Below are 72,089 nucleotides of genomic sequence, written 5' to 3'. Positions count from 1 at the left end.
TTGGGTTCCAAATGGTTGAGTTCAGGACTAATCCAAAAAAATACAAATTCCACAATAAGTCTTCAACATACACTTTTGTAGTCTAGTCAAATTGTTTTTCAAAGTACAATTGATACCGCACATTAAAAATAATTTGATAACGCACATTTAAAATATGATCAATACAAAAAATAAACAACCAAAAACGTTAATGCTATGACACCAGTTTTTGATTATATTACATACATATATGCAATATATATAATGCAACAAATATGTTATAGCATCCTCTATTTTATTAATCAGTAATTAAAGTAATTACTGAAGCCTGCCTCTTATATTAAAGCCTGATTTAGAATATATATATATATATATATGAAATCTGATTAAAACTTAGAGTCAGGCTTCAGTACTTACTTTAGTAAGGATTAATATAAAATAGCGGATCCTATAACATTTTTGCTGCTTCAACTGATAAAAACAATCCTTTGCCATCCAGCTAACTTTCAGTTTATATCGTACCCAGTAACTGTAAAATACAATTGAACTAAAAAATATAGTATATTTAAATAAAGAATATATATCCTATATTTTTATATATATATAGCTGAACTCCCAGTGTTATTGGGACTCACCGTTCAGCCGCAGGGCGGCAGTGACGATTTCCACTGTCTGGCTAAGCCTGGGAGGAGCTGCCGCAGATGCAGCTCCACTTTGCCAGTGATACTGTCGTGAGGTTCTGTGCAACGGGTTTAGCATGTTTTCATGATTTTGCCTGTTCGTCCGTGAAGGCGGGAGGGGGGTTTAGCACATACTTGCCCACTTGTAGGCACTGAAGTTCGGGAGATCCCGGACAGGGGGTGTGACTAGAGGGCGGGAGGGGGCGGGGCGCGGCCAATCACATCATTTTGGCCTTACCCACGCATAGGAAATGCTGTTTTTATGCGGGGCAAAATGACGCGATTCACTGTGAATTTGCCGGATGCGAGAGACTTGCCTGCTCTCCCGGGAGTCCGGGAGACCGACCTGAATTTCGGGAGTCTCCCGGACATTCCGGGAGAGTTGGCAAGTATGGTTTAGCAATAGATTATATAATAATGTTCTATTACAGTACTGAACCCAGGGGCTGATTTATCTCAAGTGCAAAAAGCCATTTTGCTTTAAACAACTGATGTTATTGTCAGCATAATGGTTTGGTTTTGCTCCGCAAAATACTAATGGAGTTATTGCTGGCAATAACTCCTGTTGGGGGAACCTATTTATCAAGCACTATTAATAGATCATCATACAAATACCATTACACTATTTGTATGATTATCTGTTCGCCCACATACACAAAAAAATGCTATTTTTTTAACAATAAAGATTAAAAAGATAATATTAGATAACTTTACATACACTTACCTGAATAAAAGTGATTGTAATTTCTCTCTTTCTTTCCTTCTTCTTGCTGGGCCTTGCTCTTGTCTTCAATAATGGCTGTAGGGGTGGGTGTTTGTCCTGTCCTGCCTATATGGGAGCCTGTGCGCACCCCATAGGGCTGCGCAAAGAAATCCGCAATGTTGCGGTACCGTAATGGCACTTTACAGGCGCAGCTGCACATAATCGCGGCCTCTGCCAGAGGTGGTTTGTGTATTGGTGGCACGCTGCCAGAGGGGGTTTGTGTGTGGGTGGCGCACTGCCAGAGGTGGTTTGTGTATTGGTGGCACGCCGCCAGAGGGGGTTTGTGTATGGGTGACACACCACCAGAGGGGGTTTGTGTATGGGTGGCACACTGCCAGAGGTGGTTTGTGTATGGATGGCACACTGCCAGAGGGGGTTTGTGTGTGGGTGGCACACTGCCAGAGGAGGTTTGTGTATGGATGGCACACTGCCAGAGGTGGTTTGTGTGTGGATGGTACACTGCCAGAGGGGGTTTGTGTGTGGGTGGCACGCTGCCAGAGGCTATATAATGTAGCAGGGAAGGGAAGATTAGTTTTACTTTACTGAAGTTGAAGCCGGGAGTCATGAGGAAGCTCCTGCTCATCTGGGCTTCTGTGGGTACAGGTGACCTGAAACACAAAACTCCGAACTAGAGTCTGAACCAGAGAACTCCGTAGGAATCTGCAGCAGCAAACTCAGGACTGAAACCGGTCATGGGACACTTAGGACTGAGACCTGAACACAGGCACACAGACCTGGAACCCGATACAGGGAACTCAGAGCTGAAATGAACCACTGGAGACTCAGAACTGGCACCCAGTGGAACAACCAACGGAAGACTGAACCCACAGTGAAGTGAGTGAGATGGATGCAGGAGGAGGATGCCGTGGACAGGAACAGAGCACTTGGAAATGCTGGTAGAAGATACTGCAGAAAGGAACAGGATCAGGGCCAGGAGACCTTCAGCTAGGGGATTAGAGTTGTTGTGGAAATGTGCTACCAGCAGTTCCTGGTTTAAGTAGGGCACCATGTACTCTGATAGGACGGCTGAATCATGTGACTGGAGTTGCTGGAGACTGGCTTGTCAGAATGGATCACGAAGCAGAACAGCAGGGAGTGTTTGTTCACAATTAGTGACACAGGACTCAGGAGTGCCATAGATGGGCAGGAGGGGCACATATGGCTGTGAGGTGACAGCGCTGGATCAAGTAAGTGGGGCAAAGACCCCGATGTGTGACACTCACTGGCCAGTTATTCTGAGGAAACACTGGGGAGAAGACTACATCTGTGTGCTGGAGAGTGGTGGCCATTTTCTTGTAATACAGATTAATTTCCTGAATTACTACTGAATTTCTAGAGGAAAATAAAATATAACAAAATATGTCACAGTTTGTTAGGAATTGTTAGGTCCTTATTTTGAATTAGACCTGCAGTACCTCTGTGCTACCAGAGGTGCTGCTGTTATACCTGGACAGTTTCTCCTCACCTGTGAGTGCTTAACCCTTTGCAGGCAAGGAGAAACTGTCCAGGTATAACAGCAGCACCTCTGGTAGCACAGAGGTACTGCAGGTCTAATTCAAAATAAGGACAGTTTGAGACTGGCAGCCATTTTCTTGTAGTATTGGAGGCACAGCAGAGGCGCTGGACTTTGGCTTATCTGTCCGGGAGTCTCCCAAAATAGAGTAGACAACTATGATCTGAGGACCCTGGAATACAGAGAGGGTCTTCTCTAGCTCCCAGGGTCACAGCTTTACCATAGAGAGATGTTTTATTTCTCTGCCATACAGCCGGATATCCTGCTCAGCCGGGATCAGTACTCCCAACCTACATGTGTCACTTATGTGTTACATAGATGCTGGGACTTGTAGTACCACTGCAACGCCTGCGGGGAACAAGAAAGACACACACAAATATCTTACCTTCCAAACGATGGCCACCTTCCGTCCGCTTGTGAGTCACCCCAGCCGCTCTCCTATCCCAGCAGACAGCAACCGAACCTCTCTCACCTCACTCCACTTCCCTCTAAGGAAGACACAGAAATTAAGACCGTGCCTACTAGAAAAGGGCTGTCTGAGGCTACGGCAGGAGAAGAGACCTTCACTCAACCCCTTTTGCCAACACCTCGCTTTGCTCTTGCCAAGGGTGCGGGACTACGAGTATTTGGGACCAGGAATACTCCACTCACCCTTCGGTGAGGGCCTAACCAGAAGTTGGAATAAAGAGCTATACTCACCCGGGCACTCTAACTTCCGGTCCCTGCTCCTCTCCGTCACCTGTGGAAGACAGAAAACAACACAGCCTCCCTCTACTCTACAAGTGAGGCTAGTATGTACAACCCACACAACTGGTACTAGCTAACAGGCGGCCCAACCCTAAAACCAACAACTAGCTAATGGCCAGGAACACAACTTTGCTATAAACTGGGTGTAGTGTACTCCCTAAGCCTCCTCCCTCTACCTACGGGGAACAGCAGCCGGTGTTCACGTTCTACTCCAGAGGGCTGATCCTAAAACCCTCACCCAGGTCTTACCGAGAAGACTATCTTCTTACTATGGGGTCACTCACGGAATCCCAAGGACTAGTCGCCACCTGCATGACTGGGGCTCACTGGAGCAACAGCTTCCGCACAGAACTGGCAGTGGCCCCTACCGGAACTCGAAACAGTCGCCTTCACCCAAATGGAACATGGCCCCAATCTGGAACCGCCAGGGACCCTGCCGGAACTTAGACTGGAACACCAAATTGGATCCACAGGACGCACCCCTGGAACTTAAAAGGGCTGTGCTGTATTGCCAGTGAGGTGCCCAGTCACTGCCTCAGGAAACCAGCGTAACCCCAGGGACCTATGAGACAGGAAGACTACCGTGTATCCTTCCCTAACTGTGTGTGTGCTCCTAAATACCCCTTGTCCCCACAGACACAGATTATACAGTAAGGAAACAAGAGCCTACCTTTAATGGGGGCCTGACGTCTTAGCCTGTAAATAAACACACACAGCACAACCAAATACAATACACAATAGAGTATTTCACCACAAAGGCGTAATAACACTTTGCTACTGTATATGGAAGGCTGCCAACAGAATACACTTATCTCTACCTAACCAGTTGGCTATGTAGAACAACAGCAGGAGCCTTCTACTCAACTGTTACCTAGGACTATCACCTAGCTTTACTGACACACTCGGACTGCACCCTATTCTAGCTCAGGGCTCTCATGCCCGTTCTACCTACATGGCCTGGTGCCCTCTCTACTAGGGGCCTTATGCCCTCACACATGGGCTCTCTGCCCAGCTACTTAGGGCCTTGTGCCCTTTCACACTATGGGCTCTAGACCCAGCTACCTATAGGGCCTTGTGCCCTGACAATGGGCTCTATGCCCAACTACCTACAGGGCCTTGTGCCCTGGCTATGGGCCTTATGCCCAACTAACACTGGGGTCTTATGCCCCCGTCTGCCTTGGGCTCTGAGCCCAGCTAACTAGGGCCTTGTGCCCTTCCTACTTATGGCCTTGAAGCCCCACTAAGGCCTTGTGCCCTTAATATTTACCTACCCATGCCTATCTGCACCAGGGCCTTGTGCCCACTAACTGATGCCACAGGCCTAGTGCCCGACAGTGCCCCGGGTCTTGTGCCCGTTCTAACAGCAGAGTATACTTACCTGCTCCGTGCAGGATACTCTACTTGCCTCCTGACGTCTTCTCTGGGTCTTCCATACCCTCCAGCCGGCGGCGCCTCTTCCCCCGTTTGGCGCAGCTGTTTTCTAGGTGGTTGCGCTCTTAGCCCATACAAGGTCTCCACGCTGACGTCTCCGGTGCTCTCTTGCTGCTGTCTTTTGGGCGGGGGCGCTCTTAGCCCCTAAAAGGGCTCCCCACTGACATCTCCGGCGCTTTCTTCTTGCGGCAGGGTAGCTCCTTGCCCTCACAAGGGCACCCTCCCACCTCTGTCTGCGTTTTCTATTTTCTTTTCTCCGGACGTCCTCTCTTCTCTGCTCCGCCAGACTTCTGATAAGATGGCACGGCCCGGTGGCTTAAATAACGTCATCACTCGGCGGTGCCGCGCGCGCTCATTGGTTCTCCGCGGCGCCAATAATTTAAACGGCTGGAGGTGAGCCAGGTTTGGCTCACTCATCCGGCCGCCAATTGACCAGCAGGGGAGGTGAGCCCTGATTGGCTCATCTGCCCTCTGCTGCCGGGACCTGCGGGTAAGAAAGAAGCGAAGTACTTACCGGTGCTGGAACGCAAGAACGGTGAGTAAACTTGTCCTTCTTTCTTCACGGGCACAGCAGCGGGATCTATCTTCGCTCTCTTTGTCGGCACCGCAGGTTACAACAGCTACAGAGACACCGCCTGTCTAATACAATAATGCAACATCACAGAAAGAATTTGTGACTGAATTGGCGCCGCGATCATGTGTGTATACAAATACTCACATGATTGCAGCACCGGAATCCCTCTTCCCCTCTGTTTGCAATGAATGTCGGGCGTGACGTTATGACGTCACGCCCGACATTCAGTGAAGAGCCGTGCACAGGAGAAGGCAGAAGACAGAAAAGAGAAGAAAAGAAAAGTGAGTTGAAAGAAAGCAGTACAGAGGTAAGTGAGAGAGGAGAAATACAGAGAGGCACAGGGGGTTGAAGAAAGGAGGGACAAAAGCAACATAGCACAGGGGGATGATGAAAGGAGGGACAAAGACACCATGGCACAAGGGGATGATGAAAGGAGGGACAAAAACACCATGGCACAAGGGGATGATGAAAGGAGGGACAAAGACACAATGGCACAGGGGGATGAAGAAAGGGACAAAGGCAGCATGGCACGGGGGGATGAAGTAAGGGGTAAAGGCAGCATGGAGGGCACAGTGCGATCATAAGGGGGCATAGCATGATGATGATGAAGGGGCACAGTAATGCGTGTGTGATGGCACAGGGAGCTTATGGCAATGTAGTGTGTATGAGGTAGATGGTGGCTAATTAATGGTTGCTATTTTGTTTGCTGGGCAATGGGAATACTATTATTTTAATGTTGGGGCTGGAGGAATGCCTAATTATTAATCATAGGTGCTATTGATTTAATGGCGGGGCTGGTTGTAATTTTCTAAATGTAGCCATTTTTCCCCAAATAGGGTCCCCTAACATTCCAGGACCCAGACAAGCCGCAACTAAAGAAACCTGCGGCCACATGGGGTGAAAGTGAGAAGAACAGGTATGAGAGAGCAGGAGAGTGTGTGAAATGTGATTCTAGTGGGACAATGTCAATTTTTGGTGAGTGTTCTCCCCAATGTAAGGTGCAGGCCAAGACTGTGAACTCTCTGTGTATACACTGCATTCTTTCTGTACTACACTGTGGTGCTAGATGTCTTGAAAGTTAGGAGTGCTTGGACATATGTCACGCTCCGGTGAATTCAGGGCCTAGTGCTTTTTTCCCCACCAGCCATGCCCCAATGATGCATAGCCACGCCCGCAATTGTATGACCACATCCACTCTTAATTTTGGGCCCGCGCAGCAAACTTTTTTCACATGCCACCTGTAAGGGGGCCCCATGAAGTTGTTGTACCAGGGCCCTGAATTCCTCTTGGCAGCCCTGCTTATACCAGGTTCATATTCTACATATACACATATGTAACTCCACCCACTGCTCCATTCTATTGGCTAAATGTTCCACCAACCAGATTCCCCTCCCTGTGATGTCACCGGTCTCTGGGCAGATGTCTCCCAGCTCCCGATTCTCCCCAGATATCTTTATATAACCTCTCCATACACCTAATGCAGCATGAAGGGGCTCAGTGAAGGTGGCAGTGACTGTGTGTAAGTGTCTGATCGGGTCACACAGAGAATTAAAGGACATCTGTCCAGCCTCATAATCCAGATATATCCTCACTCTATCCAAGACCGGATTAACCCGGGGTCTCGGACATCCAGGGGGCCCTTGAAAGTGCTCAGCAGCATTATTGATCGGTGGTGTGGAGCGAGCGCCCCCGGCCCGATCAATGCTGATCAGTGCAGCACCTCTGATTGAAATGAAGGAAATAAATAAAATGCTTCATACTTTATAATAGAAAGTAGTGAGATTATCTAACAGTGGACAGGTTCTTGGCCGGATAGTGACTTGCACAGTCCTATCATAAATACATATACCCAGAAGACTTACATGTGAACTTTCTATACTCACCGACCCCCTGACCAACATCGCTGTGTGACTGATCATATATCCCACTTACTTACATATAAAAGTATAAACAGCTCTGGGATAAGAGGTAATTGGTGCTGATTTTTCGCGGTTATCTGATTAAGGCCTCAGTAATCAATACAGGGTCAGAGTCCTCCCTTTTTTTTGGGGACCAAGAACAGATCAATTGGAGATTTATATTTTGCACATTCACGTTTGAAATACGTTGGGTCTGTTTTTTTCATGATGGGATTGTGAGAGAAGACTTTTCACATTATTATTTTTGCACTTTATATGTTTCATGTTATGTTATATATTAATTTTTATGTTTTATTATGTTATTTTGCATTTTTCATTCCCTTTACATCTCATTACCGCCATCTCCACCCCATTGTTGTAATTTGTTTCTCGTTTGGGGTCTCTTTGGATGACACCCTAGTGCGGAGGGCTGCAATAGAGTGTTTGCGCCAGACATTAGAGCTTTTCGTTCATTTGATGATTTTGTACAGCATCCACTATGTCTTTAAATGATTTGCTGGCTGGCATTTTAGGTGTTAATTAACCCCTCAGTAAGCTGTATGTTTTGGCACCTATTACACTGAGTAAAACTGCCACTTTCATGTCTTCCTGCACAGTGTTAGCATCACAGTATAGTTCCACTCTCAGTGTATGTGACCCAGTCCTCTATAGCACTGTCCCAAGACGCTTCTCCTCCCTTTCTTACAGAAAGAATGATACATCTCACGTGGTCCCTTATTCAGCCTGGGTGACTCTGGCAGTCTGCATGTGCTGCTCCTTTACACCCCACAGTCACGCTGTGTCTGTCCCTCTGACGCGCAGCGGAGTATTGGAGCGATGTGTTAGGTTTCAAGATACCTTAGTCAGTATTTACGCCGGCCTTCCTAGGGCGCGGAGTCTAACGGCCCTGCCGGTCTTCTCCAAGAACCGCCGCAAGGCAGGGTGGGTTTTGCTGCCGAAGAACCGCAGGTCGCGGCCCCCAGGTTAGCCTACTGACGTAAGGAAAGAGTTCTATGAGATGGACAAGCAGAGATACTGACAGATCCACAGGGAAATTGATAACCGGAATCACTAACCGTATATTCAGAAGGTAGCAGCCTGGAGTAGAGGCTGGTGGGTACGCAGGAATCAATCCGCTGTGCAGCCCAGGGGGCAGAAGCGTAGTCCAGAATAGCCGGTTCGGTACACGGGAATCAATCCGATATGCAGTGCCAAGGATAAGGCAGAAGAGTAGTTGGAGTATAGCCGGTTCGGTACACAGAGATCTGTCCGTTGTGCAGTTCCAGGGATAAGGCAAGAGAGTAGTCTGGAGTATAGCCGGTTCGGTATACAGAGGTCCGTCCGATATGCAGCGCCAGGGATGAAGCAGGAGAGTAGTCTTATATATAGCCAGTTCGGTACACAGGAGTCAGGAGTAACAAGGGAAAACACCAGGGAGACCGGAGTACAGGAAATGCAGCCAGATTCATGTAACACGTTGCTCTGACACAGACAGTGTGTCAGAGAAGGCCTGAAGTAGGATTTTGAATTCCCCACCCAGATCAGCTGACCTGCCGCTGGGACCAACCCGGAAGTGCGGCAGTACAGAGCGGAGAATCGGCGCTGACACAGGTAAGTGCCGTGACACGATGCTACTGATCATTTCACCCACTGCTGTCTGTACCGGCAACACTGCCGTAGAAATATGGCAAATGTCCACAATTCTATATGGCAGAAAAACACAAACAACAGTGGAAAGATGTTATATGTGTGAGGTCTGATAAACAATTCATATAGAGTCTTTAAATATACTGCAGGATATTTAGAATTAGTACACACTCCACAAGTCTCTTCTTTCAGCTTTTGTTTTCAGGTCAGGTCATGGGAATTTCCCAGCTTATAAATATGAATGCAGCGCCACCTAGTGCTCATTTCCAGCACGGCTCTTCTCAGAACAAGTTATAAGAGGGAGGATCTGGAACCCATTGATGGTGTGACGCTGCTGGGAGCTGCAGTGAGGGGTAGAGAGATGTAACCGTGCTGGAGAGTAATGATGGTTGTTTATTTAATCAGAGAGAAGGTCTGGTTCCCTTTCAGTTGATACTGAGCTTGTACTGCGCTACTATGCCTGAGTCTGCACTACATCTGTTTGCTACGGGCGTCAGAGAAGTGTCAGAGTTAGGGGCCTAGGAGATGTACCTACACCACTCACCAGAGATCAGGGGTCACCCACACAGTCTGGTTTTGAGGATTTCATATCTGCCACAGTTGGTGACTCACATCGTACCTCTTCTACGTTTCCCCTTAATGACCAGACGTAAATTATTATAAATGAGCGGAGTACAACAAACCATGAACTAAATAATACACTTATTTCAGAGATTGGCAACTGCAAGATTAATAGTGTCAGGAAAGTAAAATACACTCAGATCTCAATGATTGCTTCATTTTCACTTCATGTAAAAACACAAAGGGCTAGATTTACTAAGGTGCGGGTTTGAAAAAGTGGGGATGTTGCCTATAGCAACCAATCAGATTCTAGCTTTCATTTATTTAGTACCTTCTACAAAATGACAGCTAGAATCTGATTGGTTGCTATAGGCAACATCCCCACTTTTTCAAACCCGCAGCTTAGTAAATCTAGCCCAAAGACTTCTGTCATTATTAGAGATGCTCACTGACCCCCGTGAAGTGGTTTTGGTTTTGGATCTGGATTAGCTTCACGTTTTGGTTTTGGCAAAACCACCCTCGTGTGTTTTGGTTTTGGTTTTGAATCTGTATTTTTTTAGAAAAATTGCTAAAATCACATAATTTTGCTCTTTTTTTGATTCTACTTTATTATTAACCTCAATAACACTAATTTCAAATCATTTGCAGTCAATTTTTACCACCTCAGGTCACATTATTATTTTCATCCACTTTCGGCCAAATACTGCAGCGACCTGGCTGGATGGCAAGCGACAGAGCAATGACTCAAACACACGGCAGTTCCTACCACATCTAGGACACATTGGCACACAGCAGTGGCAGAAAAGAAAAGTCAGAAGAAAAGCCTGCAAGGCCTAGTACTTGTATTTCAGCAATGACAATTAGCAATGGAGCTCTTCTCTTTGTGTGTAACCTTTATAACACTGTACAATTTGACTGCAGAGTCAGAAGAAAAGCCTGCCAGCACTAATAATTTTTTTTTGTGCAATTACCAGCGCGGCTCTCCTTTTTGTGTGTTACCTATATTACACAGTAAACTTGGACTGCAGTATTACATTAACCCTGTAAGCACTATTATTTGTATTTTTCTGCAATGAAAATTAGCAATGGAGCTCTACTGAATGTCACTGATTACTTTCTTGAACACTGCTACCAACCCCCTCTTTCAATTCTATCACTATGCCTGCCCAACTGCTCTACACTCTATGCTACCCCTTCTGTGTCCCTCTCTCAAATGGAGCTAGATTGCCATGGAGGGCGGTATTTATAGATTCCAAAACTCACGAGATCCCAGATCCGACGACGTCACAATTACATTTTGCCTCGTTTTCCACTCCGAAAAAGCGTGAAAGTACCGAGCTGACTCGGCTTGGTACTCGGATCCCTTAAGTTCGGGTGTGTTCTGTTCCCGAGGAACCGAGCCTGAGCATCTCTAGTTATTATATGTATAATATGGCAGCAGGTCCAGCAGACACACAGGGCCTGAATTCATCAAGGAACGCAAATGCCGATACGTTTCATATATTGTGTATAATTGCTCTGCGCACGCCCAGAACTAAACTATACGCCAGAGAACACAAGTGCATAGATTTCATCTTTAAACGCAAAGGACACTTATGATAGCCTACGACTTAAAGGGTGGAACGGGAGAGGGAAGGGGTGGTTGAAGCCGAACTACAATAAAGGCTTCCTAAGCGGATACGGGCGATTGAAGTTCCGGCGCACACAGAAGTACGCTTGTAAGGTTTGCACCGGCTCCAGGTCAGGTGTGAGTAATGGATGATAGTGATGACTAAGCACAGTTCACACACACACACACACACACACACAGTCACACATACAGTCACACACACGTTTTTGGCATGATTGTAAATTCACATACACACCTGACACCACTCATCTCATCAAATAACATTATAAGATCATAACAGCATTGTGTCATTTAGATTCTAGATAGAAAGCACAAGAATACAAATTGCTGACTGCTTACTGAGCAGAGGTAGGTGAAACTTTCACATGAGCTGCTAAGTAAGAACAAAACTATTTTCTTGGTATATGTTACATGTGAGAATACTTTAAATTGTCTGAATTAATTCTCATCTTGCATTGTTTCATATGTTTAGACATAATTGCATACATGGTGCAATGCGGTTTTATGGTTGTGATACAATGTGTATATAGTGTGTGGAGTTTGTATGTTTTCCCTGTGTTTGCGTGGGTTTCCTTCAGGTGCTCCGGTTTCCTCCCACACTTAAAAAACATACTGGTAGGTTAATTGGCTGCTAACAAGTGTGTGTGTTAGGGAATTTAGACTGTAAGCTCCAATAGGGCAGGGACTGATGTGAGTGAGTTCTCTGTACAGCGCTGCAGAATCTGTGGTGCTATATAAATAAATGGTGATGATAGCTGCATATATATTTTTTTGTTTGGTAGCACAAAAATGTTGTATATTTTTATGGACCAAGTTGTTAGCTGGAATAATGTTATGACTATAACAAGTAGGGGGAGCCCAAAATCTACAATGTGTAATGACATTTTTTAACAATATTGTCATCCATGGGTGGAAGAGGCTGAGGGCACTGCCAGGAGGACGATGACGTAGATCCTGGTCCTCCAGACTCACAAGACATATGTGATATCAAGTTACGTTTTATGTCAGTACCTTTTAGGTTAACATTAAATGTACAATGAAAGAAGGAAACCAAAAACAAAAAACTAGTGTAAAACACAAAAATCATTTAGTTTTTTTCCCTCACTTGCCCCCCCCTGGCCCAATATTCACTGTGCTACGTGATCGGAGCAGCCTCTGAGCTACCTGAGCAGCAGGTGGCACAGGGACAGTAGAGGTAACAGACCCCACAGAGGCAGGAGGGGCAACAGGTCCCACAGGAGCAGTAGGGGCAGAAGAGGACAGTGGGGCAGGAGGGTAAACAGGTAGCTGATAATAATGAGGGTAAACTGGTGGCATAGAGGCAGAAGGGGAAAACAGTGGCACAGAGGCGGGATGGGCAAAATGTGACAAAGGGGAAGTAGGGGCATAAGGTGGCACAGGGGCAGGATGTGGATTATGGAGGTAGGAATCAATTGTATCGGTGAATCACTCCAAAGTTGAATGGATCATCTGAGTATCAGTTTAAATCCGTTTAATTTGTCAGAATAAGTTTTCATTCTGACCCTGCATTTTATTATTGAGTTCATTCAGGTGCTCGAATATGTCAGCCATGTACGGAAGTCTGGCTATCCAGTGATTATCTTCCAGTACCTTGTGCAGTTCGGGCAGGTTTTGATTAGAAAACGACCAACCTCGCAATGAAGCTCAAATAATCTCGCCAGAACTTTGGCCTGACACAGCCAACGTATTTTGATGTAAAACAATAAGGATTGATATTCGGATCCCATTTCTGCGAAAAATATTTAAAAAATGTGCAAATTTAAGGCTCTTGATTTAATGAAGTTTATGATGTTGACGCATTCGTTCATCGTTTGCAATAGTTCCTCTGGCAAGTTTTTGACCAGATGTATGCAGCAATGTGTAATCTGTATTACACATTGCTGCTTACGGATTTTGTTGTTTTACACACAAGACAATCCCCTTTTTATTACCCATCATTGCCGCAGCGCCATCCGTGCCAACACTAGTACAATTACTCCATTGAAAGCCATAAGCCTTGAAGAAATCATTTGTTGCTCAAAAAATTTCCTCACCGCTTTGGAAGCTCTTTGCAAAATAATTAATGTTCTTTTATGGAGTCCTCGTCAACTAAACGGACAATACTTATTAGTTGTGCTCGGTTTTTAATATCTGTTGATTCGTCGATTTGAAGTGAAACTTTCTCAGCCGTTTTAAATTTTGTAATCGGTGTTTCCAGAATATCATTCGACATATCGTCAATACGTCTTAACAGTATCAGCTGACAACAAAACTTTGCTCACTTCCTTAACTTCATTAGGTATAAGCATTAATGAAACCATTTCCATGCATGCTGGTTTAATAAGTCTTTAACCAATCGTATGTGGTTTTGTAGACAAGTCGCGGTTCAAATGGCAGGTAAACCCATCAGGTATCTTAGACAAATACACAAACCAATAAAGGCAAAGACAGGGTACATTACAACCTATAGGAAAGCAGCATTGGGGGGTTAGTGGGGGGGGGGGGCGTCACAGGGAGCTGCCCGGGGTGGGGAATCAATGGCGTAGACAGAGAGGCGTGTGCATGGACATTCAAGAAGAAGAAACATGAGCCCTAACTGGACCCAGAAGGTGGGGCCGCAGGCATATGTGTGGCATAATAATCAGACCAGGTGAACCACTTCATCAGAGGGGAGGATGCTGAAGTAGAGTATTTGAAACCAATGGTTTCCATTACATAAGTATGCTGGGTTTTTGCTTTCATTTTGGAGAGGGGTGGAGGAGCCAGGCTCTTCCAGTACTCGGCAATAGCCGCTTTAGCAGCGATTAAGATATGGCCCGCAAAGTACAGGTGGGGAGTCGGAAAGTCATGTGGGTATAGTTGAAGAAGGGCCATAGATGGTTGGGGTATAATATTTGTTGCAGTTACTTGTCGGATTAATCCAAATACTTCATCCCACAAAGGTTTAATTTTGGGGCAGGTCTAGAAAACGTGAGAGATCCGACTTCCCCGGACTCTCTCCAACAGGTCTGAGATACCGTGGGCAAAATTTTGTGCTGCTTAACTGGGGTGCAATATAGTCTGTGAATCATTTTAATGAGCATCTCTGATTGGTTAATGCATTTTGACATCACATATACATTTTTAAAAATGTGATCCCAGTCCTCATTTGCCAAAGAATGACCAAGGTCAGATTCCCATTGCACTTGGACTTGCAACTTACAGCGCTCAGGCGCTGTCAGGACACATTGATACTCAGCCTGAGAACGGGAGTAAACCAGAACCTTCACAAGTTGCAGTGGAGACTGGCTGTGCTGTTGCGACTGGATCCAATAGCGTACCTGGAGGTTGTTGTGGTTCAGAGACCTGGATTTGGAAGCGCTCCTGAAGAGAGGAGAACGATACCAAAATGCCGCACTCAAAAAGGTCTGAGACCTTATTATTATTATTAATTTTTATTTATAGGGCGCCACAAAGTATCCGTAGCGCCGTACAAGGACAAACAATGGCACAGTACAAGGTGAAACAGCACAGTACAAGTAACAGTAAGCACTATACCTCTGGGGGCTCAGGCAACTTTACTGATTCCCCGGGAACCACAGCTGGCACGGATCTGAACAAATATAGAATTTTTGGCAGAAGCGTCATTTCATGTGCTGCTATCCTATTGAGCCAGGAGACCTCATACTCCACCCATGAAGTAGTGAGAGCTATAAAGTGATGCAGGAGCGGGGTATAGTTGCATTCTATGAGGTCCTTAGGGTGGGAAGGGATATAAATTCCCAGGTATTTAATAGACGTGAGACACCAGTGAAATTTATGATTGAACTGGAGGGAGCAAAGCCTATTCCCACCTCCATGGCTTCTGATTTTGTAGTAGGAAGCCTCAGAGTATGCCCAGAGGACTTCCCGCATGGCCGGCAGGGAGGTCTCAGGCTTGGTGAGGAATAGGAGGACATCATCTGCGTATAGGCAAACCTTATTTTACAAATCTCCAATATGGGTGTCATCCTGATCCGTTCCGCTAGGGGCTCTAAAAATCAAAAAATCAGCTATAGTACCAGGAGAGGGATGGGGTTGGAAGTGGTCCAGGTTGAGATGATAAAGCTGCGCGTAATAAGCAGCAAACTGGTTAGTGATGTCTGCTGGGTTGGAGATACGGGTACCACGGGGCCAGCAAGAACTTTAATACAATTAATGGCATTCTTCCCTCTAAGCTTACGGGCCAATAATTTAATTGCCCTATTTCCCAAAGTATAGAACTTTTGATGTAACCTGGCTATGGTGTTGTGAACCTGCAACAATGCAATAGAAGACAGATTTTAGCGGAGGTCAGACAACAACGTTTTAATGGAAGGGTCAGAGGGATTGAGCTTGTGCCGTTGTTCCAAAGCAACAATCTTAGCTTCATAAGATTCTAGCACCTCTAATTGGGTGTGTCTAATTTTAGCTGCAGCTTGGATAGCCTCTCCCCTCATGACTGCCTTCAAAGCGCACCAGTGCATGTATTCTGATATTTCCTCATCTAATAAAATGTATTCAGCCATTCGCCAGGAACAACGGGGGGGAGTTAGTGTTTAGTGGGAACCTCCAAGCACCATGTTAACGGGGTATGGACCGATCATGTGGGCATAATTGAACTGTTAGAAACCCACTGAAGAGACCATTTATCAGAAAGTAGGAAATATATACGAGAGGAGTTGTGCACTGGGGAAAAAAGTATAATCCCGGGTGTTTCGCTCTCCAAACATCGTATAAATCGAATTCAGCAAAGAGCTGGGCAAAACTCTGGACTAGGGAAGCGGCAGGAGTGGATACCCGGGCTGCAGGAGAAGTAGACCTGTTCATTTTGGGGTCAGGGGCTACGTTAAAATCTCCCTTGTAAAAGACCATCCCTCTCCTAATCTGCTGAACAGCATGGACTGCGCGTCTCAAAAAAGGGATTTATCGGGAGTTAGGGGCATGAATATAGACCAGGGTAATAGCCTGTTTGCCCAGGGATCCTACCACAATGAGGAAGCAAACATTTTTATCAGCAAACTTCTTCTCCAATTTAAAGGGGCACCCCGCTTTAATCAAAATAGCCGCGCCATTACGCTTAAAGGGGCCACACGCCACATAGGAGTTGGGGTAACTTTTATTATGGAATTGAGGAGGAGAATGGAGGGAGAAGTCCTGGACTGCGACCATGTCTGCTTTATGGATGGCAAAAGATTTAAGAGCTATTCTACTCTTGGAGGAATTCTGGCCTTTGGCATTTATTGACAAAAACTGAACCATGACCGAGGCTGAAGGAGTTGAGAAACAATCATGAGTCGAACCTGAAGAGTGGAATAGGGACACCTAGTGATAGTCTTCATGGGACTGGGGAGAGTGGTGAGAATGGGGAAACACTGGGAAAGAGGCCAACAAGGTGGGAAACAAAAATAGTTTCCATGTGGAAACTAAAGCTTTTTCCACAGGGGAACTACAAAAAGGTACATCTGCTCATGTATCACATGGAGAAGGCAACACAAACGCAATGATACGTGTGTCCGATATTACATCAAGTACGTGAGTTTTTAAAACACACACATTGGGTTTGATTTGCATGCCTTAATGAATCAGGCCCAGAATGTATCACAGGGACAGATACAGTTCTTATTGGATGACATTTGTGATACGGTTTCATGAGTTCTGTCATTCTTACTGTAATTACACATGTGGTGACATAAATAACCATACCCGAGAAGATTTGTACAAAACAACAAAAAAAAGTTAAAGTAAATGTAACACTGATTTTGTACACCAATCTATTCACAGGGGGGTTAGACATGCTGACTGTATCCCTGGCACACATGTGGCATACTTTTGGAAAATAATTTGTGCAAGTAGCACCTAGGTGCTGCCGAAGGCTGTATGTTCCACTCTGTCCATTGGCGTGTCTAGTCCCCCCTGTGGGTGTATCTAGTGTTTCCAAGACCACCAGTGGTACTTATCAAGGCAGAAGTGCATCTTTTTCACATCTTCCGTGAAGGTTAAGAGCTGAGGCATGTTTCACTTGGACTCCTTAAGTTTTCAAGGCAGCCGATGAGATCAACTCATTCCTTCATAGATCTTCCTGAAGTTGTGTGTATTTTCAACCGCAGTTTATTAAGACTTCGGCATCCATCTCTTTGCCTGGAACCAGAATGCTGCATCCTGTCCTTATCACCTTGGCGTTGTGGGCGAAGTTGCCTCTACTGCGAAGGTGTGATATTTGTATGCACCTGTCACACGCTGGGCGATCGGGATACACAACCGATCCCCGGTCCTCTTACTTGACTCAGCCGACTGCTCGCTCCGTCCTGAGCGCCCCATCTTCGCTTCGGGTCTGCGCATGCTCTATTCATTTACTCTGCTCCTCTCCTATTGGCTAAGGATTTTGGCTCCAAAGTTTAAAAGGCACCTCCTTTTGATTTTGGTGTCCAGTGATAGTAAATAAGGATAGACTGCTTATCCAGACGTAGGCAAATATCCGTTATAATGTATCCACTTAACGCATTTCGTCCGCTCAAGGGAAAACTTTTTCAAAGATGAGACTATTACTCAAGATTTATATATGTTATTCTGCTTATACGGACATTTCATTTCCGACTAGAGGTTGTAGATGTTACTGCAGTTAGTGCATATGGCACATACAATTGTTGTTTACTTTTAAATTGAAATAAATTTATTTATACATAACGGAGCCAATCAGTCATTATTATATATAATAATTGATTAATTAATTAATTAATCAATATAATTTATATATGATCTGCTCTATTTGGCGCACCCTGATTGTTTTTTCTGTTATATAACAAAAAATGTCACAGTTTATGAGATCGGCAGCCATTTTCTGGTAGTATGGGAGATCTCTCAGTATAGATTAGCTATGATCTGAGGACCCCGGGAAACAAAGAGGGTCTTCTGTATCTCACAGTGTTTTATTTCTGTGCCATACAGCCGGATATCCTGCTCAGCCGGGATCAGTACTCCCAGCCTACATGTGTCACGTATGTGTTACATAGATGCTGGGACTTGTAGTACCACAACAGATACAGAGACCGGCCGTCTAATACAATAATGCAATATTACAGGAACAATTTGTGACATTTATTATCTACATTACTAACATATAACTGATGAATAATCATTGGACATTAGATCTACATAACAATATTGTTCTGAGTTTTACACCTGACGCTATGGGGGGTATTCAATTGTTAGCAAGACGGGTGAAATACCCGCGCTCAAAAAATATTACCGTTAATACGGTAATTTGCGCGTAAATACCGTTAATACGGTAATTTACTCGCTGGATTTTAGGAGCTGCGAGCTGAAATTCAGCGAGTAATTACCGTATTAACGGTTATATTTTTCGAGCACGGGTATTTCACCCGTCTCGCTAACAATTGAATACCCCCCTAAGAATTATTTAGATTTACCAGGAATACAGACGTTAGATAATGTTGGACATAAAACACAGATGCTGCATACATGGCGACTGTAATGACCAAGTGGTAAGTGCAGGGGAGGGGGCGAAGCGCTGCAAATCTAATAATTGTGGCCCCGGCCCTGGCAGAGAAATGTTACAATTGAATCACAGGGTGGAGCCAAAATGATGTGATTCGCTGCGAATTGTGTCATTGAGGCCCCGTCCCACCCACTTCACTAGGAAGAGGGCGGGGTCCAGGGGAAAGGCCTGCTCTCCAGGGGGGTCTGGGAGAACACATGAAATTCAGGAGTCTCCAGGACATTCCGGGAGATAGACAAGTATGACCTGCTGGGACATTGTATGCACAAGATTATACACTTATTACTTATACCAGGATCATATTCTACATATACACAGCTGTAGCTCCACCCACTTCTCCATTCTATAAACTAATTGTCCCACCAATCAGATTCCCCTCCCTGTGATGTCACCAGTCTCTGGGCAGATTTCTCCCAGCTCCTGATTCTCCAAAGATATCTGTATACAACCTTCATATACACATAATGCAGCATGAAGGGGCTCAGTGAAGGTGGCAGTGATGGTGTGTAAGTGTCTGATAGGGTCACACAGAGAATAAAAGGACAGCTGTCCAGCCTCATAATCCAGATATATCCTCACTCTATCATAGGGAATATTTTCAGGTAATTGGATCTCTTCACTGTCATGTATCACTGAATACACATCGTCATTCCTATCCAAACACCAGGACTTGTTATTATATCCAATGAGTGATTGATCTCCTCTCCTGTCTATACTGGGATAAGACATTCCTACACTCCAGCTCCCAGAATCACTGATATCCACTTCCCAGTAATGTCGCCCTGAGGAAAAACTCCCAGTGCTTAATACCTGAGGATAATCCTGAAATCTCTCTGGTGTATCTGGATGATTTTGGTTTATATCTGACACAGATGCAGTTTTCCTGTCATCTGATATATGTATATAATTACCAGCTGTGTTTACATCTAGTAATATGTCTGTAGGTTCCTGTACATAGAAGCATACATTTATACCTGTTATTATATCAGATAATATTTGTAGTGCCCCTGAGATGAGACCTACATGCAGATCTCCTACATCATGGACCTGTTTATCATGTCTCTCTCTGTCCTCAGTATCTCCCTCAGTATTACATGAGTTATCCCTGTGTGATTCCTCTTCTTGTACAACAGTCTCAGGATCAGTCATGTTACTCAACTCCTCCTCATCATCACACAAGTCACCTGTGTCTGGTTCCTGTAAGACAGTCACTGGATCAGACATGTTACACAGCTACTCAATGTGACGCATCTTACTGGACAGCTCGTCCTTCTTTATTTCCAGCTGCTGGATCAGATCAGAGACTGAGAGTGAAACGATCTCTTCCTGCCTGGAGATCTCACTCAGGACTCTCTTCTCTAGGTCTTCCAGCTGTCTCCTGATGTCTCTAAACAGGGCAGTGACTGTCTCTGTTACACCAGCTGCTTTTTCCGGATCTTCTCTCCTGCGCTCCTGCAGACTCTGGACTCTTCTCTCAGTCTCCTCTCTCTTTGTGGTCAGTTTCTGCAGAACATTTCTCAGTTTCTCCTTCTTCTTCTCAGAGGCTTCATCCAGCGACTCCATCTGATGTCCTCTGTGTTCCCCGATCAGACAGCAGGACACACAGATACAGGCAGCGTCCTCAGTGCAGTAATACTCCAGGATCTTCTTATGGACAGAACAATTTCTCTTCTCGAAGGAAGTGGTGGGATCAACTAAGACATGTTCTGGTGACTTCTTGTGTATTCTCCAATGTATATCACAGAGAGAAGCTTCACACCTGAGGCAGGTTTTAAGAGCAGGTACTGAAGAATGGAAACAGAAAGTACAGAATATCTCAGTTTCCTGAGTTTTCCGGACATGTTCTGCTATGCTGCACAGCTTCCTGTTTTTCTCCAGGACAGGACGATCCTGAAACTCTGCTCTGCATTCAGGACAGGTATAATCTCCAGACCCCTCCTGTTTATCCAGCACACGATCAATACAGACCCGGCAGAAGTTGTGTCCACATCTCAGTGTTACAGGATCTGTATAAATGTTCAGGCAGATGGAACAGTCCAGCTCCTGTCTCAGATCAGCAGACGCCATCGCTGACAGCAGAAGAGAGAAATTAAAGTGAAAATTAAAGTGAAATTAAAGTCTCTATCACTCAGATACCAGTGGGTTGGTTTTACATTTTACATACAGGGAGACTGAGCTTATCACTCATATTATGGTCCTGATTCATCAAGATAAGTATCTGCCGATTTTGATAGTATTGTACGCAAAATCAAACTGCGCATGCCCAGAACCGGCCCATACACCAGTAAGCGCAGCCCTGTCCAGTGTGTCTTCGTACGCAAAGTACACTTACTACAGCCTACGATTTCAGGGAGTGAACGGGGCAGAAAGGGGTGTTTTGCCGTAGCCAATTTACAGTAAGGGCGCGCCAAGCTGGAGCGCTCGCAGCCACATCCGAACCAAGCTCTGGGCATCTCAGAGTTTCTTGTTTCTCTGCCGTATCTCTTGCACCAGCTATAGGACCAGCCTAAGTCCTGATCAGTACTGATGTCAGTATCGTATGCATGTAACTTGTGTCTGCAATCACCAGCAACTGTAAAAATGTATTTAAACTTTTTTAACATTATTTCATATATTACTAACAGGTGACATCAATGCAATATTTTTTTGGGTGTGTTCTCCTTCAAATTCATAATCCACATAGGTATTGGACGTATCCTGCAGCGTAATGTGCAGCAGAGCACAGCTGACCCGCCCCTGATTTCTACAGCGCAAGTATCTTGAGATCTGAAATATGTGAGGTTAATACTAAACGTGGGCTGCGCTCAGTATGTGAGGTTAATACTAAACGTGGGCTGCGCTCAGTATCTGAGGTTAATACTAAACGTGGGATGCGCTCAGTATCTGAGGTTAATACTAAACGTGGGCTGCGCTCAGTATGTGAGGTTAATACTAAACGTGGGATGTGCTCAGTATGTGAGGTTAATACTAAACGTGGGCTGCGCTCAGTATGTGAGGTTAATACTAAACGTGGGATGCGCTCAGTATGTGAGGTTAATACTAAACGTGGGATGCGCTCAGTATCTGAGGTTAATACTAAACGTGGGCTGCGCTCAGTATGTGAGGTTAATACTAAACGTGGGATGCGCTCAGTATCTGAGGTTAATACTAAACGTGGGCTGCGCTCAGTATCTGAGGTTAATACTAAACGTGGGATGCGCTCAGTATGTGAGGTTAATACTAAACGTGGGTTGCGCTCAGTATGTGAGGTTAATACTAAACGTGGGCTGCGCTCAGTATGTGAGGTTAATACTAAACGTGGGATGCTCTCAGTATGTGAGGTTAATACTAAACGTGGGATGTGCTCAATATGTGAGGTTAATACTAAACGTGGGATGTGCTCAGTATGTGAGGTTAATACTAAACGTGGGATGCGCTCAGTATGTGAGGTTAATACTAAACGTGGGATGTGCTCAGTATGTGAGGTTAATACTAAACGTGGGATGCGCTCAGTATGTGAGGTTAATACTAAACGTGGGATGCGCTCAGTATCTGAGGTTAATACTAAACGTGGGATGCGCTCAGTATGTGAGGTTAATACTAAACGTGGGATGCGCTCAGTATCTGAGGTTAATACTAAACGTGGGCTGCTCTCAGTATGTGAGGTTAATACTAAACGTGGGATGCGCTCAGTATGTGAGGTTAATACTAAACGTGAGATGTGCTCAGTATGTGAGGTTAATACTAAACGTGGGATGCGCTCAGTATGTGAGGTTAATACTAAACGTGGGATGCGCTCAGTATCTGAGGTTAATACTAAACGTGGGCTGCGCTCAGTATCTGAGGTTAATACTAAACGTGGGATGCGCTCAGTATGTGAGGTTAATACTAAACGTGGGTTGCGCTCAGTATGTGAGGTTAATACTAAACGTGGGTTGCGCTCAGTATGTGAGGTTAATACTAAACGTGGGATGCGCTCAGTATGTGAGGTTAATACTAAACGTGGGATGTGCTCAGTATGTGAGGTTAATACTAAACGTGGGATGCGCTCAGTATGTGAGGTTAATACTAAACGTGGGATGCGCTCAGTATCTGAGGTTAATACTAAACGTGGGCTGCGCTCAGTATGTGAGGTTAATACTAAACGTGGGTTGCGCTCAGTATGTGAGGTTAATACTAAACGTGGGATGTGCTCAGTATCTGAGGTTAATACTAAACGTGGGATGCGCTCAGTATGTGAGGTTAATACTAAAGGTGGGCTGCGCTCAGTATGTGAGGTTAATACTAAAGGTGGGCTGCGCTCAGTATGTGAGGTTAATACTAAAGGTGGGCTGCGCTCAGTATGTGAGGTTAATACTAAACGTGGGATGCGCTCAGTATGTGAGGTTAATACTAAACGTGGGATGCGCTCAGTATGTGAGGTTAATACTAAACGTGGGATGTGCTCAGTATGTGAGGTTAATACTAAACGTGGGATGTGCTCAGTATGTGAGGTTAATACTAAACGTGGGATGTGCTCAGTATGTGAGGTTAATACTAAACGTGGGATGTGCTCAGTATGTGAGGTTAATACTAAACTTGGGTTACGCTCAGTATGTGAGGTTAATACTAAACATGGGTTACGCTCAGTATGTGAGGTTAATACTAAACGTGGGCTGCGCTCAGTATGTGAGGTTAATACTAAATGTGGGTTACGCTCAGTATGTGAGGTTAATACTAAACGTGGGCTGCGCTCAGTATGTGAGGTTAATACTAAACGTGGGATGCGCTCAGTATCTGAGGTTAATACTAAACGTGGGCTGCGCTCAGTATCTGAGGTTAATACTAAACGTGGGATGCGCTCAGTATGTGAGGTTAATACTAAACGTGGGTTGCGCTCAGTATGTGAGGTTAATACTAAACGTGGGCTGCGCTCAGTATGTGAGGTTAATACTAAACGTGGGATGCGCTCAGTATGTGAGGTTAATACTAAACGTGGGATGCTCTCAGTATGTGAGGTTAATACTAAACGTGGGATGCGCTCAGTATGTGAGGTTAATACTAAACGTGGGATGTGCTCAGTATGTGAGGTTAATACTAAACGTGGGATGTGCTCAGTATGTGAGGTTAATACTAAACGTGGGATGCGCTCAGTATGTGAGGTTAATACTAAACATGGGTTACGCTCAGTATGTGAGGTTAATACTAAACGTGGGCTGCGCTCAGTATGTGAGGTTAATACTAAACGTGGGATGTGCTCAGTATGTGAGGTTAATACTAAACGTGGGATGCGCTCAGTATGTGAGGTTAATACTACATGTGGGCTGCGCTCAGTATGTGAGGTTAATACTAAACGTGGGCTGCGCTCAGTATCTGAGGTTAATACTAAACGTGGGCTGCGCTCAGTATGTGAGGTTAATACTAAACGTGGGATGCGCTCAGTATGTGAGGTTAATACTAAACGTGGGATGCGCTCAGTATCTGAGGTTAATACTAAACGTGGGCTGCGCTCAGTATCTGAGGTTAATACTAAACGTGGGATGCGCTCAGTATGTGAGGTTAATACTAAACGTGGGTTGCGCTCAGTATGTGAGGTTAATACTAAACGTGGGCTGCGCTCAGTATCTGAGGTTAATACTAAACGTGGGATGCGCTCAGTATCTGAGGTTAATACTAAACGTGGGCTGCGCTCAGTATCTGAGGTTAATACTAAACGTGGGATGCGCTCAGTATGTGAGGTTAATACTAAACGTGGGCTGCGCTCAGTATGTGAGGTTAATACTAAACGTGGGATGCTCTCAGTATGTGAGGTTAATACTAAACGTGGGATGCGCTCAGTATGTGAGGTTAATACTAAACGTGGGATGTGCTCAGTATGTGAGGTTAATACTAAACGTGGGATGTGCTCAGTATGTGAGGTTAATACTAAACGTGGGATGCACTCAGTATGTGAGGTTAATACTAAACTTGGGTTACGCTCAGTATGTGAGGTTAATACTAAATGTGGGATGTGCTCAGTATGTGAGGTTAATACTAAACTTGGGTTACGCTCAGTATGTGAGGTTAATACTAAACATGGGTTACGCTCAGTATGTGAGGTTAATACTAAACGTGGGCTGCGCTCAGTATGTGAGGTTAATACTAAATGTGGGTTACGCTCAGTATGTGAGGTTAATACTAAACGTGGGCTGCGCTCAGTATGTGAGGTTAATACTAAACTTGGGTTACGCTCAGTATGTGAGGTTAATACTAAACGTGGGATGCGCTCAGTATGTGAGGTTAATACTAAACTTGGGTTACGCTCAGTATGAGGTTAATACTAAACGTGGGTTACGCTCAGTATGTGAGGTTAATACTAAACTTGGGTTACGCTCAGTATGTGAGGTTAATACTAAACTTGGGTTACGCTCAGTATGTGAGGTTAATACTAAACATGGGTTGCGCTCAGTGTGTTGATGGATTAGGCCCTATATGTTTAGGCTCAGCTATACCTCGGGACACAGCTAATACATAAAGGGAAATCATGCAGAAAATGTACTTTATTTTGAAACAGTAAAGGAAATTTAATAAGCTGAAATGTATTAATTGTGCACAATTTTCAGGGCTTACAATAAAGTTACTTAATAAAAAATAAAGTTAGTTATCAGATTATGTTTATGTCTATACCTAGGTAAAGACTGTGATTATCTCGGCTGAGCATCACTCATCTGTCCTGGCGATACTCCGTTATATTGTACATGGGTAAGCAAGCTTGTGCGTGTGCAATGAATCTAACACCTTAGATTTGAGGTTTTAATTTAATTTAAAAATAAATGCAAAAATACAAAAATGTAAATAGGTATTAAACAAACATACAAATACATGAGTAGCATTACATATAAAATATAGGAGAGAGAGAGACTGGTAAAGTCTGTTAAAGGAGGTATTTCTTCTCTCAGGACATTGTCATATGTGTTCTAGAAGGGGTTAATGAAGTCAGATCCCCTGGGGTCTGATCTCTTATAAGGAGGGTCTGTCTCTAGAACTGTGATAGGACCTGTGTTACTGTTTATAGGATACACTGGGTGAGGTAGGATTCTGTTTTCTGTTACTCAGAGCTCAGACCAGCAGGAGTTATGTTATATTACTGTTTGCTGATTATGCACAGACAAGAAGCCTGGTAATAACATCTGCTGAGCCTACCTGCCGTATGTTTGCAGTTTCTACCAGTCTGCATTCCAGTGTGTTCAGAAATGTCCTCTGTCTATGTTAATGTAAGTCTGCATCTAAACCAGGTCTATGTTATTGTAATCTGAATTGTTTTGTCTATATCATCGTTGTCGGTATTAAAAGCGTCGGTATTAAAAGTACCACCGCCTTCTCCCCCTACAGACCGGGTGGCACAGTAAGCCCATCAGGTCACAATATCCCTCTCCCCTTAGATAATTTTTCTTATTTATTTAATATATTTGCACTGTTCATTTGTCTAGCAACAAAGTGTGAAACCTCATTGGATGTACTGTGAAAGGTGGTAACTAATATCTAATGTGTAGTCAAACCTAAAGGGAATAAAATAGGAAAATGTTGGTGGATAAACGGAGAGTGCAGATAGGATATGTTATTGGTTTAGTAAATAAACATCTGTATTAAGCTAATTGTGCTGGATCTGTGCAAGAACTGCAGCAGAAATACATGTAACAGTACCTGTAACATAGTGACTGATATATAAAGAGGGGGATCCTCACTACATCTAGTCAGTGTTATATAGACAATCCTTACCCTATGTGCTGTTGGTGGGGAGCAGAGAGGACTCTGGGAGTTCTGGGAACATGCTGCAAAGTGTGTGGAACGTAGACCAAGTGCAGACCCCACATCCTGGTACGGTGGGCTGGAAGGATCAAACTTGTTTCAGTCTCACACTAACTACATGTGATAAGTGCTGAGGCTGCAGTAATTACTGTGACCTGTCAGAAGCCGAGAAACAGAGCTCAGATGTAGTAGTTAGATGTGAATGTAGTTAGTGTACAGGTGAGCTGGCCGTGGTTTTTTTTAGCACCTTAAATTATTAAACTTTATTTTGTATAAATGAATAAATAAACAACGCTTAAATAGTAGTGCATTAAACATGTTTTATCCCAAGCATAGCCCCGCCCCCAGCGACATGTCCTAATGATCTACGGAGGGACCACAGACAACGCTGCCTCAGCAGCAGGTAGAGGGTTCAAGTCTTATGGATTTTACAGAAGTCCTGACTAATGTTCTGTGTAGATCACTAGAAAATCTGCCTCTGTAGTACAGGCACCAGCCCCCCATGTCTAACACAATTCCTTCCCCTCCCTGGGAAAGTGGGAGATCACTATATGTATGTGTATGTATTACATAGTTACCTACTCTCCCGGAATGTCCGGGAGACTCCCGAATTTTTGGGAGTTCTCCCGGACTCCCGAGAGAGCAGGCAAAAATCCCGGAACCAGCATCTCCCCGTTGTTGTAGATGGTGGGGGGGCTAACCGCGGCATCCTCTGATACTTCCTCGAGCTAGGGACGTGTGTATGTAAATTTGTGATGCCTGTACCAGTCCCACGTGGTGCGGTATCCGCACATCACTGATTTGTGTTTTGTATAGATGTGTATTGCACCTGTCTGGCTGCAGACCATTACACTTGTATAAAGCACGTGTGTTATTACCCTTTGCATCTATGTTGGGAATCTATTCATATTTACCCTTTATAAACTTATACCTTTATAAACTATTAAACTTATAAAGTCATATTAACCTTTATTAACTAATATTTGTAAAATACCCAGAATAAACCACACAGTGTTCATGCAACAGTTTTATTGCAGGAAAAAAAGTACAAAAATTTTTATTGCAGAATATGACAAGTGAAAAAAATAGTATTACACTTTTAAGGTGCCAGTGGTTTGTGGTAGAACAGTTCAACAAAATTTTTCTCAAAGTTTTTAATTTTTTTTCTTGATGTCGCTTGGGTTTCTATCCCCTTCTATTCCCCATTTTTTATTTCCTTGTGTGTATGCAGTCCATGGACCGAGCGATCGGACCATCGATCGCATGTAAAATCGATCAGCATAAAAAGTTGGTGGAAAATTCTGTAGTGTGTACCCAGTTTAACACTGAGCACTGTGAGATTATTCACCAATCTGCACAGTAAAGCTGGTTACACATCTATGCAATTATCGTGCAGATCACACAATAAATGACTGTTAGGTCAGATATCACATTAGTGTGTACGCTCCCACGATCATGTTATATTCTACCAAAGCTCATTGTATCGTTTGGTTTTATAAACTTCCTGACAATCGCAATCAACAATTGAACAATGTCGGGCACACGTGGCAGTGTGTAGTACACTCACCACCAGCAGTGTAGGCAGATATCTGTACAGTGTACAGAGTCACAATCTTTTCAGCAAATGGTTATGAGAGATGAAGATCACAGATCTGTAGGTAAGTTGTGTAGGTGTGTACACATGGTGTAGGTAAGTTGTGTAGGTGTGTACACATGGTGTAGGTAAGTTGTGTAGGTGTGTACACATGGATCGGCTGCTTATCGGGACTTTCAGTCGTTGGTGATATTGTTACAGAGTCACATCTGAAGTAAAATACCATAGTGTGTACCCAGCTTTACTGCAGGGATTAACCCCTCCTGTGCTGCTATGTACGTGGCTGCTGGGAGTGACACAGTCTCCATTCATAGGGGGGGAATTCAATTCCCCCCAAATTAGCGCGGCATAAAAGCTGTTACCGCTATTATGGTAATTTTAACCTGTCATTCCCCCCATATAGATGCATTCGGAGGTAATATACAGAGCTTGTTATTATTCATCAAGTAAACCAGATATGTAAGTGAAATTGACATATGGTTTTATGTACAGACATCTTGTAGAACTGTAGCAGATATCTACCCCGGACTGGACAGCTGTCCTAATATTGTACCACCTTATTACCAGCTGGCCCAAAATGCACTTACCAACAGAGAAGATGATGTAAATGCATGGTTTAAAAGCATAATTGCCTACTTTTGCCTGGCCCCATCCGGAAGATCACTGAAGACAGGTGTGGGGGGAGCACAGTAGGGGGCGGGGATTTGCAAATCGCATCATTCTGGCCCCGCCCTCAGTGACATAATGTCAGTTTTGAGTCTTTACAGTGGTATTCTGGGAGACCTAGCAGGAATTCGGGAGTCTCCGAATTCTGGCAGAGTTGGCATGTATGCTTAAAAGCGTGGCAGGAACAATCTCCCACCCTATCAGATTAGCCTCTAATCTCCAAGCTTGGCGTTATAAGTAATGTCTTGACCTCTGGTACCACCTCCACTCCCCCCCTCTGTTCCACCCTATTTGTGTCTCCCCCTTCCCTTTAGGATGTAAGCTCTCAGGAGCAGGACCCTCTGTCCTCATGTTCTCCTTCTACTATTCACCACCCTCTGTACCCCTAGTCCTGCTTCCCCAGCCCTGTTATCCTGAGCTCAGGTCTACTTCACGCTGGTCATTACCATCACTGTCACTGTCCTGTAAATAATCTGATCTGCATTACCAAGTTATCTGTGTGTAAGCTGTTAAATAGTAGATATTAGTTTAGTTTATAGTTATATATGGTTTAGTTTAACAATGTATTATGGATCTTAGCTGTCTGTGTTTTGTATACTACTGAAAATTTCATGTACAGCATTTTGTGGCGCCTTGTAAATAAAAGATGATAATAATAATGATGATAAAAGTTGCAGAATATTAAGTAGTACACAAATTAAAGTCATTATAAGGTGGAAAACCACTTATATATCTTTCCCTCTGCCCTATTGATATGTAATCAGTATATGTACAGGTCCATTGTGCTTCTACACAGGGCTGTAGCGAGGGCGGTGCGTCCATCCAGGTCACATGGCCGAGGGGGCACCAGGGCCGCATGTTATTTTCCCCAGGCAGTGACATTCATCATACCGCTTGTGATGATACCAGGACTTTAGGGTAGGAACCCAGAGGGAAGTCCTGGTATCTAAGGGTTTGGGGTCACACAGACAAGGAGAGATAGGAAGGATACAACTGTATCTTTATTACAACAGATGAACTTCAATTGCATTTCACCACACTCCAGACAACACTCCTTAAATTCCCCGATGCTATAAAGTCACAAAACACCATTAAAAAATGAACAGTCTTTACTTTATACAAATCCAGTTATGTCAGGTTGTTCTCGGAACAGGTTGTAGTCCAGGATGCGTACCGTAGATGTGTCTTTGTCCCATGAACTGGAGCAGGAATTGCAATTGAGCTGAGTTTCTTCCAGCAGGTGCTCATATGGGGGGGGGGGTGCCATTTGCCTGGAAACCCCCCTTCCATGGACCACAACTTTGGCAAGCTGCAGCAACATACAGGTGTCCATCACACAGGACCATTTTTACATAGGAGCTGATGGAGCTCCAGTAATAGACCCATGAGGGGAGTAGTGCTCTATAGAGGCACCAGCTCCGTAGGTTGCAGATACTTTTTTTCAGTCTCCTTGGTACCTGGACAAGCCACCAATTAGGGAGTCACTGATGTCACTGTGCAATTCCCTAATTGGTTTCTGCTGCTGCCAATCACCTTCCCCAGGTAGGAGCACTGTGTACTCCCCACCAGGGCTGCCAAGAAGAATTCAGGGCCCGGGTACAACAAATTCATGGGGCCCCCCTCATAGTGAAGTAAGCCCCAAAATTTTTTTGCGACGCCTTACGGCGGCGCAAAAAATATTAGGTGTTTGGTCATGCATTCAGGGGCGTGGCTAGCCAAACGGCGGTGCAAAACATTTGGGAGGTGTGGTCATGCATTTGGGGGCGTGGCAAACATGCCATTGGGGCGTGGCTAACATAAAAACCACTAGGCTCTCAATTCGCCGGAGCGTCACATATGTTCAAGCACTCCTGACTTTCAGGACATCTACCACCACAGGGTAGTATACAAACAATGCAGTGTGTACACAAACAGTTCAGTCTTGGCCTACACCTTACATTGGGCACAACACTCACCAAAAATTGGTAGTGTCCCTACTAGAATCACAACATTTCACACACTGTGCTGCTCTCTCCTACCTGTTCTTCTCACTTTCACCACCTGTTGCTGCTGCTTTCTTTAGTTGTGGCTTGTCCGGATCCAGAAATGTTGAAGGACCTATTTTGAAAAAAAAATGGCTACATTTAGAAAATTACAGCCAGCCCCAGCGTTAAATCAATAGCACCCACGATTAATAATTAGGCCTTCCTCCAGCCCCAACATTAAAATAATACTATTCACATTTAATAAATAAACCTATTTCCCTTCCTGCAAACAGCCCCAGCTGTACCTATTTCCCGCAACCATCACTGCCATTAAATAATTCATAGTCACATTTAATAAATAGACCTCATTCTCCCTAAACTCACCCCAAGATTCAATAGCCCCCAAACCACCCTATCTTAAATTAATAGTCCCTACTATTAAATTGCCTCACCATCACCCTACAAACAAAATAGCGCCCATTAATTAGCTGGCACCTACCTCACACACACTACATTGCAACAAGCCCCCTGTGCCATCACACACACAATACTGTGCCCCTTCATCACAACTACACTGTACCCCCTTATGCTCACACTGCGACCTCCATGCTGCTTTTCCCCCTTTGTGCCTCTCTCCCACTTTTTTTCCCTCCTCTGTTCCTCTCTCCCACTTTTTTTCCCCTCCTCTGTTCCTCTCTCCCCAATTTTTTTTATTCCTCTATGGCTCTCTCCTTTTTTTCCTCCTCTGTTTCTCTGTCCCCTTTCTTTATAGTACTGTCCCTCTCTGTTTTCCTCCCCTTGCCTCTCCGTTTTTTTACTTACCTTTTGTCAACTTATTTCTTTTCTTTTCTGCTCTTCTGTCTCCTCTTCTGTCTTCTTTCTTCCTGCTGGCTGCGGCGCTCCTCACTGACTGACAGGCGTGACTTGATGACGTCACGCCCGGCAGTCAGTGTGAATGGAGGAGAGGAGGGACACGGCGCCGCGCGATCACGTGAGTATTTTTTTTTTTTTAGTTTATTCTTCCTCCCAGCTCCCAAGAAACCCAAGACCCCCCCCCCCCCCCCCCCCCGCGGGAAAAAAATATATAAAAAGTTAAAAAAAATAGCGCAAGACAGAAAAATTAAAAAAAAAATTAATTAGCAGCGAGGGCCCGGGTAAACTGTACCCGCTCCCCCCCCTCTCGGCGGCCCTGCTCCCCACCCCCCAGCACTGGCGGCAGCATCTCCCTGCGCAGACAGCCCCAAAATGTGACACAGGAGGGTAACCAGACCTGTTCCTGTTGCAATAAGTGACCAGTAAGTGGTATGTGCACAAAATCATAATAAAGCACAGACGTGTGTGTGTGTTGTGTGTGTGTGTGTATGTTATCCCTGATTCAAACCCCTTAATATACAATTAATCTAATGAAAATTCTGTTTTCATTTTATTTTATTTAAAAAAAAAATAATTGATATTTTATAATAAAAAAATATATATTAATGTAATAGAAATTGTAAGTGATAACAATATCATGTTTATATTAGGGATGTGCACCGGCCACTTTTGGTGTCTCGTGTTTTGTGTTTTGGATTCAGATTTGCTCGAGGTTTTGGGTTTGGATTTGTTTTGTAAAACACCTGACGAAAGGTTTTGGTTCGGATTAAAGGTTTTGGATTCGGATTTATTTGAAAAAAAACATAAAAAGTGTTAAAATCAAGTTTTTTTGGTTTATTTTCACTCCTACGCTATTATTAACCTCAATAACATTCAATAACAATCATTTCCACTAATTCCCAGTCTATTCTGAACACCTCACAATATTGTTTTTAGTCTAAAACAGGCTCTACTGAGGCAAGATGTCGTCCTCATCCTCAACCTCTGATTCCTCTCCCCCTACAGTGTGTACTTCCTCCTCATCACACATGATCAATTCGTCCCCGCTGGACTCCACAACCACAGGTCCCTCTGTAGTATCTGGAGGCCAGTGCTGTACTTGATTGAGGAATTGATAATTCATTTTTATGAACATCATTTTTTCAACGTTATGAGGAAGCAACCTCCTTCGCCGCTCACTGACCAGGTTCCCCGCTGCACTAAAAACTCTTTCCGAGTACACACTGGAGGGGGGACAACTCAGGTAAAATAGAGCCAGTTTGTACAGGGGCTTCCAAACTGCCTTTTTTTCCTGCCAGTAACAATATGGACTGTCTGACATGTCTACTTGGATGGTGTCAGCAAAATAATCCTCCACCATTTTTTCTATTGTGACAGCATCCAATGCAGCAACAGTAGACATGTCTGCAATGATTAGCAGGTCCTTCAGTCCGGAACAGATGTTATCAGCATCCCCGCCAGCGGGTCTTTTAGGAAAACTGAGCTTTTTCCTCGCAGCTTTATCCTCCAAATTTTTGTTTTCCATTATATGTAGCACAAGAGAGCATACCCCTAAGCCACACACACTCGGCAAAGCCTTTAAAAATTATATGCGGCACAGGAGAGTACCACTGGACTTATACTGCTGAATCAGTGAACTTTGTAATATAGCAGTACCACTGGACTTATACTGCAGAATCAGTGAACTTTGTAATATAGCAGTACCACTGGACTTATACTGCAGAATCAGTGAACTTTGTAATATTGCAGTACCACTGGACTTATACTGCAGGATTGTTTTTGGATATTTTTTTTTAATTTCTTTTTTTTATAATTATTTTTTTTTAATTTTTTTTATATGGGGAAATAACTATGCCCTTAGAAGGACAGAGCACAGGACACTGGACCACTGGACTGAACAGGACACAGCACAGGACCCTGCAGCACCACTGAACTCAGAAGGACAGAGCACAGGACACAGCACCACTGGACTGAACATGACACAGCACAGGACACAGAGCACAGCACAGCACAGCACGAGATATAGCAGGACAGAGGACCACCTAACACAACCTCCCTCTATCCTGATCAATGCCCGAGTGAAGATGGCGGCGGCCAGCGGGGAATTTTATAGAATCCGAGTATCGCGAGATCCGACAGCGGGATTATGACGCGGAGCCTCGGTTTCAGTTTTGCAATTGGCGGGAATACCCGGATCTGTCTCGGATCCGGCTCGGATCGGCAAGGTTCGGGTGGGCTCGGATTTCAGATATCCAAGCCCGCTCATCCCTAGTTTATATTATATAGACTAAAGGTTGTATTTGATTAAATGACTATATTAAGTGATATACCATAATATACAATATTAATTTAATCAAAAATGTGTTTTATCAAAATAAAAAATACAGCATCTGGGCTAGGTTCCTACTGGCATTGTGTTGTTGTTTTAATAACGAAAATGCTACCAGCATAGAGAGATCCCACAAGGCTTTAACAGCGCTTGTACAGAAACACATGTGTATAGAAAAAGACGCAGTCTGTAATCTGGATGTTATCACAAACACTACAGTAGTGGGTCTGGTAGAAACAATGATCTCTAATATCATCCCTTGTAACGTGTAGGCCAACACTAAGCTGGTGGTCAGCGGCAGGCTGGGCTGATGGGAAAGGGGGCATCTGTCCCAGGAAGTTAGCCGACATTCTAGGGAGCTCCCCCAATATTCCGGTAGAGTAGGGACACACACAGAGTGACACACGCGCAGACACACACAGACACACACACACACACACACACACACACACACACACAGACTCACACAAGCACAGACACACACATTCACACAGAGACAGACAGACACACGCAGACACACAGACAGACACACACATGCAGACACACACACAGACAGACACACACATGCAGACACACACACACAGGCACACACACACACACACACGTAGACACACACACGCAGACACACACACACTAGAGCTGAATCTCACTCCTATATTCTGTGTGTAATTTTGTCACAATTTATGAGAGCGGCAGCCATTTTCTTGTAGCATGGGAGGCACAGCAGACGCTGGAGTTTATCTTACCTGCCCGGGAGTCCAGGAGATTTCCCAATATAGAGTAGACAACTATGATGTGAGGACCCCGGAATACAGAGAGGGTCTTCTCTAGCTCCCAGTGTCACAGCTTTACCATAGAGAGATGTTTTATTTCTCTGCCATACAGCCGGGATCAGTTCTCCCAGCCTACATGTGTCACTTATGTGTTACATAGATGCTGGGACTTGTAGTACCACAACAGCTACAGAGACAACAGCTGTCTAATACAATAACACAAGATTATAGGAACAATTTGTGACATTTATTTACTATATTACTGACCTATAACTGATGAATAATTATTGGACATTAGATTTACATAACAATATTGTTCTGAGATTTACACATAACGCTATGAATTATTTATATTTACCATTCCAGGAATACAAGCGTTAGATAATGTTGGACATAAAACACAGCTGCTGCCTACATGGCAACTGTAATGACCAAGTGGTAAGTGCAGGGGAGGGGGCGAAGCGCTGCAAGTCTAATAATTGTGGCCCCTGGCAGAGAAATGTTACAATTGCACCAGGGGGTGGGGCCAAAATGATGTGATTCACTGCGAATTGTGTCATTGAGGCTCCGTCCCACCCACTTCACTAGGAAGAGGGCGGGGTCCGGGGGAAAGGCCTGATCTCCGGGGAGTCTGGGAGAACTACCTGAAATTCAGGAGTTTCCAGGACATTCCGGGAGATAGACAAGTATGACCTGCTGGGACATTGTATGCACAAGATTATACACTTATTACTTATACCAGGATCATATTCTACATATACACAGCTGTAGCTCCACCCACTGCTCCATTCTATTGGGTAAATGTTCCACCAATCAGATTCACCTCCCTGTGATGTCACCGGTCTCTGGGCGGATTTCTCCCAGCTTCTGATTCTCCAAAGATATCTGTATACAACCTTCATATACACATAATGCAGCATGAAGGGGCTCAGTGAAGGTGGCAGTGACGGTGTGTAAGTGTCTGATCGGGTCACACAGAGAATAAAAGGACATCTGTCCAGCCTCATAATCCAGATATATCCTCACTCTATCATAGGGAATATTGTCAGGTAACTGGATCACTTTATTGTCATGTATCACTGAATACTCATCACCAGTCCTATCCAAACACCAGGACTTGTTATTCCATCCAATGTCTGACTCATCTCCTCTTCTGTCTATACTGGGATAACACATCCCTACACTCCAGCTCCCTGATTCACTGATCTCCACCTCCCAGTAATGTCGCCCTGAGGAAAATCTCCTGGTGCTTATTACCTGAGGATACTGAAATCTCTCAGATGTTTTTTGACATTTCTGCCTTATATCTGACCAGGATGCAGTTTTCTTATTACCTGATATATGTATATTATTACCAGCTGTGTCTACATCCAGTAATATGTCTGTAGGTTCCTGCACATAGAAGCATACATTTATACCTGTTATTATATCAGATAATGTGTGTAGTGCCCCTAAGATCAGACCCACATCCAGATTTCCTACATCATGGACCTGGTCATCATGTTTCTCTCCCTCCTCACTGTCTCCCTCCTCACTATCTTCCTCCTCAGTATTACATGTATTATCCCTGTGTGATTCCTCTTCTTGTACAACAGTCACAGGATCAGTCATGTTACTCAGCTCCTCAGTATCACACAAGTCACCTGTGTCTGGTTCCTGTAAGACAGTCAGTGGATCAGACATGTTACTCAGCTCCTCAGTATCACACAAGTCACCTGTGTCTGGTTCCTGTAAGACAGTCACTGGATCAGACATGTTACACAGCTCCTCAATGTGACGCATCTTCCTGGACAGCTCGTCCTTCTTTATTTCCAGCTGCTGGATCAGATCAGAGACTGAGAGTGAAACGCTCTCTTCCTGCCTGGAGATCTCACTCAGGACTCTCATCTCTAGGTCTTCCAGCTGTCTCCTGATGTCTCTAAACAGGGCAGTCACTGTCTCTGTTACACCAGCTGCTTTTTCCTGATTGTCTATCCTGTGCTCCTGCAGACTCTGGACTCTTTTCTTAGTCTCCTCTCTCTTTGTGGTCAGTTTCTGCAGAACATTTCTCAGTTTCTCCTTCTTCTTCTCAGAGGCCTCATCCAGTGATTCCATCTGATGTCCTCTGTGTTCCCCAATCAGACAGCAGGACACACAGATACAGGCAGCGTCCTCGGTGCAGAAATATTTCAACATCTCATCATGGATGGAACATTTTCTCTTCTCCATGGAAGTGGTGGGATCAATTAAGACATGTTCTGCTGACTTGTTGTGTGTCTTACAATGTATATCACAGAGAGAAGCTTCACACTTGATGCAGGTTTTAAGAGCAGGTACTGGAGAGTGGACACAATAAGTGCAGAATATCCCAGTTTCCTCCTCTGGAATAGAACGGACACGTTCTGCTATGTTGCACAGTTTTCTGTTTTTCTCCAGAACAGGACGATCCTGAAACTCTGCTCTGCATTCAGGACAGGTATAAACTCCAGACCCCTCCTGTGTATCCAGCACACGATCAATACAGACCCGGCAGAAGTTGTGTCCACATCTCAGTGTTACAGGATCTGTATAAATGTTCAGGCAGATGGAACAGTCCAGCTCCTGTCTCAGATCAGCAGATGCCATCGCTGACAGCAGAAGAGAGAAATGAAAGTTACAGACTCTGACACTCAGACACCAGTGTGTGTATTGCACAATTCCCACTCCGGGGGAGGCTGAGCTTATCAGTTTATATCTGACAGCAGAAGAGAGAAATGAAAGTGAAACTCTGACACTCACACACCAGTGAGTGTGTTTCACATTCTCCACACAGGGCGAGGCTGAGCTTGTCACTCACATTATATCTATAGACTCAGTTATACTAAGGGACACAGCTAATACATAGAGGGCCAATATGCAAAACAATTGTCTTAGTTTGGAAACAGTAAAGGTTATTTAATAAGCTGAACATCTTTAATTATGCACATTTTTCAGGGCTTACAGAAAACTTTAATAAAATATAGTTAGTTTGGACCTTATTTATCAAAAATATCTCACAGGGACAGCTGAGCGTCATTCTACTTTACTGGCGGTAATGGCTCAGAGCGATTATAACTCTACTACTGATCGCTTTGCTGGACCAGTCTCCATCATTTGTGCATGAGTGAGGGGGGCTTCCCAGCCCACACGTGTGATATGAAACTACGACAAACAGATTTCAGCATTAAATTCTATTAATGAAAAAATAAACCAAAAAAATTAAATGTTGAATAAACACACAAACACATTTGCAGCACTATATATAAAGCATTACTTATATGTGTTATAAAATATATATTGTTTTTAATGTTCCTTAAATTATTAAGCTTTATGTAAATTTCTTTTAATGCATAAAGATTCATTATCTAAATAGAAGTGCATTGAAAAAAAACACAGAATTTTTAAGGTTTGGGTTCCAAATGGTTGAGTTCAGGACTAATCCAAAAAAATACAAATTCCACAATAAGTCTTCAACATACACTTTTGTAGTCTAGTCAAATTGTTTTTCAAAGTACAATTGATACCGCACATTAAAAATAATTTGATAACGCACATTTAAAATATGATCAATACAAAAAATAAACAACCAAAAACGTTAATGCTATGACACCAGTTTTTGATTATATTACATACATATATGCAATATATATAATGCAACAAATATGTTATAGCATCCTCTATTTTATTAATCAGTAATTAAAGTAATTACTGAAGCCTGCCTCTTATATTAAAGCCTGATTTAGAATATATATATATATATATATATATATATGAAATCTGATTAAAACTTAGAGTCAGGCTTCAGTACTTACTTTAGTAAGGATAAATATAAAATAGCGGATCCTATAACATTTTTGCTGCTTCAACTGATAAAAACAATCCTTTGCCATCCAGCTAACTTTCAGTTTATATAGTACCCAGTAACTGTAAAATACAATTGAACTAAAAAATATAGTATATTTAAATAAAGAATATATATCCTATATTTTTATATATATATAGCTGAACTCCCAGTGTTAATGGGACTCACCGTTCAGCCGCAGGGTGGCAGTGACGATTTCCACTGTCTGGCTAAGCCTGGGAGGAGCTGCCGCAGATGCAGCTCCACTTTGCCAGTGATACTGTCGTGAGGTTCTGTGCAACGGGTTTAGCATGTTTTCATGATTTTGCCTGTTCGTCCGTGAAGGCGGGAGGGGGGTTTAGCACATACTTGCCCACTTGTAGGCACTGAAGTTCGGGAGATCCCGGACAGGGGGTGTGACTAGAGGGCGGGAGGGGGCGGGGCGCGGCCAATCACATCATTTTGGCCTTACCCACGCATAGGAAATGCTGTTTTTATGCGGGGCAAAATGACGCGATTCACTGTGAATTTGCCGGATGCGAGAGACTTGCCTGCTCTCCCGGGAGTCCGGGAGACCGACCTGAATTTCGGGAGTCTCCCGGACATTCCGGGAGAGTTGGCAAGTATGGTTTAGCAATAGATTATATAATAATGTTCTATTACAGTACTGAACCCAGGGGCTGATTTATCTCAAGTGCAAAAAGCCATTTTGCTTTAAACAACTGATGTTATTGTCAGCATAATGGTTTGGTTTTGCTCCGCAAAATACTAATGGAGTTATTGCTGGCAATAACTCCTGTTGGGGGAACCTATTTATCAAGCACTATTAATAGATCATCATACAAATACCATTACACTATTTGTATGATTATCTGTTTGCCCACATACACAAAAAAATGCTATTTTTTTAACAATAAAGATTAAAAAGATAATATTAGATAACTTTACATACACTTACCTGAATAAAAGTGATTGTAATTTCTCTCTTTCTTTCCTTCTTCTTGCTGGGCCTTGCTCTTGTCTTCAATAATGGCTGTAGGGGTGGGTGTTTGTCCTGTCCTGCCTATATGGGAGCCTGTGCGCACCCCATAGGGCTGCGCAAAGAAATCCGCAATGTTGCGGTACCGCACTTTACAGGCGCAGCTGCACATAATCGCGGCCTCTGCCAGAGGTGGTTTGTGTATTGGTGGCACGCTGCCAGAGGGGGTTTGTGTGTGGGTGGCGCACTGCCAGAGGTGGTTTGTGTATTGGTGGCACGCCGCCAGAGGGGGTTTGTGTATGGGTGACACACCACCAGAGGGGGTTTGTGTATGGGTGGCACACTGCCAGAGGTGGTTTGTGTATGGATGGCACACTGCCAGAGGGGGTTTGTGTGTGGGTGGCACACTGCCAGAGGAGGTTTTTGTGTATGGATGGCACACTGCCAGAGGTGGTTTGTGTGTGGATGGTACACTGCCAGAGGGGGTTTGTGTGTGGGTGGCACGCTGCCAGAGGCTATATAATGTAGCAGGGAAGGGAAGATTAGTTTTACTTTACTGAAGTTGAAGCCGGGAGTCATGAGGAAGCTCCTGCTCATCTGGGCTTCTGTGGGTACAGGTGACCTGAAACACAAAACTCCGAACTAGAGTCTGAACCAGAGAACTCCGTAGGAATCTGCAGCAGCAAACTCAGGACTGAAACCGGTCATGGGACACTTAGGACTGAGACCTGAACACAGGCACACAGACCTGGAACCCGATACAGGGAACTCAGAGCTGAAATGAACCACTGGAGACTCAGAACTGGCACCCAGTGGAACAACCAACGGAAGACTGAACCCACAGTGAAGTGAGTGAGATGGATGCAGGAGGAGGATGCCGTGGACAGGAACAGAGCACTTGGAAATGCTGGTAGAAGATACTGCAGAAAGGAACAGGATCAGGGCCAGGAGACCTTCAGCTAGGGGATTAGAGTTGTTGTGGAAATGTGCTACCAGCAGTTCCTGGTTTAAGTAGGGCACCATGTACTCTGATAGGACGGCTGAATCATGTGACTGGAGTTGCTGGAGACTGGCTTGTCAGAATGGATCACGAAGCAGAACAGCAGGGAGTGTTTGTTCACAATTAGTGACACAGGACTCAGGAGTGCCATAGATGGGCAGGAGGGGCACATATGGCTGTGAGGTGACAGCGCTGGATCAAGTAAGTGGGGCAAAGACCCCGATGTGTGACACTCACTGGCCAGTTATTCTGAGGAAACACTGGGGAGAAGACTACATCTGTGTGCTGGAGAGTGGTGGCCATTTTCTTGTAATACAGATTAATTTCCTGAATTACTACTGAATTTCTAGAGGAAAATAAAATATAACAAAATATGTCACAGTTTGTTAGGAATTGTTAGGTCCTTATTTTGAATTAGACCTGCAGTACCTCTGTGCTACCAGAGGTGCTGCTGTTATACCTGGACAGTTTCTCCTCACCTGTGAGTGCTTAACCCTTTGCAGGCAAGGAGAAACTGTCCAGGTATAACAGCAGCACCTCTGGTAGCACAGAGGTACTGCAGGTCTAATTCAAAATAAGGACAGTTTGAGACTGGCAGCCATTTTCTTGTAGTATTGGAGGCACAGCAGAGGCGCTGGACTTTGGCTTATCTGTCCGGGAGTCTCCCAAAATAGAGTAGACAACTATGATCTGAGGACCCTGGAATACAGAGAGGGTCTTCTCTAGCTCCCAGGGTCACAGCTTTACCATAGAGAGATGTTTTATTTCTCTGCCATACAGCCGGATATCCTGCTCAGCCGGGATCAGTACTCCCAACCTACATGTGTCACTTATGTGTTACATAGATGCTGGGACTTGTAGTACCACTGCAACGCCTGCGGGGAACAAGAAAGACACACACAAATATCTTACCTTCCAAACGATGGCCACCTTCCGTCCGCTTGTGAGTCACCCCAGCCGCTCTCCTATCCCAGCAGACAGCAACCGAACCTCTCTCACCTCACTCCACTTCCCTCTAAGGAAGACACAGAAATTAAGACCGTGCCTACTAGAAAAGGGCTGTCTGAGGCTACGGCAGGAGAAGAGACCTTCACTCAACCCCTTTTGCCAACACCTCGCTTTGCTCTTGCCAAGGGTGCGGGACTACGAGTATTTGGGACCAGGAATACTCCACTCACCCTTCGGTGAGGGCCTAACCAGAAGTTGGAATAAAGAGCTATACTCACCCGGGCACTCTAACTTCCGGTCCCTGCTCCTCTCCGTCACCTGTGGAAGACAGAAAACAACACAGCCTCCCTCTACTCTACAAGTGAGGCTAGTATGTACAACCCACACAACTGGTACTAGCTAACAGGCGGCCCAACCCTAAAACCAACAACTAGCTAATGGCCAGGAACACAACTTTGCTATAAACTGGGTGTAGTGTACTCCCTAAGCCTCCTCCCTCTACCTACGGGGAACAGCAGCCGGTGTTCACGTTCTACTCCAGAGGGCTGATCCTAAAACCCTCACCCAGGTCTTACCGAGAAGACTATCTTCTTACTATGGGGTCACTCACGGAATCCCAAGGACTAGTCGCCACCTGCATGACTGGGGCTCACTGGAGCAACAGCTTCCGCACAGAACTGGCAGTGGCCCCTACCGGAACTCGAAACAGTCGCCTTCACCCAAATGGAACATGGCCCCAATCTGGAACCGCCAGGGACCCTGCCGGAACTTAGACTGGAACACCAAATTGGATCCACAGGACGCACCCCTGGAACTTAAAAGGGCTGTGCTGTATTGCCAGTGAGGTGCCCAGTCACTGCCTCAGGAAACCAGCGTAACCCCAGGGACCTATGAGACAGGAAGACTACCGTGTATCCTTCCCTAACTGTGTGTGTGCTCCTAAATACCCCTTGTCCCCACAGACACAGATTATACAGTAAGGAAACAAGAGCCTACCTTTAATGGGGGCCTGACGTCTTAGCCTGTAAATAAACACACACAGCACAACCAAATACAATACACAATAGAGTATTTCACCACAAAGGCGTAATAACACTTTGCTACTGTATATGGAAGGCTGCCAACAGAATACACTTATCTCTACCTAACCAGTTGGCTATGTAGAACAACAGCAGGAGCCTTCTACTCAACTGTTACCTAGGACTATCACCTAGCTTTACTGACACACTCGGACTGCACCCTATTCTAGCTCAGGGCTCTCATGCCCGTTCTACCTACATGGCCTGGTGCCCTCTCTACTAGGGGCCTTATGCCCTCACACATGGGCTCTCTGCCCAGCTACTTAGGGCCTTGTGCCCTTTCACACTATGGGCTCTAGACCCAGCTACCTATAGGGCCTTGTGCCCTGACAATGGGCTCTATGCCCAACTACCTACAGGGCCTTGTGCCCTGGCTATGGGCCTTATGCCCAACTAACACTGGGGTCTTATGCCCCCGTCTGCCTTGGGCTCTGAGCCCAGCTAACTAGGGCCTTGTGCCCTTCCTACTTATGGCCTTGAAGCCCCACTAAGGCCTTGTGCCCTTAATATTTACCTACCCATGCCTATCTGCACCAGGGCCTTGTGCCCACTAACTGATGCCACAGGCCTAGTGCCCGACAGTGCCCCGGGTCTTGTGCCCGTTCTAACAGCAGAGTATACTTACCTGCTCCGTGCAGGATACTCTACTTGCCTCCTGACGTCTTCTCTGGGTCTTCCATACCCTCCAGCCGGCGGCGCCTCTTCCCCCGTTTGGCGCAGCTGTTTTCTAGGTGGTTGCGCTCTTAGCCCATACAAGGTCTCCACGCTGACGTCTCCGGTGCTCTCTTGCTGCTGTCTTTTGGGCGGGGGCGCTCTTAGCCCCTAAAAGGGCTCCCCACTGACATCTCCGGCGCTTTCTTCTTGCGGCAGGGTAGCTCCTTGCCCTCACAAGGGCACCCTCCCACCTCTGTCTGCGTTTTCTATTTTCTTTTCTCCGGACGTCCTCTCTTCTCTGCTCCGCCAGACTTCTGATAAGATGGCACGGCCCGGTGGCTTAAATAACGTCATCACTCGGCGGTGCCGCGCGCGCTCATTGGTTCTCCGCGGCGCCAATAATTTAAACGGCTGGAGGTGAGCCAGGTTTGGCTCACTCATCCGGCCGCCAATTGACCAGCAGGGGAGGTGAGCCCTGATTGGCTCATCTGCCCTCTGCTGCCGGGACCTGCGGGTAAGAAAGAAGCGAAGTACTTACCGGTGCTGGAACGCAAGAACGGTGAGTAAACTTGTCCTTCTTTCTTCACGGGCACAGCAGCGGGATCTATCTTCGCTCTCTTTGTCGGCACCGCAGGTTACAACAGCTACAGAGACACCGCCTGTCTAATACAATAATGCAACATCACAGAAAGAATTTGTGACTGAATTGGCGCCGCGATCATGTGTGTATACAAATACTCACATGATTGCAGCACCGGAATCCCTCTTCCCCTCTGTTTGCAATGAATGTCGGGCGTGACGTTATGACGTCACGCCCGACATTCAGTGAAGAGCCGTGCACAGGAGAAGGCAGAAGACAGAAAAGAGAAGAAAAGAAAAGTGAGTTGAAAGAAAGCAGTACAGAGGTAAGTGAGAGAGGAGAAATACAGAGAGGCACAGGGGGTTGAAGAAAGGAGGGACAAAAGCAACATAGCACAGGGGGATGATGAAAGGAGGGACAAAGACACCATGGCACAAGGGGATGATGAAAGGAGGGACAAAAACACCATGGCACAAGGGGATGATGAAAGGAGGGACAAAGACACAATGGCACAGGGGGATGAAGAAAGGGACAAAGGCAGCATGGCACGGGGGGATGAAGTAAGGGGTAAAGGCAGCATGGAGGGCACAGTGCGATCATAAGGGGGCATAGCATGATGATGATGAAGGGGCACAGTAATGCGTGTGTGATGGCACAGGGAGCTTATGGCAATGTAGTGTGTATGAGGTAGATGGTGGCTAATTAATGGTTGCTATTTTGTTTGCTGGGCAATGGGAATACTATTATTTTAATGTTGGGGCTGGAGGAATGCCTAATTATTAATCATAGGTGCTATTGATTTAATGGCGGGGCTGGTTGTAATTTTCTAAATGTAGCCATTTTTCCCCAAATAGGGTCCCCTAACATTCCAGGACCCAGACAAGCCGCAACTAAAGAAACCTGCGGCCACATGGGGTGAAAGTGAGAAGAACAGGTATGAGAGAGCAGGAGAGTGTGTGAAATGTGATTCTAGTGGGACAATGTCAATTTTTGGTGAGTGTTCTCCCCAATGTAAGGTGCAGGCCAAGACTGTGAACTCTCTGTGTATACACTGCATTCTTTCTGTACTACACTGTGGTGCTAGATGTCTTGAAAGTTAGGAGTGCTTGGACATATGTCACGCTCCGGTGAATTCAGGGCCTAGTGCTTTTTTCCCCACCAGCCATGCCCCAATGATGCATAGCCACGCTCCCAATTGTATGACCACATCCACTCTTAATTTTGGGCCCGCGCCGCAAACTTTTTTCACATGCCACCTGTAAGGGGGCCCCATGAAGTTGTTGTACCAGGGCCCTGAATTCCTCTTGGCAGCCCTGCTTATACCAGGATCATATTCTACATATACACATATGTAACTCCACCCACTGCTCCATTCTATTGGCTAAATGTTCCACCAACCAGATTCCCCTCCCTGTGATGTCACCGGTCTCTGGGCAGATGTCTCCCAGCTCCTCATTCTCCCCAGATATCTTTATACAACCTCCCCATACACATAATGCAGCATGAAGGGGCTCAGTGAAGGTGGCAGTGACGGTGTGTAAGTGTCTGATCGGGTCACACAGAGAATTAAAGGACAGCTGTCCAGCCTCATAATCCAGATATATCCTCACTCTATCCAAGACCGGATTAACCCGGGGTCTCGGACATCCAGGGGGCCCTTGAAAGTGCTCAGCAGCATTATTGATCGGTGCTGTGGAGCGAGCGCCCCCGGCCCGATCAATGCTGATCAGTGCAGCACCTCTGATTGAAATGAAGGAAATAAATAAAATGCTTCATACTTTATAATAGAAAGTAGTGAGATTATCTAACAGTGGATCGGTTCTTGGCCGGATAGTGACTCGCACAGTCCTATCATAAATACATATACCCAGAAGACTTACATGTGAACTTTCTATACTCACCGACCCCCTGACCAACATCGCTGTGTGACTGATCATATATCCCACTTACTTACATATAAAAGTATAAACAGCTCTGGGATAAGAGGTAATTGGTGCTGATTTTTCGCGGTTATCTGATTAAGGCCTCAGTAATCAATACAGGGTCAGAGTCCTCCCTCTTTTTTGGGGACCAAGAACAGATCAATTGGAGATTTAGAGGCTCTTTTGGATCCGTTTTGGAGGTTTTCAGAGATATCCTCCTCCACCACTTTAAGTTCAGGAGGAGAGAGTGAAAATAAATGTCCCTTAGATCTGGGAATTAGCTCCATATCAGAGTTGTAGGCTCCATGTGGGGGGGGGAGGACATCTGCGGATTGGTTGCTGAAAGCATCAGCATAGGCCGTATACTCAAATATTTTGCACATTCACGTTTGAAATACGTTGGGTCTGTTTTTTTCATGATGGGATTGTGAGAGAAGACTTTTCACATTATTATTTTTGCACTTTATATGTTTCATGTTATGTTATATATTAATTTTTATGTTTTATTATGTTATTTTGCATTTTTCATTCCCTTTACATCTCATTACCGCCATCTCCACCCCATTGTTGTAATTTGTTTCTCGTTTGGGGTCTCTTTGGATGACACCCTAGTGCGGAGGGCTGCAATAGAGTGTTTGCGCCAGACATTAGAGCTTTTCGTTCATTTGATGATTTTGTACAGCATCCACTATGTCTTTAAATGATTTGCTGGCTGGCATTTTAGGTGTTAATTAACCCCTCAGTAAGCTGTATGTTTTGGCACCTATTACACTGAGTAAAACTGCCACTTTCATGTCTTCCTGCACAGTGTTAGCATCACAGTATAGTTCCACTCTCAGTGTATGTGACCCAGTCCTCTATAGCACTGTCCCAAGACGCTTCTCCTCCCTTTCTTACAGAAAGAATGATACATCTCACGTGGTCCCTTATTCAGCCTGGGTGACTCTGGCAGTCTGCATGTGCTGCTCCTTTACACCCCACAGTCACGCTGTGTCTGTCCCTCTGACGCGCAGCGGAGTATTGGAGCGATGTGTTAGGTTTCAAGATACCTTAGTCAGTATTTACGCCGGCCTTCCTAGGGCGCGGAGTCTAACGGCCCTGCCGGTCTTCTCCAAGAACCGCCGCAAGGCAGGGTGGGTTTTGCTGCCGAAGAACCGCAGGTCGCGGCCCCCAGGTTAGCCTACTGACGTAAGGAAAGAGTTCTATGAGATGGACAAGCAGAGATACTGACAGATCCACAGGGAAATTGATAACCGGAATCACTAACCGTATATTCAGAAGGTAGCAGCCTGGAGTAGAGGCTGGTGGGTACGCAGGAATCAATCCGCTGTGCAGCCCAGGGGGCAGAAGCGTAGTCCAGAATAGCCGGTTCGGTACACGGGAATCAATCCGATATGCAGTGCCAAGGATAAGGCAGAAGAGTAGTTGGAGTATAGCCGGTTCGGTACACAGAGATCTGTCCGTTGTGCAGTTCCAGGGATAAGGCAAGAGAGTAGTCTGGAGTATAGCCGGTTCGGTATACAGAGGTCCGTCCGATATGCAGCGCCAGGGATGAAGCAGGAGAGTAGTCTTGGATATAGCCAGTTCGGTACACAGGAGTCAGGAGTAACAAGGGAAAACACCAGGGAGACCGGAGTACAGGAAATGCAGCCAGATACATGTAACACGTTGCTCTGACACAGACAGTGTGTCAGAGAAGGCCTGAAGTAGGATTTTGAATTCCCCACCCAGATCAGCTGACCTGCCGCCGGGACCTACCCGGAAGTGCGGCAGTACGGAGCGGAGAATCGGCGCTGACACAGGTAAGTGCCGTGACACGATGCTACTGATCATTTCACCCACTGCTGTCGGCACAGACGACACTGCCGTAGAAATATGGCAAATGTGCACAATTCTATATGGCAGAAGAACACAAACAACAGTGGAAAGATGTTATATGTGTGAGGTCTGATAAACAATTCATATAGAGTCTTTAAATATACTGCAGGATATTTAGAATTAGTACACACTCCACAAGTCTCTTCTTTCAGCTTTTGTTTTCAGGTCAGGTCATGGGAATTTCCAGCTTATAAATATGAATGCAGCGCCACCTAGTGCTCATTTCCAGCACGGCTCTTCTCAGAACAAGTTATAAGAGGGAGGATCTGGAACCCATTGATGGTGTGACGCTGCTGGGAGCTGCAGTGAGGGGTAGAGAGATGTAACCGTGCTGGAGAGTAATGGTGGTTGTTTATTTAATCAGAGAGAAGGTCTGGTTCCCTTTCAGCTGATACTGAGCTTGTACTGCGCTACTATGCCTGAGTCTGCACTACATCTGTTTGCTACGGGCGTCAGAGAAGTGTCAGAGTTAGGGGCCTAGGAGATGTACCTACACCACTCACCAGAGATCAGGGGTCACCCACACAGTCTGGTTTGGAGGATTTCATATCTGCCACAGTTGGTGACTCACATCGTACCTCTTCTACGTTTCCCCTTAATGACCAGACGTAAATAATTATAAATGAGGGGAGTAAAACTAAATAATACACTTATCTCACAGATTGGCAGCTGAAAGATTAATAGTGTCAGGAAAGTAAAATACACTCAGATCTCAATGATTGCTTCATCTTCACTTCATGTAAAAACACAGTGTGGGAGGCCCCAATGACTTCTGTCATTAATAGAGATGCTCACTGACCCCCGTGAAGTGGTTTTGGTTTTGGATCTGGATTAGCTTCATGTTTTGGATTTGGTTTTGGCAAAACCACCCTCGTGTGTTTTGGTTTTGGTTTTGTATTTTTTAGAAAAATTGCTAAAATATGCTAAAATCACATAATTTAGCTATTTTTGATCCTACATTATTATTAACCTTAATAACACTAAATTCAAGTCATTTGCAGTCAATTTTGACCACCTGGATGGTAAGCGACAGATCAATGACTCAAACACATGGCAGTTCCTACCACATCTAGGACACATTGGCACACAGCAGTGGCAGAAAAGAAAAGTCAGAAGAAAAGCCTGCAAGGCCTAGTACTTGTATTTCAGCAATGGAGCTCTTCTCTTTGTGTGTTACCTATATAACACAGTAGAATTTGACTGCAGAATTACATCAATCCTGTAAGCAGTATTATTTGGATTTTTCTGCAATGAGATTTAACACTGGAGCTCTCCTTTCTGTGTGTTACCTATATAAAACAGTAGCATTGGACTGCAGAATCACATCAACTCTGTACACACTATTATTTGTATTTCTGCAATGAGAATTAGCAATGGAGCTCTACTGAATGTCACTGATTACTTTGTTGAACACTGCTACCAACCCCCTCTTTCAATTCTATCACTATGCCTGCCCAACTGCTCTACACTCTGTGCTACCCCTTCTGTGTCCCTCTCTCAAATGGTGCTAGATCGCCGTGGAGGGCGGTTTTTATAGATTCCATAACTCGCGAGATCTGAGATCCGACGACGTCACGATGACGTTTTGCCTCCTTTCCGATTCCGAAAAAGTGCGAAAGTCGGATCCCCTAAGTTCGGGTGTGTTCTGTTCCAGAGGAACCGAGCCTGAGCATCTGTAGTTATTATATGCACAACATGGCAGCAGGTCCAGCAGACACACAGGGACTGAATTCATCAAGGAACGCAGATGCCGATACGTTGCATATATTGTGTATAATTGCTCTGCACAACACCCAGAACTAAACTATAGGCCAGAGAACACAAGTGCATAGAATTAATCTTTGAACGCAAAGGACACTTATGATAGCCTACGACTTAAAGGGCGGAACGGGAGAGGGAAGGGGTGGTTGAAGCCGAACTACAATAAAAGCTTCCTAAGCGGATACGGGCGATTGAAGTTCCGGCGCACACAGAAGTACACTTGTAAGGTTTGCACCGGCTCCAGGTCAGGTGTGAGTAATGGATGATAGTGATGACTAAGCACGGCACACACACAGTCACACACACACACAGTCACACACACACACATTTTTGGCATGATTGTCAATCCACCTACACACCTGACACCACTCATCTCATCTCAACATTATAAGATCATAACAGCATTGTGTCATTTAGATTCTACATAGAAAGCACAAGAATACAAATTGCTGACTGCTTACTGAGCAGAGGTGGGTGAAACTTTCACATGAGCTGCTCAGTAGGAACAAAACTATATTTTTGGTATATGTTACATGTGAGAATACTTTAAATTGTCTAAATTAATTCTTATCTTGCATTGTTTCATATGTTTAGACATAATTGCATACATGGTGCAATGCCGTTTTATTTTTGTGATACAATGTGTATATAGTGTGTGGAGTTTGTATGTTCTCCCCGTGTTTGCGTGGGTTTCCTCCGGGTGCTCTGGTTTCCTCCCACACTCCAAAAAACATGCTGGTAGGTTAAGTGGCTGCTATCAAAATTGACCCTAGTCTATGTGTGTCTGTGTGTATATTAGGGAATTTAAACTATAAGCTCCAATGGGGCAGGGACTGATGTGAGTGAGTTCTCTGTACAGCGCTGCGGAATCAGTGGTGCTATATAAGTAAATGGTGATGATAATTGCATATATATTTTTTTGTTTGGTAGCACAAAAATGTTGTATATTTTTATGGACCAAGCTGTTAGCTGGAATAATGTTATGACTATAACAAGTAGGGGGAGCCCAAAATCTACAATGTGTAATGACATTTTTTAACAATATTGTCATCCATGGGTGGAAGAGGCCGAGGGCGCTGGCAGGAGGACGATGACGTAGATCCTGGTCCTCCAGACTCACAAGACATATGTGATATCAAGTTACGTTTTATGTCAGTACCTTTTAGGTTAACATTAAATGTACAATGAAAGAAGGAAACCAAAAACAAAAAACTAGTGTAAAACACAAAAATCATTTAGTTTTTTTCCCTCACTTGCCCCCCCCTGGCCCAATATTCACTGTGCTACGTGATCGGAGCAGCCTCTGAGCTACCTGAGCAGCAGGTGGCACAGGGACAGTAGAGGTAACAGACCCCACAGAGGCAGGAGGGGCAACAGGTCCCACAGGAGCAGTAGGGGCAGAAGAGGACAGTGGGGCAGGAGGGTAAACAGGTAGCTGATAATAATGAGGGTAAACTGGTGGCATAGAGGCAGAAGGGGAAAACAGTGGCACAGAGGCGGGATGGGCAAAATGTGACAAAGGGGAAGTAGGGGCATAAGGTGGCACAGGGGCAGGATGTGGATTATGGAGGTAGGAATCAATTGTATCGGTGAATCACTCCAAAGTTGAATGGATCATCTGAGTATCAGTTTAAATCCGTTTAATTTGTCAGAATAAGTTTTCATTCTGACCCTGCATTTTATTATTGAGTTCATTCAGGTGCTCGAATATGTCAGCCATGTACGGAAGTCTGGCTATCCAGTGATTATCTTCCAGTACCTTGTGCAGTTCGGGCAGGTTTTGATTAGAAAACGACCAACCTCGCAATGAAGCTCAAATAATCTCGCCAGAACTTTGGCCTGACACAGCCAACGTATTTTGATGTAAAACAATAAGGATTGATATTCGGATCCCATTTCTGCGAAAAACATTTAAAAAATGTGCAAATTTAAGGCTCTTGATTTAATGAAGTTTATGATGTTGACGCATTCGTTCATCGTTTGCAATAGTTCCTCTGGCAAGTTTTTGACCAGATGTATGCAGCAATGTGTAATCTGTATTACACATTGCTGCTTACGGATTTTATTGTTTTACACACAAGACAATCCCCTTTTTATTACCCATCATTGCCGCAGCGCCATCCGTGCCAACACTAGTACAATTACTCCATTGCAAGCCATAAGCCTTGAAGAAATCATTTGTTGCTCAAAAAATTTCCTCACCGCTTTGGAAGCTCTTTGCAAAATAATTAATGTTCTTTTATGGAGTCCTCGTCAACTAAACGGACAATACTTATTAGTTGTGCTCGGTTTTTAATATCTGTTGATATGTCGATTTGAAGTGAAACTTTCTCAGCCGTTTTAAATTTTGTAATCGGTGTTTCCAGAATATCATTCGACATATCGTCAATACGTCTTAACAGTATCAGCTGACAACAAAACTTTGCTCACTTCCTTAACTTCATTAGGTATAAGCATTAATGAAACCATTTCCATGCATGCTGGTTTAATAAGTCTTTAACCAATCGTATGTGGTTTTGTAGACAAGTCGCGGTTCAAATGGCAGGTAAACCCATCAGGTATCTTAGACAAATACACAAACCAATAAAGGCAAAGACAGGGTACATTACAACCTATAGGAAAGCAGCATTGGGGGGTTAGTGGGGGGGGGGCATCACAGGGAGCTGCCCGGGGTGGGGAATCAATGGCGTAGACAGAGAGGCGTGTGCATGGACGTTCAAGAAGAAGAAACATGAGCCCTAACTGGACCCAGAAGGTGGGGCCGCAGGCATATGTATGGCATAATAATTAGACCAGGTGAACCACTTCATCATAGGGGAGGATGCTGAAGTAGAGTATTTGAAACCAATGGTTTCCATCACATAATTATGCTGGGTTTTTGCTTTCATTTTGGAGAGGGGTGGAGGAGCCAGGCTCTTCCACTACTCAGCAATAGCCGCTTTTGCAGCGATTAAGATATGGCCCGCAAAGAACAGGTGGGGAGTCGGAAAGTCAAGGTATAGTTGAAGAAGGGCCATAGATGGTTGGGGTATAATATTTGTTGCAGTTACTTGTCGGATTAATCCATATACTTCATCCCACAAAGGTTTAATTTTGGGGCAGGTCTAGAAAACGTGAAAGAGAGATCCGACTTCCCCGGACTCTCTCCAACAGGTCTGAGATACCGTGGGCAAAATTTTGTGCTGCTTAACTGGGGTGCAATATAGTCTGTGAATCATTTTAATGAGCATCTCTGATTGGTTAATGCATTTTGACATCACATATACATTTTTAAAAATGTGATCCCAGTCCTCATTTGCCAAAGAATGACCAAGGTCAGATTCCCATTGCACTTGGACTTGCAACTTACAGTGCTCAGGCGCTGTCAGGACACATTGATACTCAGCCTGAGAACGGGAGTAAACCAGAACCTTCACAAGTTGCGGTGGAGACTGGCTGTGCTGTTGCGACTGGATCCAATAGCGTACCTGGAGGTTGTTGTGGTCAGAGACCGGGATTTGGAAGCGCTCCTGAAGAGAGGAGAACGATACCAAAATGCCCCACTCAAAAAGGTCTGAGACCTTATTATTATTATTAATTTTTATTTATAGGGCGCCACAAAGTATCCGTAGCGCCGTACAAGGACAAACAATGGCACAGTACAAGGTGAAACAACACAGTACAAGTAACAGTAAGCACTATAACTCTGGGGGCTCAGGCAACCTTAGTGATTCCCCGGGAACCACAGCCGGCACGGATCTGAACAAATATAGAATTTTTGGCAGAAGCGTCATTTTATGTGCTGCTATCCTATTGAGCCAGGAGACCTCAAACTCCACCCATGAAGTAGTGAGAGCTATAAAGTGATGCAGGAGCGGGGTATAGTTGCATTCTATGAGGTCCTTAGGGTGGGAAGGGATATGAATTCCCAGGTATTTATTGGACGTGAGACACCAGTGAAATTTATGATTGAACTGGAGGGAGTAAAGCCTATTCCCACCTCCATAGCTTCTGATTTTGTAGTAGGAAGCCTCAGAGTATGCCCAGAGGACTTCCCGCATGGCCGGCAGGGAGGTCTCAGGCTTGGTGAGGAATAGGAGGACATCATCTGCGTATAGGCAAACCTTATTTTACAAATCTCCAATATGGGTATCATCCTGATCCGTTCCGCTAGGGGCTCTAAAAATCAAAAAATCAGCTATAGTACCAGGAGAGGGATGGGGTTGGAAGTGGTCCAGGTTGAGATGATAAAGCTGCGCGTAATAAGCAGCAAACTGGTTAGTGATGTCCGCTGGGTTGGAGATACGGGTACCACGGGGCCAGCAAGAACTTTAATACAATTAATGGCATTCTTCCCTCTAAGCTTACGGGCCAATAATTTACTTGCCCTATTTCCCAAAGTATAGAACTTTTGATGTGTTGTGAACCTGCAACAATGCAATAGAAGACAGATTTTAGCGGAGGTCAGACAACAACGTTTTAATGGAAGGGTCAGAGGGATTGAGCTTGTGCCGTTGTTCCAAAGCAACAATCTTAGCTTCATAAGATTCTAGCACCTCTAATTGGGTGTGTCTAATTTTAGCTGCAGGTTGGATAGCCTCTCCCCTCATGACTGCCTTCAAAGCGCACCAGTGCATGTATTCTGATATTTCCTCATCTAATAAAATGTATTCAGCCATTCGCCAGGAACAACGGGGGGGAGTTAGCGTTTAGTGGGAACCTCCAAGCACCATGTTAACGGGGTATGGACCGATCATGTGGGCATAATTGAACTGTTAGAAACCCACTGCAGAGACCATTTATCAGAAAGTAGGAAATCTATACGAGAGGAGTTGTGCACTGGGGGAAAAAAAAGTATAATCCCGGGTGTTTCGCTCTCCAAACATCGTATAAATCGAATTCAGCAAAGAGCTGGGCAAAACTCTGGACTAGGGAAGCGGCAGAAGTGGATACCCGGGCAGCAGGAGAAGTAGACCTGTTCATTTTGGGGTCAGGGGCTACGTTAAAATCTCCCTTGTAAAAGACCATCCCTCTCCTGATCTGCTGAACAGCATGGACGGCGCGTCTCAAAAAAGGGATTTATCGGGAGTTAGGGGCATGAATATAGACCAGGGTAATAGCCTGTTTGCCCAGGGATCCTACCACAATGAGGAAGCAAACATTTTTATCAGCAAACTTCTTCTCCAATTTAAAGGGGCACTCCGCTTTAATCAAAATAGCCACGCCATTACGCTTAAAGGGGCCACACGCCACATAGGAGTTGGGGTAACTTTTATTATGGAATTGAGGAGGAGAATGGAGGGAGAAGTCCTGGACTGCGACCATGTCTGCTTTATGGATGGCAAAAGATTTAAGAGCTATTCTACTCTTGGAGGAATTCAGGCCTTTGGCATTTATTGACAAAAACTGAACCATGACAGAGGCTGAAGGAGTTGAGAAACAACCATGAGTCGAACCTGAAGAGTGGAATAGGGACACCTAGTGATAGTCTTCATGGGACTGGGGAGAGTGGTGAGAATGGGGAAACACTGGGAAAGAGGCCAACAAGGTGGGAATCAAAAATAGTTTCCATGTGGAAACTAAAGCTTTTTCCACAGGGGAACTACAAAAAGGTACATCTGCTCATGTATCACATGGAGAAGGCAACACAAACGCAATGATACGTGTGTCCGATATTACATCAAGTACGTGAGTTTTTAAAACACACACATTGGGTTTGATTTGCATGCCTTAATGAATCAGGCCCAGAATGTATCACAGGGACAGATACAGTTCTTATTGGATGACATTTGTGATACGGTTTCATGAGTTCTGTCATTCTTACCGTAATTACACATGTGGTGACATAAATAACCATACCCGAGAAGATTTGTACAAAACAACAAAAAAAAGTTGAAGTAAATGTAACACTGATTTTGTACACCAATCTATTCACAGGGGGGTTAGACATGCTGACTGTATCCCTGGCACACATGTGGCATACTTTTGGAAAATAATTTGTGCAAGTAGCACCTAGGTGCTGCCGAAGGCTGTATGTTCCACTCTGTCCATTGGCGTGTCTAGTCCCCCCTGTGGGTGTATCTAGTGTTTCCAAGACCACCAGTGGTACTTATCAAGGCAGAAGTGCATCTTTTCCACATCTTCCGTGAAGATTAAGAGCTGAGGCTTGTTTCACTTGGACTCCTTAAGTTTTCAAGGCAGCCGATGAGATCAACTCATTCTTTCATAGATCTTCCTGAAGTTGTGTGTATTTTCAACCGCAGTTTATTAAGCCTTCGGCATCCATCTCTTTGCCTGGAAGTTTGCATGGAACCAGAATGCTGCATCCTGTCCTTATCACCTTGGCGTTGTGGGCGAAGTTGCCTCTACTGCGAAGGTGTGCCATTTGTATGCACCTGTCACACGCTGGGCGATCGGGATACACAACCGATCCCCGGTCCTCTTACTTGACTCAGCCGACTGCTCGCTCCGTCCTGAGCGCCCCATCTTCGCTTCGGGTCTGCGCATGCGCAGACCCGTTCTATTCATTTACTCTGCTCCTCTCCTATTGGCTAAGGATTTTGGCTCCAAAGTTTAAAAGGCCCCTCCTTTTGATTTTGGTGTCCAGTGATAGTAAATAAGGATAGACTGCTTATCCAGACGTAGGCAAATATCCGTTATAATGTATCCACTTAACGCATTTCGTCCGCTCAAGGGAAAACTTTTTCAAAGATGAGACTATTACTCAAGATTTATATATGTTATTCTGCTTATACGGACATTTCATTTCCGACTAGAGGTTGTAGATGTTACTGCAGTTAGTGCATATGGCACATACAATTGTTGTTTACTTTTAAATTGAAATAAATTTATTTATACATAACGGAGCCAATCAGTCATTATTATATATAATTGATTAATTAATTAATTAATCAATATAATTTACATATGATCTGCTCTATTTGGCGCACCCTGATTGTTTTTTCTGTTATATAACAAAAAATGTCACAGTTTATGAGATCGGCAGCCATTTTCTGGTAGTATGGGAGATCTCTCAGTATAGATTAGCTATGATCTGAGGACCCCGGGAAACAAAGAGGGTCTTCTGTATCTCACAGTGTTTTATTTCTGTGCCATACAGCCGGATATCCTGCTCAGCCGGGATCAGTACTCCCAGCCTACATGTGTCACGTATGTGTTACATAGATGCTGGGACTTGTAGTACCACAACAGCTACAGAGACCGGCCGTCTAATACAATAATGCAATATTACAGGAACAATTTGTGACATTTATTATCTACATTACTAACATATAACTGATGAATAATCATTGGACATTAGATCTACATAACAATATTGTTCTGAGTTTTACACCTGACGCTATGGGGGGTATTCAATTGTTAGCAAGACGGGTGAAATACCCGCGCTCAAAAAATATTACCGTTAATACGGTAATTTGCGCGTAAATACCGTTAATACGGTAATTTACTCGCTGGATTTCAGGAGCTGCGAGCTGAAATTCAGCGAGTAATTACCGTATTAACGGTTATATTTTTCGAGCACGGGTATTTCACCCGTCTCGCTAACAATTGAATACCCCCCTAAGAATTATTTAGATTTACCAGGAATACAGACGTTAGATAATGTTGGACATAAAACACAGATGCTGCATACATGGCGACTGTAATGACCAAGTGGTAAGTGCAGGGGAGGGGGCGAAGCGCTGCAAGTCTAATAATTGTGGCCCCGGCCCTGGCAGAGAAATGTTACAATTGAATCACAGGGTGGAGCCAAAATGATGTGATTCGCTGCGAATTGTGTCATTGAGGCCCCGTCCCACCCACTTCACTAGGAAGAGGGCGGGGTCCGGGGGAAAGGACTGCTCTCCAGGGGGTCTGGGAGAACACATGAAATTCAGGAGTCTCCAGGACATTCCGGGAGATAGACAAGTATGACCTGCTGGGACATTGTATGTACAAGATTATACACTTATTACTTATACCAGGTTCATATTCTACATATACACAGCTGTAGCTCCACCCACTTCTCCATTCTATAAACTAATTGTCCCACCAATCAGATTCCCCTCCCTGTGATGTCACCAGTCTCTGGGCAGATTTCTCCCAGCTCCTGATTCTCCAAAGATATCTGTATACAACCTTCATATACATGTAATGCAGCATGAAGGGGCTCAGTGAAGGTGGCAGTGATGGTGTGTAAGTGTCTGATAGGGTCACACAGAGAATAAAAGGACAGCTGTCCAGCCTCATAATCCAGATATATCCTCACTCTATCATAGGGAATATTTTCAGGTAATTGGATCTCTTCACTGTCATGTATCACTGAATACACATCGTCATTCCTATCCAAACACCAGGACTTGTTATTATATCCAATGAGTGATTGATCTCCTCTCCTGTCTATACTGGGATAAGACATTCCTACACTCCAGCTCCCAGAATCACTGATATCCACTTCCCAGTAATGTCGCCCTGAGGAAAAACTCCCAGTGCTTAATACCTGAGGATAATCCTGAAATCTCTCTGGTGTATCTGGATGATTTTGGTTTATATCTGACACAGATGCAGTTTTCCTGTCATCTGATATATGTATATAATTACCAGCTGTGTTTACATCTAGTAATATGTCTGTAGGTTCCTGTACATAGAAGCATACATTTATACCTGTTATTATATCAGATAATATTTGTAGTGCCCCTGAGATGAGACCTACATGCAGATCTCCTACATCATGGACCTGTTTATCATGTCTCTCTCTGTCCTCAGTATCTCCCTCAGTATTACATGAGTTATCCCTGTGTGATTCCTCTTCTTGTACAACAGTCTCAGGATCAGTCATGTTACTCAACTCCTCCTCATCATCACACAAGTCACCTGTGTCTGGTTCCTGTAAGACAGTCACTGGATCAGACATGTTACACAGCTACTCAATGTGACGCATCTTACTGGACAGCTCGTCCTTCTTTATTTCCAGCTGCTGGATCAGATCAGAGACTGAGAGTGAAACGCTCTCTTCCTGCCTGGAGATCTCACTCAGGACTCTCTTCTCTAGGTCTTCCAGCTGTCTCCTGATGTCTCTAAACAGGGCAGTGACTGTCTCTGTTACACCAGCTGCTTTTTCCGGATCTTCTCTCCTGCGCTCCTGCAGACTCTGGACTCTTCTCTCAGTCTCCTCTCTCTTTGTGGTCAGTTTCTGCAGAACATTTCTCAGTTTCTCCTTCTTCTTCTCAGAGGCTTCATCCAGCGACTCCATCTGATGTCCTCTGTGTTCCCCGATCAGACTGCAGGACACACAGATACAGGCAGTGTCCTCAGTGCAGTAATACTCCAGGATCTTCTTATGGATGGAGCATTTTCTGTTCCCCAGGGAAGTGGTGGGATCAGATAAGACGTGTTCTGCTGACTTGCTGTGTACTCTGACATGATTATCACACAGATAAGCTTCACAATGCAGACAGGATTTAGCAGCAGGTACAGGAGAGTGAATACAGTAAGTGCAGAAGATCCCAGTCTCTTCCTGATCTGGCCGAGTAGACAGGAAGCTCCTCACTATGTTACACAGATTTAGGTTCATCTGCAGTGCAGGACGCTCCTGACACTCTGCTCTGCATTCAGGACAGGTATAAACTCCAGACCCCTCCTGTGTATCCAGCACACGATCAATACAGACCTGGCAGAAGTTGTGTCCACATCTCAGTGTCACAGGATCTGTATAAATGTTCAGGCAGATGGAACAGTTCAGTTCTTGTCTCAGATCAGCAGACGCCATCACTGACAGCAGAAGAGAGAAATGAAAGTGAAAGTCTCTGACACTCAGAAACCAGTGGGATCACATTCTGCACACAGGGCGAGGCTGAGCTTGTCACTCACATTATATCTATAGACTCAGTTATACTAAGCACACAGCTAAAATGCACAGTGTGGAAGTTCTTAGTGTTTACCATAATACCTTAATAAACCAATAAAGACACGGACACCAAATTAACGTTGGAATAAAATATATTTATTAAATGGCTAATATTAAACTAAGGGGGCTGAAAGGCGGACGAGAGCAGGGCAGTCAGCAAACACAAAACCAATAACGGTGGAAAGGTCAGACCATTGTGCCACCAACCCAGGACAATACCTTATCTATTGGCCGGTGCGAAATATCTGTCCAACGGCAAGACTACACCCCCCTTATAACCACCAGTAAAATATTCAACATACTGGCCCAGAGTCCCATTCACTGGACCCAACACACGTGATGATAACACAATCCAAAAGGGGGAGTAGTGACCTATGACGAGATAACCCAAGCACCATATGCAAACTACCGACTGCACTGCTCTCCCACCCACGCCGCAGGGATGACTATAAATGCGGCCCGCCAACAACAGTCCTAAAAACAACTCTGAGCTTCCAATATAACTGGTCAATAAAAATTATATTACCAACATCGGAAAAATGAACCCCATCTGGTCTGAATAAGTGTTCAAATTTGGCTCTGAGTAATGGATGAGGAATGGAAAAACCCCCAGATTCACGAAAAAACTTCCTAGCCACCTGGTTAACTTTTCTAACCACGTTCCGCAATCTCCCCCGGTAGAACCGACATAAACTCCATCCATCTCATGCCACGACGGCCTATCCATAAAACCTCCGCATTCACCGGAACCCACGAACACCTCCGGGTAAAAGAATGTCTACCAGCCCAGAAGATAAAGGAGTGTCCCAAAAACCACCGCGCCAGCTTTCTGGTATCCACCCCATAAAGAAATAATCCTTTGTAACTAAACAAACCAAACAAAACACATAACAACTTGAAATAAATGCTGAAACTAAACGCAACCTGATAACTGCTGAACCATGAGAAATAAAGAAAAAACTAACACAACGAAGGGGTGATTTTACTTCCAACATTAAATAGAACAAGAAAAGGAAAGGCAGCGACCCAGGTGAAGGTGAAAACCCAGTGGGAAAAAGCCCTTCACGCACCCACAAAACGCGGCGAACAGCTAACCCCTGGGTCTACTACCTGAGAGAAGAAAGAGAAGGAAAGGAAGAGCTGCATAAAAGGAAGCAAAACAATATGGTTAAACATCAGGTCTAATATACTTCTTATAACTAATGGATTTCCATCTACCCAGCGATTGAATAGCTGTACCAGATGCCCCATCTGCCGCTGCCACTGTCGCTGCGCCAATACGGAATGAGTGCGTGCCAAATTCTGCCGGAGGTAAACCCAAAAGCCCCAAAGCTTTGCACATAATAGCATGAAATTGAAACTTGGTAACCGGGGAACAGTCTCTATGAACCAAACAAGCTTCCGCCTGCTGTGGGCGTGCTTCTGCTATCTCGTGGCAAAGCCTAACAGGGCAAATCATACCATCCAGCTGCCTTGCTAGGGTTATCCAATGACCGACCCCCAATTGATCTGTTTTAGAACGGGCAATCTTAATCTGAATAGTATCCTGGTTTAAAATGACATTTTTTTGCTAAAATGGCCGACCCTAACTGGTTCTTGGACTGGGCCACTAACTCTCCTACTCTCAAAGCCCCGCAAAACACCATGGAAAACGCTGTACTAAAAAGAGAAGCTTCAAACACATCCACAGTTATATCTGGCAACACTTTAATCAACCTAGTCAACAAAAACTTATCTATAGGCCGTCTGTGATCTCTGGGTACAGGATGTAATCTAGCCCAACCTTTCAGAGCTTTCTTAACAAGGAATGATTTTGTGGGATCCGAAAGCCCCCGGACCTTTGCCATGAACGATATACCTGCTATTGTAGATGACATGGATGCTTTACTAAAGCCCTCTTGATAGCACCTCAACATAAAATCTTCCATGTCCGAACCATCGCCTGTTAACCGACTGCCAGAAGCAAACAAATAACTCTCCCAGCGCTTCCACGCCAACCGGTAAGCCTTCAACGTAGAGGGAGCTAAGGCCGCTTCAGCCAAAAACATTAGTCCAGACCGACCATCTGCCAAATATAAGATGGACAAGCTAAACCTACAGGATTAGCCCCCAGAGCCAAAGATCTAAACCGCCCCCAATCAAAATGGGAAAGAGCATCAGCGATGCAATTCTCTATCCCCGGGACATGTTTGGCATGAAAATTTAAGTCATAGTCCAAGCAACGAAGCACCAGCACACGCAACAAGTTCACCGCTGGTCTGGATGACGCACTCTGGCGATTAATTGCCTGAACCACTCCCAAATTATCGCACCAAAACGACACATTATGACCCCTAAGCTGAGGAGCCCACAACTCCAAGGCCACGACAATGGGAAATAACTCTAATACCAGTAAATTTCTTATCAAATCTCCTTCAACCCACTGCTGCGGCCACGGAGATGCACACCACTCACCCTGAAAGTATGCACCAAAACCCATGGACCCAGCTGCGTCTGTGAACAATTCTAAATCTCTCGTGGAAATAGCGGGGAAAGGCCAAATTCTAACACCGTTAAATCTACCCAGGAATGATGTCCACACCATCAGGTCCTGTTTGATATCATCCTTTAGTTTAATAAGCGCATGAGGCCTATTCCTCCCTGTCGTGGAAAGCTGTAGCTTTCTACAAAAAATTCTCCCCATCGGAATAACCCTGCATGCAAAATTAAACAGTCCTAACAGTGCCTGAACCTGTTTCAATTTAAGGAAGTGAGCAGTCATGGCGTCAGATATCATTCCTCTCAGCTTCACGATTTTATCTGCTGGCAACCGACAGCAGCCCGCCACGTGTCTATTTCTATTCCTAGGAAGGCCAAACAAGTAGTCGGACCTTCCGTCTTGTCCCGCGCTACCGGTACCCCCATGATCGTAAATAAAGCCTGTGCGGAAAACAACGTATCCGCACACAATGATGATTCAGCCGGACCCACGAACAAAAAATCATCCAGGTAGTGAGCAATGCCATTGTGTCTTGTCCCTGCTTGCACCGCCCAGTGAAGGAAAGAACTAAATGATTCAAAATAAGCACATGACAACGAACAGCCCATGGGAAGACATCTGTCTATATAATATTCACCTTTAATTTTAAAACCCATGTATTTGAAAGACCCGGGATATAGGGGAAGCAATCTAAACGCCGATTCTATATCTAATTCTACCATGAGCGTGCCTGCGCCAAATTGTCTAACCAACAATAGAGCTTCCTCGAATGACTGATAAACCACCGAGCTGATGTCCTGATCGATCGCATCATTGACTGACCTGCCCGCTGGATGGGAAAGATGCTGTATTAAGCGAAATTTACCGGGGGCCTTTTTTGGGACTATACCCACTGGGGAAATAACCAGATCCCTTATGGGGGGGAAGCTAAAAGGGACAATCATGCGCCCCAGGCTAATCTCTGCACGAATCTTCTCATCAATAACTCTCGGGGGCGTATTTAGGGGGGTTTTCTGTTGCCAGAAACCCCCCTTATGCTTGAATAATGCTGAAAACTTTGTTTGAATAGGCAGCATCACTGCACATATCAGGGAATTACCCAGAATAAAGAGCCTGCACTCTGCTCTGCTCCTCCCATTCACAGCAATAATAGCGCTATAATGTGAAACTACCGGGACTGGGAGGAGTAAGGCAGAGAGTGGAGGCTTCTCATTGGTTGTCGTTCACACATGTACCCAGCAATGCCTGCCTATTGGAAGGAAACATAAATAATACAGTGATAGGCTAACAATTAGCCAATCATCTTACAGTCACTGCTGCTTCTTCTTCACACTCCCCCTCTGAGAGATCCTCCCCGTCTCTTTCACAGTGTGAGGGGGGATAGAAAGCTGAATCCCACCCTCCTACCCCAGCATGTTACCCCTACACCTGCCAGGACAGCAGTTGCACCTATAGTACAGGACTGAATATTACAGACGCTGCAGGGTGAGTATTAATTGTTTAGGTTCATTGTTACGTTTAATATTAAATGGGAGGATTATCTATCATTGGAGAATTTAACATTCATTTTGAGCTATTTAAATTTATTTGATTGAATTAATATTTAGTTGTCATTGTCAGAAATAATATATTCATTTTGAGTGGTTTAAATTTATGTCGGTTGGGTTAAAATGAATACTGGGTTTACATTGGGATTGTTCAGTCATTTTTAAGGGTTTTATATTAATTACGAGGATTTTATATTTATGGGATGGGTTAACCTTTAATCTGGGTGTATTACTAGTATCTGCAGATAGGGTGACAGTTTTTTTTATTATTATTATTTCAAAACAATGTGTTGAAAATAGCTACAAAGAAAAATAAAACTACTAGAGACATAAGTGTCTATTTATCAATGTGCGGTGATGAGGCAGATTTTCTGTTTCCGCTTAACGCAGTGATAGAAAATCACTTATCACCACAATTTATCAATAAAATATTGCGAGTGATACTCAGCAGCCTCTGCAGTACTGTCCCAGAGCGTAAGAGCCAGTCCCAGGCTCAGTTTTATGTAGTGGACAAATACACACATATATATATATATATATATATATATATATATATCAGGGTTGAATAATGAATACAGTGGCAGTTTTATAGCGGGTATCGGTGCGTTCTCCTGCGCAAGCAGCCAGTATGCTAGACTTAACCACCCACCCCTAATTGCCAGATACTTCATTCAATTGACAGGTGAGTCAGCCATCTTGGTAATGGCAGTGACCTGTTCTGGGACTGACGTGCAGACGCACCTACGCGCACTGAGATCCAATAGCTGTGCTGAAATATCTCAGTTACTGGAAAACATGTGAGCAGCACCGTTCTCTTGTACCGAGCTGCGGGTGCTGACAGCAACACTTGACCGTTGCTTTCATCCGCAGCTCGATATGTAAGTAATGAGGAGAAGGTTAAGTTAGTCATGTGAGATAAACTGTTACTCTCAGGTCTAGGCCATATGAAACTGTGGTGGGTTATTTGGCCCAGTTATGGAACATGTGGTGTTGGATATTTCACGCTGCAGCTCCCACTATCTGCATGTCTGTATGTTTGAGACAAAAAAAATTAGAAACAAATATAACACGTCCTATTTTTCAACAGGACGCCCTCATCACCGCCATGAGGGAGGCCCACAGGAGCCATTGGTCCAGGAGGAGGTGGCGGCTCAGGAGGAGGAGGCCGCTGGGTCCAACACTTTATCAAACTCCCCCCTTCTCTTCAGGAGCCACTTGAACCAGCTGAGCAGCCACAGGTGCTGGTGGAAGAGAGTAAGTACCGGGATATTGTAGTGTAGTTGTCACACGCCGGGCTCCCACTGTGTCTCCCCGGGAGCCGGCGTGCGCGCCCTTTGCTCTCCCGCTCCGTCCCCGCCAAGCCTGTCTTACCTGATCACTCGCAGGTGCAGCCTGAGTCCTTCCAGTGCTGCGTCTCCATCTCCCCGGCTGTCAGCGGTTCTGACATGCGCAGAACGTCCTACCTTTTCTCTCCTTCTGCTGCCCCCTATTGGCTGCCTAATTGAATCAGCCCTATAAATTGCCTTCAATCCTAGACTCTGGGCTGGTTCTTTCAGTCAGTTCCTGACTACTCTCCTGGAAGCTGCTTCTGTGCTATATCATTCCTGTTCCTGTGAGTTCCATACTCTTCATCCCAGTGTTACTGCTCCTCTGGGCTTCTACGCTGCAGAACATTCCCTCTAACCACTTCCAAGTGGCAACACTGCAGAACATTGCGTCTAAAACCACTCCCAAGTGGCAACACTGCAGACCATCCCTATAAACCACTTCCAAGTGGCAACACTGCAGACCATCCCTATAAACCACTTCCAAGTGGCAACACTGCAGACCATCCCTATAAACCACTTCCAAGTGGCAACACTGCAGACCATCCCTATAAACCACTTCCAAGTGGCAACACTGCAGACCATCCCTATAAACCACTTCCAAGTGGCAACACTGCAGACCATCCCTATAAACCACTTCCTAGTGGTATTTCAGTGCACCTCTACTCCTGTTGTCAGTAGTAACAGACACAGATCTCAAGTGGCCCTACACCTTGGATACCTCCCGTGGGTTACTATATACCAAATACTTTGTTCATTCTCTTTTGGGAACTTCCCTAGGGGACCGCGACCTGCAAGTGGAAGCCGCGAACTCCATATTCCCTTGCAGGAATCACTGGTGAACACCTTTCATTTGTTAGACTCCGCGCCTCTAGCTGAAGTCACGCCAATCCCGGCTGAACTACCAGGATCCAACTGTCTCTCGTTGGTACCGTGGCAGTAGTGGAGTTGTGCCAATGTATTTTAAAGCAGAAAGACGTTGACATGAGAAGCAGTTTACCCTTCCCATGGTCACACTGTACAATACCAGAGGGCATCCTACGTACCCCCAATGGGGAACCTGCCCCCCCCCCCTCCACTTCATGCCTTGTGTGCAGCTGGCTGGTACAGCAATGGTTGGCTTGAATATTGTAGCCTGGGGGTTGGGAATCTGCTTAGAACCCAATTGGCAACATTTACAATGAAAGAAATGGGAGAAATATGCTGCTAAACTAACTAAACCCACAATATTATACTTCCGATCACTACTGTGTTCAGCATAACACAAATCTTGGGCCTGTTGTTTACTTAACACACCATATGTGCCCGGCGAATGTATTTAAGTTTACCCATAGACCTAACATTTCACCAAATCTATGTATTACGAGGGCATTTTCTAACTTTTTTAATTATTTTTTTGCAGCTGACGAGGAGTTGACTCCTAGACGCCGCCCATCCCAAATTGTGTTACAGAAAATAAAAAATGAAGAAAAAAAATACAAAAATATTTAAAAAAGCCAAAAAAGCCCCAAAAATAAGTTACCCTAAATAATTGCTAAATAAATTTTGTTCAATTGTATTATATTATTTTGTAAATCGTGTGTTTGATTTATGTTTTAAAAATGGGTATTTAAGATTTGTGAAGTAATAAATGCTGGACCTTAACCCCCAAACCCCCAGGAAGCTGTACCCAGCTCCATGCTGATAGCACTGGGACTCTGCCCATAGCCCTGGGTGGTGGGTATAGGGGGATAACAGTGATTTAGTTACGTCCAGCAGTAGGTTAAAGGGTGATGGGGGAACAGACAGGGGGGAACCTCCTATTAGTGCCCGGCCTAGAAGCACCTATGGGTGGACACATATTATAATGTACATTACAACCAGCACTACACAACCAACACTGTATTGTTTGGTAAATAACAAACAAGAACAGTCAGTAGGAAAGGTAGTTGAAAGAGCGATTGAGAGCTATTCAAATACATAGGGGGGTATTCAATTGTTAGCGAGTTTGGAAGTTCGAGCGTGCAAAGTAATTTTTTTGCTATTTTACCTTATTTTCGAGCGCGAAAACTTCTCACGCAATTCTAATCTTTTTTTTTTTTTTTTACCGAAACGGTGTTATCGCGCTCCAAGCGTTTGTCAATGTTAAAGTATAGGCTGGCTGCGAACCCTCAGCGGAAAAAGCTATTCAATTGTTTTTTAACGCCGAGTGTGAAAAAGGCAAATCTGCTGTTTTATCTCGCACCTCCTTGGTCTGCTCAAAGAAAAAAAAATTTATTAAGTTAAGAAAAATATACATTAAACTGAGAAAATAGGTGTAAAAGTTCATAAAAGTGACCTAAAAAAAGAAAAGTACTTAAAAAAGTGTATAATAATTAATAATTTTTGGAAATTTCCCCCTTTAGAAAAAACCATAGTGGTTCATGTATTTAAACTTTTTTATATTATTTTTTGGTTTTTAAGGGGGGGGGGGGTGGTTGTGACAAAAAGTATCATGTTTTTTTTAAAAAGCAAAATCGTTAGCTCCCCACTCTATTTAGTCTTCGCCCTAGTGCTGGCGGCTATTGAGGTGTGAAAAATTTGACGTAGGGTTCCCCCTAATTTAATTGAACCAGCACCAGGCAAACCAGCCGGGGCGATAGGCACTATAACAGGGGGGGGGGGGGAAACGCAGTTTGGGTCCCACGGCCATAATGACTAAACACCCACAGACTGTTCAGCGCTGGCCTGGATTCCCTAGGGATTGTGGTCCGCTGAAAAATGTAAGCGGGCCGCCGACCGTAGGGACACCCAGGCCAGTGCCGATAGCACTAGGGCTCTTCCTACTACCCCTGGGCTGTGGGTAGTAGGGTAATAAATGGGGATTTTGGATAAAAAAATAAATAAAAAAAAATTGATTTGTGGAACTACATGTCCCAGCCAGCCATGTTGTCCTAAACAGTGTGGGCATGCTGCTACTTGTCTAACTACAAGCACCAGCATACCCATAGCACCCAGGGCATGTTTGCACTTGTAGTAGAACCACAAGTGCCAACATGCTCTTACACCCACGGCTGGCTGTGATCTGTAGTTCCACAAAGCAAAATGTTAAATAAAAGCACAACACCCTCATTCCAACCACAAACCTTTATTAAAAATAATAAAACCCCAAGAAATACAGTAAACACCCTCATGTACACCATAGATTTTAATAAAAATAAATAAATAAATACTCACCATGGACGAAATCCTCAGTTTTATGATGCTTTACTTACACACACTCATTTACGCAAAGTCCCAACAAATATTTTTACCTTCGAAGAAATGTCCGGCTTGCCCACTGTCCCACAAATATTTGTACCTTACAAATGTCCATGCTTGGCCAGTGTTCAAGAATTTTTTTTACCTCCATGTAAAATCTTTAATTCTGCTGTACAGGGGGGGGCCATTGTTGCTTGCAGTGCTGGGGCCCTTCTTCATTGCAGTGTAGGGGCCAAATCTCCTTTGCAGTGCTGGGGCCATTCTTCATTGCAGTGTGGGGCCCATTCTCTTGTGCAGTGCTGGGGCCCTTCTTGATTGCAGTGTAGGGGCCAAATCTCCTTTGCAGTGCTGGGGCCATTCTTGATTGCATTAATTTACTTTTATTTTTTTATAGTAAAATGACTGCCTTAACCACTCCTCATTTCAAACTCGCTAGGACCAATAATAGAGCGCGAGGGGGTGCATGCAAAAAAACAATTTAATTGAGGTTTTGTTTTTTTAAACACGCGCTCGAACAGTAAAAAACGAGCGCGTTTTTTTTTTTTCTGAGCACGAAATTTTAACGCATCTCGCTAACAATTGAATACCCCCCTTAGTGTCCGCTGCCGTAAGAAGAGCAGGAAAGTACCTTGTGGATGAATCTTGTAGTTATACAGGTGGATGAGCACCGCACAGCAGTGAGCACGTACCGTAACATGTGTTACTGCTGCAGTCATTAAGCAGCGTATGTGACGATCCGTGTCTTGTTGACTTCGGGAAGTGCGCAGTGGACAGGTCTGTGCGCTTTGTGACCTTTATAAACAGAACCTGTGAGTTACAGCAGATTATGTCACATACTTCATACTTGCCAACATTTTTTTTTTTTTCCGGGAGATGCCGGCTGGGACGTGGGCGTGCAGGGGGCGGGGCTGCGAAATCGCGTCATTTTGGACCCGCCCCCGTGACGGAATGACGCAAATCGCGTCATTTTACAGTGGGGGCGGGGCTAAACACCGCGATTCCGGGTGAATCGCGGCGTTTAAACTAAATTTTTCCCACTTCCTATCAGGGAGATTGCCACACTCGTCCGGGAGACTCTCGCAAAATGCGGGAGTCTCCCGGACAATGCGGGAGAGTTGGCAAGTATGACATACTTACACTGACACGTGTGCAGCTATAAGCGTTGTGTCCTGTGACTGTATAAGGATTGTCCATAGGAGAGGTAACGTCCACGCTGTGTGTATCAAGGCTGTCTGTGGATCAGTGGATTTAGGTGCTGCACTATCTCTCTGGCGGTGTTATCCAGTTACACTCTGTTTGGAACGTATCCTGAGGAATCGCTTGTATGGACTCCTAATATAAGTGTGTACAACCAACGTGTTCAGCTTGTTTATGGGCCTGGTCCCCAAATCACTAGAGCAGGCCTGTCCAACCTGCGGCCCTCCAGGTGTTGTGAAACTACAAGCCCCAGCATGCTTTGCCAGTAGACAACCTGTTGATAGCTGGAAGGGCATGCTGGGACTTGTAGTTTCACAACATCTGGAGGGCCGCAGGTTGGACAGGCCTGCACTAGAGAAACTAACAAGACCCTTGGATCTTTATACGCCCTTATCCAGTCTCCCTTCCCCTCAAAGAATATGTCTTATGTATGTATGTCTTATGTATGTATGTCTTATCTATGTATGTCTTATGTATGTATGTCTTATCTATGTATGTCTTATGTATGTATGTCTTTGGGCCATGAGTTTCTCCCATGATCCATGCATATTGGTATCTGCCTAAACTGATCCTGGTATATGTATATTTGGGTGGTTACAGTAAGTTTAACTACAAAAACAGTTTTCTGTTTACTGTGACAAATTTTGTCTTTGTTCTGAAAGCATTTGGAACCCCCCTAAAAATTCTTCCCCTTCTGAGCAGTCCTACAATAAATATAAACATGAATTTAGTTATGGTCATTGCTGCGCTTTGTAACTGGGTTGTCTTACCTGCACACAAGCCCCAGCAGTTAGTAGACACTTAGGGAATCACCTGACACAAGTTAGATAGGGACCTAACATACAAGTAGGTGACGCATTGTACTGGTAGGTGGAGGAATCACATGCAGGCAGTCAGCGCACCAGCAGGTGGAGTACACACATTGGTTATGGGAGTTACTCCAGCAGCCGGGAGTTCCCAGCGTTAGCTCTGCAGTGATAGTAGATGAGTCTGGGAAGTCCTTCCTGTTGCATGAAGCCCAATCTCATAACAGTCTTATCAGTTCTCATCTGATTATCAGTCTCCCTCTTATTTTAAATTCTCCCTAGCAGTATAACAGTAAGTAAAACAATAAGTCCCTTTGCCTCTGTCTACCTGCACCCAATATGTTGGAGTGTCCCAGTCATGGTGGTGGGCCTGCCCTGCCCCCAAGGAGAGATTCCACCCTCCCAACACCCTCTGTGCCTCTTGGGGGCAGGGATGGCATTCAAGAAACAAAACAAAAAACCCTTACTTTTAAATATAACTGTGATTAACTACCTGTAAAGCATCAAGAATTCAACAAATGCTAAATACAATGTTTTAACGTGAAACTCAACTTTTGAACCAAATTTTCTGTAAGTTATACTTTATAACCTTAAAGCTTAAGTGGAATAAATTCAAAGGAATTAAGCGGAAGAGTAAATGTCAAAACCAATCTACATTAGCTGGTACATTCTCTTATCCATGTGTGATTGGTCCATCATCCGCCTGGTGTATGTTGGGTTGTTCGTTTTCAGTTTACATGAATGAAGATATTTCAGGTGAGAATTGAATACCTGTAAAACAGGTTTTTATGAAACATCTGGTAAGAGAAGGTTTCTTTTATGATTTATGCTGTTGGCTGTGGGCAGTGCAGGGGGATCAGGCTGATATGAGGAAGCCGTTAGATTGCCCTCCGGCCCAGCCCGCCCCTGGACATTAGGAGAAAGCCTTCCAATGCTCAGCACTGAGGGTAATCTGCAACCTGTCCTTGATACATTTGTTTCACATGTGACTTGTGTTGTGAGTGTTAGGAGGTGTTTGTATCCTAGGCCTATGCTTGTGTAGGTCCCAGTGATCAAGTTGAAGTGTGATATAAACACACACTGCACAGTGTTACACAGTTTGCACACAGATTTCTTTTCATCATGAGCCAGTTCACAGTTTTCCTTCTTAATAATATTGGAATCCTCAACATTCCCCTCTAGGCCGTTCAGTGTATATTCCTCAGGAAGTGATCTTTTCAGTCTGTCCCAGTTACTTGCCAAACTCACCAGCTCTGATTGTGATTGGTCTTTATTTGTACATCAACCTTCACAAACCTTCACTCAGCTTTTGCAGTGCATTACGAGGCAATACGCCCTTTCCTTACCCAACATGCTACCAAAACTCTTATCCATTCTCTCATCATCTCCCGTCTTGGCTACTGCAACCTCCTGCTATCTGGCGTTCCTGACACCCATATATCCACACTTCAATTCATCCTAAATGCTGCTGCAAGACTGATCTTCCTCTCTCACCGCTCCACATCTGCTGCATCACTCTGCAAATCCCTACACTGGCTCCCTGTGTCCTCCAGAATCCAAATCAAATTACTCTCCCTTACCTACAAAGCCCTCAATAACACCCCCCCTGCATACATCTCATATCAAAATACTCTTCCTCCCTCTGTCCCTCTGACCTGCGCCTTGTTTAGTCTCTGGTAACCACCTCTTACTCCCGCCTACAAGACTTCTCCCGTGCTGCTCCCCACTTATGGAATTCCCTAATAGTCCCAATCAGACTTTCCCACAGCCTTCAAATCTTTAGACGCTCTCTGAAAACCCATTTGTTTTTAGAGCTTCCTTTATCCTGGATGATACTATTCACACCAATGCACCCTCACACCTGTCCCAATCTCCACTCTGAGCCACACTCGCTTCTCTTGTTTGTAAGCTCTAACATGAGACAATACTCTTTGTTTTCATGTCTGCATCTATTGTGTCTACCTTGAGTGTCCCTTTTTTATGTATGCCCTGTTTCCCTACTGTACGGCGCTGCAGAGCACTGTGGCACCTTAGAAATCTACGATAATAAAATTAATATTAAAGAAAAAACATAAAACTGTCAGAAGTTGCCTTCTGTACATTGCCA

At 44.7% G+C, this 72,089-nt stretch overlaps 1 protein-coding gene and 2 pseudogenes across 1 annotated transcript; all 3 read right to left on the bottom strand.

The window, feature by feature from the left end:
* Nucleotides 1–18,737: 18,737 nt before the first annotated feature.
* Nucleotides 18,738–26,751, bottom strand: LOC142150331 (E3 ubiquitin-protein ligase TRIM11-like; annotated as a pseudogene).
* Nucleotides 26,752–35,215: 8,464 nt separating this feature from the next.
* On the bottom strand, nucleotides 35,216–37,836 carry LOC142153290 (E3 ubiquitin/ISG15 ligase TRIM25-like). Its single transcript, XM_075210749.1, has one exon. It carries the CDS (start codon nucleotides 37,486–37,488, stop codon nucleotides 35,704–35,706), a length of 1,785 nt encoding a protein of 594 aa, XP_075066850.1. The 5' UTR covers nucleotides 37,489–37,836; the 3' UTR covers nucleotides 35,216–35,703.
* An 18,914-nt stretch (nucleotides 37,837–56,750) lies between these two features.
* Nucleotides 56,751–59,274, bottom strand: LOC142153291 (E3 ubiquitin/ISG15 ligase TRIM25-like; annotated as a pseudogene).
* Nucleotides 59,275–72,089: the final 12,815 nt, after the last annotated feature.

This window comes from Mixophyes fleayi, chromosome 4 (genome assembly GCF_038048845.1).
Source record: "Mixophyes fleayi isolate aMixFle1 chromosome 4, aMixFle1.hap1, whole genome shotgun sequence".
NCBI classification, from domain to species: domain Eukaryota; kingdom Metazoa; phylum Chordata; class Amphibia; order Anura; family Limnodynastidae; genus Mixophyes; species Mixophyes fleayi.
This window is presented reverse-complemented; position numbering and strand designations above follow the sequence as displayed.

What these genes read in the sequence shown, in the direction of transcription:
- LOC142153290 (XM_075210749.1), bottom strand. Translation starts at nt 37,488, where the DNA reads ATGGCATCTGCTGATCTGAGACAGGAGCTGGACTGTTCCATCTGCCTG.